The sequence below is a fragment of the Podarcis liolepis genome (genome assembly GCF_965112155.1).
Source record: "Podarcis liolepis genome assembly, chromosome: 12".
Classification (NCBI taxonomy): Eukaryota; Metazoa; Chordata; class Lepidosauria; order Squamata; family Lacertidae; genus Podarcis; species Podarcis liolepis.
In genome coordinates, this window is record NC_139563.1 from 39,118,874 (window position 1) to 39,190,962 (window position 72,089).

At 41.3% G+C, this 72,089-nt stretch overlaps 1 protein-coding gene and 1 long non-coding RNA gene across 31 annotated transcripts in view; one reads left to right on the forward strand and one right to left on the reverse strand.

Moving 5' to 3' along the window:
• Window positions 1–14,126, reverse strand: part of TBC1D5 (TBC1 domain family member 5) — a 251,016-nt gene extending 236,890 nt beyond the window's left edge. For 6 of the 29 annotated variants that reach the window (XM_083468043.1, XM_083468055.1, XM_083468041.1 and 3 more), the window contains exons 1-2: window positions 13,465–13,609; window positions 1,375–1,437 (exon numbers count right to left, since the gene is read on the reverse strand). The gene's annotated coding sequence lies outside the window, so the exon portion shown is untranslated. Of the gene's footprint in view, window positions 1–1,365; window positions 1,438–10,982; window positions 11,016–13,055; window positions 13,932–13,959 lie in introns of those variants that run through there. The other 23 variants (XM_083468057.1, XM_083468038.1, XM_083468052.1 and 20 more) reach the window with 19 other exon arrangements.
• A 3,740-nt stretch (window positions 14,127–17,866) lies between these two features.
• LOC310690048 lies at window positions 17,867–45,963 on the forward strand. 2 transcript variants are annotated; one of them, XR_014517839.1, is made up of 5 exons: window positions 17,867–19,746; window positions 19,780–20,185; window positions 21,651–21,803; window positions 32,060–32,202; window positions 45,831–45,963. It is a non-coding gene; the product is annotated as an uncharacterized lncRNA (long non-coding RNA). The 2 variants fall into 2 exon arrangements; XR_014517840.1 differs by lacking the exon at window positions 45,831–45,963 and having other exon boundaries at window positions 32,060–33,113.
• The last annotated feature ends 26,126 nt before the right edge of the window (window positions 45,964–72,089 follow it).

Here is a 72,089-nt window from a genome sequence, read left to right on the forward strand (position 1 = left end):
TGCTGTGGCGTACCAGGAGGGGGCTCCATATGCAAAATGCCCCAGGGAGGCAAAGCAGGGTGCTGAGACTGTGTAGACACCACCTGGACTCACAAAGGGCATCTGCATCCTACCCTCTCTGTATGCAGAGGCCAAATCGTGCATAGAAATTAGTGTAATGCAGGAAGCAGAGCATCTTAGAAATAGAAAGAAAAGTATTAAGGGATATTAGAGATGGAAGGAGAGACTGGTGGAGCTAGAACTGTCTACATTAGGTGTGATTCCACAGTAAACATTAGATGACATTAGGAATGACACTTTGTAGGGCAGGTTAGTGTTTGTAGTGAAACTTACTGAGCAAGACCTCCATTTAAAAAGAAGAGGCTACTCAAGTTTGACTGAGCTCAGAAAACCTTTCACCTATTCTCTTAGCAGCAAGTGCATGTTCTGAAAGCAATCATGAAGCTTCAACAAATTACTGAATGACAGTGCAACAATTGTCTGTAAAATGGGTTGAATCAAGAGAATCTTTCCTGCAACAGAGAATGTGTCTCTATATCCAACACATATAGAAAGTGTACAGGAAAGTACACTAGTTGTGTAAACTATGGAGAAGAAGAATGTGTTCACTTTTGCACCAAAGGTTAAATATTTATCTTTATATAGCTATGGAACAGCAAAAGCAATATTGTGAACAGGTAAGTAAGTACGCAGTCACAAGTTACAAAATGCCATGTAAAATGTGTACCTACAAGGAGAAGTACTTCATATGCAGAAAATATATCTATCTATTGGCCTTGCAATGAATATAAACTTGCCTCAAAGCTAATACTTTAATTTTCAAGAAGCAAGTAAGGGGATAAAAAAAAAAACCTAGTCAGTAACAATGCAGCGTCGAAAAGCAATAAAATCAAAATTAAGTTATAAATAATTTAAAGCTTGTCATGAAGATGTATTAATAATTCATCAGATAAATAATTTACTAAATAATCAAATAAATAAATAATGAAATACATAAATAAATCAGCAAATAAATAATTCTGCAAAATAACCTAAACAATAAGTCACTAAAACAAATGACAGCCCTACAAAACTATAATGATTTTCTAAATTCTGATAGTTTTAAGTAAACAAATGTATATAAAGTAGATCAATCTTTGTTAGATAAAAAGATATTTTTTCAGTGATACTGGTGAATTCCTGATTACACTGCAAAGGCTACACTTTAAATTTCATAAGAATGGAGCTATCTTCGTAAATTAACAAAACTGCTACTATATATCTTGTCCCTTACATTCCATGCGCTCCCTTTGTACAACTAATTTTTCATCAAATATATATGGACAGGCACTTTATAATATTTTTAATTCACATTCTTTTCAATGCAGTACTTACAATACTGCTACAGCCCTCCTTCGTAGATTTCTTACTATCTTCTTCAAACCTTCAGAAGTTTTGCTGCAGGGAAAAACAAGTGGAATAACCTTAATTATTACAGATGGTATCTCATTCATTAGTGGATGACAACATTTTATTTGAAAGCATACGAAAAGCTGTTTTATAATTCTACAAAGCAACTTAATGTGAAACAACCATTACTGTTTGCCGACTACCTAAAGTTTTTAGAAGTCTTTGGTGGAATGATTTCAAGCAGACTGATGTGTGTTTGTTGTATTTAAACTGACACACAATCTGTGCAAACTGGCAGTCATTCAGCTATGAAGACAAAATGTGAGAAGGACAAAATGCTTGGCTGACTTCTAAATCCTTTCTCAACGTTTAAAGCTCATAGTCCTTGGAAATATACAGAGGTTACCAAGTTTTTACTATCTGAATGCACTCGCCATTTAAAATTAAAACAATACCATCCACATCCTTGAATGGTAGTATCAATCAGGGGCAACCAGTAAGGTAAAGGTAAAGGGACCCCTGACCATTAGGTCCAGTCATGGACGACTCTGGGGTTGTGGCGGTCATCTCGCTTTATTGGCCGAGGAAGCCGGCATACAGCTTCCAAGTCATGTGGCCAGCATGACAAAGCCGCTTCTGGTGAACCAGAGCAGCACACGAAAATGCCATTTACCTTCCCGCCAGAGCAGTACCTATTTATCTACTTGCACTTTGACATGCTTTCGAACTGCTAGGTTGGCAGGAGCTGGGAGAGAGCAACGGGAGCTCACCCCATCGCGGTGGTTCGAACCGCCGACCTTCTGATCAGCAAGTCCTAGGCTCTGTGGTTTAACCCACAGCGCCACCCGCGTCCCGGGGCAACCAGTAGAATGTTACAAATAAAAATTCATTCAGGATTTGTTTTAGTATGCTAAATTGGAGCTCCAAAGCATTGTACTGCAAAACATAGTGGGACAAACATGTTCCCAACTATACTAATTACAGTGAGTAGAATTATTTCCCACTACTGATATTCTAAGAGTTCTCTGTATTCTAAGAGTTCTCTATTTTATGGAACTGCCTTGAAATGTAATCATTACCTGGTCTTGGTTTCTGGTAAATAGCAACCTAAAAGCAAGACTTGTAGAATTTCAAAGGTGCTTAGGTCTATTCTTACAGTTCCTGGACTTCTTTTGTGGATAAAGTCTGAACTATTTAGGGGACCATAATGAAGAGACAATCATACAAAAAACTATTTGTTATACATAATCCATTGAACACATTTCCATATCTCAACAAGGAAAATCAATATTGGAAGTGAGATGTGTTTTGCTGCATGGTCATGCCAAATTACCTGTAATTTTCCTGTCCATATTTATGGAAACAAACTGAACAGCTCCAGGTCTGCTATAATTTAGACTATCTCACTGGACACCTCTTGTAGACCAAACTATTAAACTATTTGTGTGGGGTTGACTAAGATTAGCTTGGTCTGTTAGACATACAAGATTTCTATTTATTTCTTTATTTCATAAAATTTATATACCGCTTTACTGCAAAAAAATCAAAGCAGTTAACAAAAATTATTGCTAAAAATTAGCAGCCATAATTTAAAGCATACAGAAAAAGTAAAACACAATAGATACCAAAAGCAAGGAGTTCCAAAGTGTTGGTGCTGTCATACTAAACAACAGAGTTCTTACAGATACAGGAGATCTATCTTATAGTTATTTACTGTTTTCTTAAGGCTGTCCATAATTAGAACCAATGCATTATACAGTCACATGTTGAGGGCTACATTAGTACACCTAAATGGCATTCTAAACTGCTGTTTTCTGCTCTAGTTTAAGCAGTAGGAACTGTTCATAAAGACATCCAAGATACATGCTGCATCTCCTAAGAATCCTCTTAAGTCTTTCATATAGTAAACATTAAATTTCAGTTTAAAGGATAGGTGCAACTAAGTGGCATCTTAGTATTAGCAGGAATTGCATTTAAGCTATTAGATAAAATGTGGGGAAGGGTAGTTCAGTGGTAGCAGCACATGCTTTGCATGCAAGTTCAATCCCTGGCATTTCTAGGAAGGGCTGGGAAATACTTCCTACCTAAAACCCCGAAGAACCTCTTCCAGTCAGTGTGAACGTTACTGAGCTAGATGGGCCATAGCAGCTTCTTAGGTTCTTGTGTTTTTTTCTAATTCTTTAAAATACTGTACAGCAGCATAGTTCCATAAATATAAGAAAGGTGTGTTTCTAATGATTACCAAGAGTAACAGTCTTTCAAAAGCAAACAATGAGCATATGATGGTGGGAAGCAATGCTTGATGCTGAGTATATAGACATGGTTAGAACTGTGTTATTACATCCTATGACACTTACTTTTGAGTAGACATATATAGGAGTGTACTGTGAGTTATGCAAATAATTTTGAACATGTTAACTTTCTCTTTAAAAAAATCAGGTCCAGTAAAAGGAAATAATAGGCTGAATGGTAATAACCGAGTGCTGAGGACAAAAATCTTTGAAGTAATCACAGAACTTACAGAGGGATGCACAACTTGTTACAAGAGCTATCTCATTGTATCTGCCACTTCAACACTGTTTCAATTATTAACTCAAGTGGTCAAATTCATTGAAATTTGATGACATTTGCACAATAAAGTTCTACTATTTTCCATCTAAGGTATTAAATATAAGGAGTTTTCAAGGACACAGAACTATGGTGCAAGAGTTACATTAAACTAATGCATGGCCACCTTTTTCCAAGAATACCATCCAGCTCTGGAAACTTTTGATTTATGGATATACTGTTTTAAAGCAGTTCATACATTAACAAAAATGCAAGAAAAGGTGGCAATACTGTTGCAGCTCTTATCCTATTGGCAGCATATCTACTTTAAATGGGGTGTTGTTTATTTGTTGCATATAGCAGAATTAATGACACTAGAATTAGCTTACCCTTCTTGAAGCATTATATGAGATTATTCCTTGGTCTCTTCCTCTTTGATTTAGTACACCTTTTAAGATTATTTATTAATGTTTGGATATCTCATCCATCATCCATTATTATTGGTGTCGTAAATTAGAGGAATGGAACAAAGCACTGGACTATTCACTTTTTCCATATTCATCAATAAAACAATCGCCTCCTCTGGCATGTAGTGAAAGAAATAAGTTGGTTTTAGCTGTCAGACCACAAGAACTCCCTCCTACGTAAACAACTTCTATGGATAATTTCTGAACTCTGGCACAATCGCATCAAATCAATTCTCTCCTATGGGGACAAGGAGAAATTGGGACTGAACAAGCAGAAGGGGTACAACAGTGGAAAGATATATATGATTTGAGGATGAAGAAGAGCTGTGATAATGAGTGGGAGAAGGAAACTGGGAAAGGAAAGATGTGTGTGAAGGCTGACTTGGGAAAATTTGACATGAACTGTGGTTCAGGGTGCAAGAGGCCTGGCTAGCTCTATGTAACACTGGGATTGTGTTGCCCATCAACCAGCGGCAGCAACTGGGATGAGCAAGACCACCAATTTCAGATTACAAAGCAGTTTAAGATACTAGGTGACAGCTAGTGCAAACCTGCTTTGAGAAACCCCACCCTCATATCCACATGGAATGAGAGGCAGGATCATATTACTAAATGTGCTCAAGACATTTGTCATCATAATCCAGGATCCAAACTAGGTTCAGAGTAAACTGGAGCTCTCCCTGCCAATTCATTTCCTCTTCAACACTGATTCCAGTGTTGAAGCTCATAGGAGCAATGGTGGGAACCTCGTTTAGGCCCTAAATTGTGCATGGTAGTGCCCTGTGACATCAGCAGCCACACAAGCTATATTTCCCATGCTTCCAGGTATCCTGGGCATAGATGTGTTTGCTCATAAAAGCATCTAAGGGCTACTAGAAACGCTACCCGTCGCCAAATAATGATAAATATGGGACAAGAGTGGTGAAGAGGGGGGCACAAGGAACCTAAATGGATCCATTCTGGTTTGGGTTGAGATGAGATGAGACTGAATGTAAACATAGTAAAAAAGGGGGGGATTCTGGAAATAAAAGTAGGAAATGGCTATTTGTCCAATAAAGTTTAGAGACTAAAGCTATAAACCACCCCACTTTGGAGATATAGCAGTAAAATTTCACTACCAGTAATGCCTTTCAGCAACATGCAATGATAATTAATTTTGCTCTACAATTTCCTCCATGGGTATTTTCTCATAGGAGAAAGTTATTATATAGCCTTTTATCTTTAAAACACCAATCCCCAAACTAGTTATATATTAGGAATGATAATACATTTTGACTAAAACAACATTTTGGGCCCTCCTATTCCAGTAACAACTATGTCAATGGAAGAGATGTTAAAAGCCTAGACACAAAACAGCTATGTTTTCTCACAAAAACTGACACAAAACTAAGTGTTCAGTGAAGAGGGCTATTACACAACTGGGGGAGAGGGGAGAGATGAGTCTGGCAGCATTTGATCTCTGGACTACAAGTTGCTGGAAAACCGTAAGAGTAAGGAAAGCTACTTTAACTGTGCAATATATTCACTTTACCTCCTTTCTTCCTTCTAGGATATAGGTATGACTCTTCTTGGTTTTTATATCACAATGATATTGAGTAAAATATAATTAAGATCTTATTTTGCTAGTATCTCTTACAAAGTCAGTTTTAGATATCTTTAGAGTACTAGATTGAACATGGTCAACAAGATGGGAAGACTTCTGGAGCCACAGCTGTTGCTTTCCTCTCATTTACTGAAGCTTCCTTGGACTCTAATGTATTTATAGACTTTTATCACTGTAGAGGCGGTGATTATATGCAAGGGAACTGAGAAGCAATGGTTATGGATACAAATGCATGAAGCCCCAAGGCTTCTGGAGCAGAGAAGACCTCAATGCATTAAGCTCTATCGAATTTTCTTTCTTGCAGCGAGGAAACTGTATGTTAGACTCTTTAATGATTGCATCATACGCACTGTTCACTCTAGTTAAAAAACTGATTAAACAAATAACTAGATAAGCTCTTTGGAAAAAAGTCTGGTCCCATACCCACTAGAAGTGTAGGAAAGATAATCTCTATACCAGCATGCATAAGCATGATATGAATGTTAACTGCATTGTATTCCTAAGCATTATTATAAAATTATACTGCCTTCCTTGAAGCAGTGAGATAACAAAAGCTACACTTTAAAAAAACACCTTTAGAAATATCCACCTTTCCCTGCTACTTTCAGGCAGCTTGGCATTATAAACTGCTGGACAGAGAGAGTTTTTAAGACTACTCTCGGGGGTCATATGCTCCAACTCACCAATGGAAGTAAAAATATGCCTACATCTGGTCAAAGTGCTTAGGTAATTAACACTGCTAAAAAGGCATGGAATTTCCATCAATCTGGAATTAGTCTCTGCAATCATTCTAATTACCTTATTGACTTCTTTCACCATTCCCCAGTTGCTCTTTTAAAGTTTAAGCTTACAGTAACCACACTTAAGAGCCCAAATAACTGTCCCATTTCTTATGCCCTTGATTTAATCTTTAATGGCCAATTCTAACATATATTATGTGCCCCGTGAAAACTGCTAGCAGTACTTTTGCATGGTGGTAGCTTCCCACAGTAGTTTTAACATGTCAAAAGCAGCTCACTGTGTGGATTGCCTGAGTCACATGGAGTCAGCCCTACGCCAGTCCCTTCTGCCATTATGAATGTGTAAAAAGGTAAAGGTAAAGGTACCCCTGACCGTAAGGTCCAGTCATGGACGACTCTGGGGTTGCAGCACTCATCTCGCTCTATAGGCCGAGGGAGCCAGTGTTTGTCCACAGACAGCTTCCGGGTCATGTGGCATCCTGACTAAGTCGCTTCTGGCAAACCAGAGCAGCGCACGGAAACGCCGTTTACCTTCCTGCCGGAGTGGTACCTATTTATCTACTTGCACTTCGACGTGTAGTGTGGGCTAAATAGCACTGGACAGCCTCTGTAATATTATGTTACAACTGCCATGTGGAGTCACTATGATTGTGGAAGAATGTTCAGAAGATTCTAAGGGACCACTGTAACATACAACTCAGCCCAAAGAGGAATATAAACACCATCTATTAAAAATTAAGTATAGTGTCTGAAATACAGTAACTTTAAAATCTGCCGTATTCCAGACAATAAACCTTCAATCAAGCAAGTAATGGGCAAACCCTAAAAACATGTTATCATATTAGAGGCTTGACACCAAGAAAGCGCCATGACATACTCATCATGTTACACAATATACTGTCTCTCCTACCCAGTAAATTTATATTGATTGTAATGACAGTGATTTGTTAATTCAGAGTCCTATTTAAATGGAAGTTTTCCATTGCTGAAGTCAGCAGCCATGCCATTCATGTATCCAAGACTATGAAAACACACCGATTTTCTTTCCTAGAACGAGTATTAAACAGCCTGAAACACACAACTGCAATGTTTGACTTCATGAAATAAGTGCTTACTCAGCAAGCATACAGCAGGTAATGCATTATTCCACTTAAATTTAGTAGCACTTTATTATCCATTTTACACAAGAATCCATAACAGCAGCAAGTGTATTGTTTGACACACAGTGAAAACTCACATATTGTGTCTGACCTCTGTCAGATGAATTAATAATTTCTTTAACAGTGACAAAGCATCATGAAGAAAACAAAACAATACAACATAGAAGGTAGCATTCTAATAATGAAGATCGCCTCTGACAAACAAATTGATAGGTACTTTGAAAAAATGGGCATAAGATTTAAAAAATGGGCAAATTCAGTTTTCCTCTGGACCAAGAATAAGAAAATTGAATTTATGAACATCATGGTGATACTAAAATATGGCATTCTTTCTTTGTTTTGTACCTATCTGAATCTCTGTTTCATTGAAAAGAACAGAATACCTCATACACACATTTTTTATAAATACCGGTATATGTATATGCGCAAAACAAGTGTACACACATGCATGCACATGCACACACAAAAAAAACTATGTAACACTGTGTGTGTACATGAACACTGCTCAAAATACATGATGTGTGCAGCTACTTTGCCCTCTGAGGCCTGGAGCAAGTGTACCCAGCTGCCTCCCTCCTCTGCACAGGCCTGTTGCTAATTTGAATCTCCAAGTTTAGAAATACTATGCCTATCCACTACTGGCGGAAGAGGTTGAATGGCAGGGGTTTATTATTTCCTTTATGTTTTACAAAAATATATGTTATAAGAAGCAAAATTCTAGGCGCCAACATCAGATTTTGCAGCTCTATTGAGTGGGAGGATTTACAAGGTTCCCCAATACTGTCACTGTGGCACAGTGTTATATCACAGAAACAAAACACAGAAGTTAGTAAAGCATTGATCTCTTACACAATGACATCAATATTTTCAGAACTTTCCCCGCCTGCAGGCAGAATAGCTCTCTCTACAAGCAATCTCTCTTCCACACACATACGCATACAAATATGCACACTTATGGTTTGAAACTTTTGTATTTAAAGTATTTTCTCCAGGCATATGCTTCGTATTGAAGAGCAGTCTATAACTTCATTTGGCACCAGCGCCAAAGGAAGGCTCTTGCATGGTTTCATCACAAATTCTGATCAAGAAACGACAGTGTACTGCTTTTTGAAAACTTGTGGGTAGGCAGTTTCAGTGACCTAATTTGATAAACTACATCTGAAAAGTAAGCTCTACCCCCGGGATAGAGAACTTGTGGACATTCAGAGTGGTTGGACTATGAGTCCCATCATCTCTGTATCGACCAGGCTGGCTGGAGCTGGGAGTCCAATAATATGTGGAGGTTCACTTGTCCCCCACTGCTTTAAATTCATGCAACAAACAAGTTAGTGATCTTTAAGGTGCCACAGCTTGCCTGCTTCTTGAAATACCGTATTTTTCGCTCTATAACACGCACCTGATCATAACACGCACGTAGTTTTTAGAGGAGGAAAATCCGTAGGCATGCCACCCGTAGGCATTCCCTCCATAACACGCACAGACATTTCCCCTTACTTTCTAGGAGGAAAAAAGTGAGTGTTATGGTGCAAAAAATACGGTACTTGTCATTTCCCCCCTTCATTTCTGTTACAGTTTCCTGGACAGAAAATTAAAATAGACATTTTACTTACCAAAGCTGATACTTTCCCCACATTGTGGGTTTTATACCAGAAAATGTTATGTGTTGCATAATATTTAAATGTGCATGTGCATGTACACAGCCACAGCCACATGAACACACACCCCTATACAGACAATTATGTGGAAGACTGGAAATTTGCTTACTAACCAAAAACAGGAAGCCTCAAAAATGAAAAATAAAAAGAGAAATTTGTCTCTAAAGTATTGTTCAATATGCCGAACACATTATTTCCTTACAAATTGATCAAAAAGCTTCTGTTTCAAAAGGACATACAAGGCCAAATCTCCTTAGTTTTTAGTTACTGCCTTATTCATTATCACTCTGCACCAAATGAGGGCCAATGCACAATATATATTAGGGTAAATATCCCAGAGAGGTTTTAAAAGACAAGTATGCAAATTATTCATGGGATGAGAATCAGCTCCAGCAACCCCAAAACTGCTAGGACTCTTATGCTCCCTGTTCTCTTCCCAATCAGGAAATGCAGCTCCTGATACTTAACACCCCTTTGCCTATGTTCAAAAAGGGCATCATTATCAAAGGTAAAAACCAGCTGTCTCCAATGCCCTATGGACAGTGATGAAGAGGAAAAGGTGGACCATAGACAACTCTATGACATTAAATCCATCACCTAGTTCTCCTAGAAGGTTTAGTAAGGTGCCTTAATCTTGACTGGACTGCCACACTTATCAGATATCCACATTGTGACAGATAAAATGCAGGAAAACAAATGGTTTGTGGGGAAGGGTTCCCCACTGAATGTGGCTATGCCAGTTCGTTCATTGTTTAACTCAAGTGTTGAAGAATTCATCTAACATAAATGGGTGGCGGTAGGGATTCATGCCTCTCAAAACAAGGGTTTTCTGTCATTCTGTGGCTTGGAAAACATCCTCAAGTACAATTACACTGACTGGATGCACTTTTTGAATTTATTCATGAAGTAATTTACTGCAAGGGGGCACGGGTGGCGCTGTGGTCTAAACCAGTGTTCCCCAACCTTGGGCCTCCAGCTGTTTTTGGACTACAATTCCCATCATCCTTGACCACTGGTCTTGCTAGAGAGGGATGATGGGAGTTGTAGTCCAAAAACAGCTGGAGGCCCAAGGTTGGGGAACACTGGTCTAAACCACTGAGCTTAGGGCTTGCCGATCAGAAGGTCGGTGGTTTGAATCCCCGCAACGGGGTGAGCTCCCGCTGTTCGGTCCCAGCTCCTGCCCACCTAGCAGTTCAAAAGTACGTCAAAGTGCAAGTAGATAAATAGGTACCACTCCGACGGGAAGGTAAACGGCGTTTCCGTGCACTGCTCTGGTTTGCCAGAAGCGGCTTAGTCAGGATGCCACATGACCCGGAAGCCGTCTGCGGACAAACGCCGGCTCCTTTGGCCTACAGATCAAGATGAGCGCCACAACCCCAGAGTCATCTGCGACTGGACCTAACGGTCAGGGGTATCTTTACCTTTAATTTCCTGCAAGCAAGACACGGCAGTCTCTATTAAAAGAAAATGAGTTCCATTGAAATCAGTGGGATAAGTTAGTCATTAGTAACTTGATGCCACATTAATTTCCACAGGACTTAAACATGACCAACTTATTCTGGACTGAGACACATAATTATTAGATCCAGGCTGCAATTCCATGCAGACTCGGGTGGGAGTAACCCAGTTTAAACACAGTGGGTGTAATTCCACACAAACAAGTTTAGGATTACACTAACAGTTAATGAAACATGTTTTCTGAATGCGGCAGATTATCATTAACATCTCAATAGTAACTAACCGTGTTTAATACTAAATGTGCACCAGCGTGTCGTGTCTTTGATTGTGAACCAGGCCACAATCAGGGCATGCCACTTTTTTACCTTGTGCATAAAATGCAGTATTCATGCTTAAAATCCTATGTTGTGTCCCTAGTATGCTTTTAAAGCAGGAAACTTCACTGAATTATTAGTTCAAAAGAGATGTGTTACTCTATAAAGATAACAGCCAGACACCAAAAAATTACCTCACGCATGTCCAAGTGCTTGGGCTGAACTGTAATATTTTTAATATTTTTAAACAGAACGCCTCTACAACCCGTGTAACAAACCACTTTTGAAAGTTCCTGAAATTTCATGATTTGCTATATAATAGGGAGCACTTCACCTATAATATAGGCCCAGAAGACACAAAACTAGTTGCATGGGTTTTTAAAAATAAAAATCCTAGCCCATACAAATTAACCCATCAACTCATAGGCACTAAACTAGGGACTTGTAAGCATGACAACTCCAAGTCTTTCAATGAAGTCTTCCACAATTCAAAACACCTTAAGCCACTTTACAAAGTGGATTGATTGTGCTATTATCCCATATGTAGACTCTTAATATACTAGAGAGCAAACCACACTTAAAAAAGAGAATCTGAAAATTGGGGAACTACAAAGTTCGTGTAATCTCAAACTGTTCTCTAAACGATGGGGTGTTCTCAGTACTTAGGAGGCAGCTTCTAGTTTCGTTTTAAAAAAGAAAAAAGCAGGAACAGAAACGATGAGTAAGCAGATGTCACAAAACTTCATTTCTGAATTTGGCAATGGGAAAACATTATTGCCTAAGGCCACAATCCTGTATCCAACTGCCTAGAAATAAGCGGTGCTGGACTCAATAAGACTGAGTAGACATGTATAGGATTGATCTGTAAGGCATGCGTGTGTGTGTGTGTGTGTGTATATATATATATATATGCAGGTTTTGGTGTCCTCGGGTGTCTTCCCGTGTAAAAGTTGGGGTGTCTAGGCGACGTTTCGACGAGGTCTCACTCGTCATCTTCAGGCTGGTGCTTTCGGCTTCTTGTTACTGGAACTCTGTTCCAGTAACAAGAAGCCGAAAGCACCAGCCTGAAGATGACGAGTGAGACCTCGTCGAAACGTCGCCTAGACACCCCAACTTTTACACGGGAAGACACCCGAGGACACCAAAACCTGCATTCCTGTACCCGTGAAAATCTACGAAAACATATATATATATATATATATATATATATATAGTGGTACCTCGGGTTAAGTACTTAATTCGTTCCGGAGGTCCGTTCTTAACCTGAAACTGTTCTTAACCTGAAGCACCACTTTAGCTAATGGGGCCTCCTGCTGCTGCTGTGCCGCCGGAGCAGGATTTCTGTTCTCATCCTGAAGCAAAATTCTTAACCCGAGGTACTATTTCTGGGTTAGCAGAGTCTGTAACCTGAAGCGTATGTAACCCGAGGTACGACTATATACACACACACACACACACACACACACACACACACTCAAACACACACAAAACTTATTTGGTCACAAGGCCCACGAATCTCAACAGAACTGACTCCTGAGAAGACATGCATAGGATTCCACTGTCCAGAAGAGGGATATGAAAGTGAAACTACCATAAAACGCCTTGAACTGAAGTTTTGTGGAGAAGCAACTAAGGAAAACCGAGCAGCTTGAGCCGGAGGAGCAAAGAAACAAGAGCGTCGGAGAAGAGGAGGGAAGGAAGGAAAAGTTCTACTAGCTTCACCTATGAGCAGATTAGGAGGGGGTGGTGAAAACAACGCCCACATGAGCAGCTCCCGTCCTCTCTCTCTCTCTCGCCTCTTGGAAACCAGCTGAGGGTGAGAAACTCGGCAACCACCAAACTAGCAGCAGCAGCGGCGCCAGGAAGCGCCTCCCCGCAACCTGCTTCTAGAAACGGGCGCGCAGGAGGGTGGAAGAGGAGCGGCCTTTGACGTTGCAGGCCTCAAAAAGAGCCACTTCCTCCGCTTCTGCGGCTGCCCTTCAGTGACAGCCGGGAAAGGAGGAAGCCGTGAGGGGACGGAAGCGGGGAGGAAGGACGGAAGGAAAGACCTGGGGTGGCTGCAGCCGAGGAGGCGGCCATTTGGGAACGGGAAGGGGGTGGGGATGTGAGGGCGGCTTTCGTCGGCTTTTACCTGCTGCCGTTGGTGCAGGGGCGCTGGAGAAAGCGGCTCTGCCTGCCTGCCTCCTCCCCTCCTTGCCCGCGTCCCTCCCTCTCTCCCTCAAAAGCCTTCCCCCCACGGCCCGCCAGGCTGAGGGAAAAGAGGAAGGAGGCCCAGCAACCACCTTCCTCGAAGCCTTACGCCGGTAGCCGAGTTCAACCGCCGCCCCCTCGCCTCTTGCACGCAGGCGCCCGCCTTCGCTGAGGGGAAGCGGAGGCCGCCCACACCGCGCGGCGACGGCGCGCTGGCCTAGATCCGGCGGCTGCTCGGAGCGGGGCACTTTCGGGACGCCCGTCGGTCTGAGGGGCCCGGGGACTCGGGCGAGGGACAGGCCGGGAGCGGAGGGAGACGCGGGGAAGGAGGGGGCTGTGGGCTTGTCGGCGCGTGTGAGGCGTTTGGGAGGAGAGCGGAGTCCGCGGCTTCCTAGCCGCGAGCCGGGAAACGGTCAGCCCAGCGCCTCAGACTAACCTTCCAGTTGGATAAAACGTAAAGGGAAAGCCAGGGGCAGCTCTCCGTTGACTTGGAGGCCCACTGAGTCGAAGGGGACTTGCTGGCTGGTTACTGTGGAAGACGGTGCTGAGGAGACGAGCGTGTTTCCTTTATTGCCTTTGCCCTCGCCTCGCTTTTCACCCCCACCCCCCGGAAATAAAAAAAGCAACTCCCCCACCCCAGAAAGCCCCCCACCTCAACTACATTCCTGCTCTTGCAAGCTACTTTTTCTGGAACTTGCTTTAAATTGTTGCTGCTTTTTTTTTTGTTCGTTTGCTTAAAGGTGAAGTGGCGGGAAGATTGTAAAGCAGGACTAAAATGCGGACTGAGCATCCGTCTCCCAGGGGTGCTGATTTTATTCAAGCACTTTATTCAATATTGTGGGGGCCCAGGTAAGCCCCACCCTTCATAATCTATCATATTTGAATGGGAGTGGACATCAACTTTGTGGAGGATTGGCCCCCTCAAATAATTTATTGTGGGGGCCAAAAAACCCAGCGCCCCTAGAAGTTCTATGCCATCTCCTATCATTTTGAAGCAATGATTTCAGTGGGTCTACTTGAGCATGACATAAGTTGGATGCAACCCTGTGGTCCTAATGTTGGTATATTCTGCTCCCTTTCCACCAACTTTTATTTATGACAGTTTAATGCAATGGTTCTCCCCCCCCCCCCGCCATACTTCCAGAATAAAAAATTGCTCGCACCACACCAAAAATTTTATTGATATGGAATGCATTGGGAAACACAACTAGGATTGTCCTCAGTATCACTTCAAGGTCTTTGCTCTCATTTTGGAAAGCTATCCATATTCTGCAAATGAAATATTTTGATACTATACTACACAACATTGAAATATTCAAATGTTTAATTGATTGTCCATTCTTTCCACTGCATCCTCTCCTGCCACACTAGTGTGGTACTTCACACCCTTCAAAAACCACTGGTTTAATGAGACCATAGGTAATAGGTAAAGGTACCCCTTACCATTAGGTCCAGTCGCGGACGACCCTGGGGTTGCACGCTCATCTCGCTCTGTAGGCCGAGGGAGCCAGTGTTTGTCTACAGACAGCTTCCGGGTCATGTGGCCAGTATGACTAAGCCGCTTCTGGCGAACCAGAGCAGCGCACGGAAATGCCATTTACCTTCCCGCCGGAGTGGTACCTATTTATCTACATACTTGCACTTTGACGTGCTTTCGAACTGCTAGGTGGGCAGGAGCTGGGACCGAACCACAGGAGCTCACCCCGTTGCAGGGCTTCAAACCGCCAACCTTCTGATCGGCAAGCTCTAGGCTCTGGTTTAGACCGCAGTGCCGTCCACACATACCATGTTTTTTTAGGCTGACTGCTTTTACCATGTTTAATTAGGCTGACTGCTCGTTGATATTAAACATCAGGCAAAGTAATAAGGTAGCCTTCTGCTTGTGATCAGCTTCATTTTTTGAGGGAAGACTCAATACACTTATTAGCGAGAAGCAGGGCTTTTTATTCAGCCAGAGCTCAGCTCTGGCACCTTTCAGGTGGGCGCCATTGCCATTCTAAGAGAACAAGGGAGAAGTTCCTGGTAAACTCCAGCATCTCTTTTCCTATAAAAGTAACACTGGCGAGAAGACACTGCTGATTTTTAAAAGCCTGCATCTCTTGAAGCGGATCAGGTGTAAAGTCCTATGTGTAATTTATAAACTTGTCTCTCTGCCTCCTGTATGGGCGATATTCTATCTTTTGAAAGGAGGCTGGACTTTGGTGGACAATATTGTTTATAGAACCATTTGCAAAACATGGCATTCACTTCAAAAAGCAATAGTTTCCTACAGTCCATTTTTACTTACACTGATCTTCAGCATAGTAAAGGATTTTGTTACAAAGAATTATTATCTCTTCTCTGATCAGCCTACCACTGTTTCTGATCAAGACTGCTGACTGGTGTTTTACAGCAGCAGGTTTAAACATCCTGTTCTAATATAAGCACAGTAAAGTTAGGCTTATTTCTGGTAACAACAATTTAAAGTTGTTACCAACTGCTGAATATGCACAAGATTTCCTCCGTATTGGGACATTTTAATTTTAGCCTGCTTCCTGAAAGAAATAAGCCAGCCTTTCATTTGCAGATTCCACTGTATATTATTTAGTACAATTTTGGACAGCTGGAATGTTCTTGGTGATAATTGTAGAAAATATTAATTCTGTGGAACCTAGTTCAACGTTTGGCCTTAAAATCATATTGATTAAATTAACTAGTGCATAGGTATCCTGCCGGCATGTGTACTAAAGGCAGAGGCGACCTTATCAGTAAGGCAAGGTGAGGTAACTGCAGATGCAGATGTTCTTCTTGACTCTCCCAACCATTTTCATTGGTAGTAGTATGCCCTGCATAACCAGCCTACTGCCTCATCTATAGTTGACTCGTATTTTGTTAAAGAATGAACTTATGAATGTGACCTTATCAATGGCGCCCAAACCTTAGGATCCAGCAGTATTCTCAGTGGGTGTGGTCCAAAATACTTACAGATAAAAGATCTTCAGAATAAGGGCTGAACTCGGAAAGACCCACAAGAGGGCTGTTTACTTTCTTTTTCCGACAGTAGCTTCCCCATGCTGTTTTGCCTATCACTACAACATACCCACATTTCAACACGTTGGCTAGGGCATCACTATCCTAATGCAAACATAAAGCAGTATCTTGTGCTGCTTTCAGTCGTGGAACCAGTCACAATGTAATAAATGAGCTGTGTGTTTTGCCAACTTCAGTTGGAACTTGGTTGGGCTGCCTGCCTTTTTCTTACCTGGGAACTATGAATGTGCCTGCCTATGTGAGGTAGTGCTCAAATGGCATTCCCTTTCCCAACAAGAAAAACTAACTATGGCTTTGGTTTTAGTGGGTATACTGGGGTAGTGTTGTTCACTTTTAGTATGACGTTAACCAGAAGCAAGCATTGGAAATTGAAGCTTTTAATTTCAACTTCCTTGATTGCAGCTGTAGTCCCTCTTCAAAATATTAGTGACAAAATAATGGAAAGTATACCCCTCTCTAGCAAAGCTTACTTTTCCCTCCTTCTAGCCTTAACTGCGTAGGAGCGACAGAGGTTTAATTTGCAGTTGGTAGCTGCATTCCCCCAAGGACACAATCAGTGAATGATGCTAATTGAAAATGATCCATAAAAATAGAACAACAAGGCTGACCTTATGTATCCTAAGTTCAGATTTTGCAGTCAGGCTAGTGATCCTGAAGACATACTGAATAGGAATTATTTTGTCAACAAGATAGGTAGTAAACACATTGCTGTGGGCAGAATTTATCTAGGATTCCAGAGGCAGCTTGGAATTGCCATACTGTTTGTCACCCATTGTCATTTTAAAAGAATCTGTGCCACAAATGGCTGACTTTGGCGCTACATGGTTTCGCTGGCTACCTCCTGTTTATAAATATTTACAGGGTCACTGCAATGTTAAGTGCAGATTTTGCTACTGGTGAACTTTACTGTGTGAAGTATTCACGGCCTATTCATATTTTAAATTAACTTTACAATAATTGTTACCTTGATGTATTGAGCATTTCCTGAAGAACATTTTAGGATTCCAGAAGAACACATACCAATGCCCTAATATAAACATATTAATTGGTGTGGGATTGCTCCACTTAAATAGGCTATAAGCAACAATATTTCATTATGTTTCTTACTCATGAAAATAAGGTCTCTGTTGTTACCGCAGTTACACTTCCACTGCCTGCCACCATAACCTGGTAACAGCAGCAGCAAAATATTTTTGTTCGGGGTTTTACATTATGTGGAATATTATACAACTATAATAAGTTTGTTTTCATTTTTAGACAACCATTTCACTTTAAAATATTGTAAAGATTTAACTGAATTGTTAATACAGTTTAGGTGTACAGCACGTGGGAAACACAGAACATAAACCGAAAGGCTGAGTCACATGTGAAATCTGCGTGAACAGTTAATCTTTGATTTCAGTAAGAACTATGTAACGCAAGGTTTCTTGCATTCTAGTGGACTGCATTAATGTGACTGTTACATGTGGATTAAAACTGTTACGTCAATGACAATAACTTCACCCAATAACCACAGAAGCCACAAGTAATCTGATACAGGTATATGTTTAAGATAACCATAGGAAGACATGCATTTTAAGCACTACATGTTAAATTTTAGTTACTGGCACCACTTGTACCCTAGCTTTCCTCCAAGGAGTTCAAGGCAGCATCTGTAGTTCTCTCTCACTTTTATCCTCGCAACCACTCAGGTAGGCTAGGCTGACGGGGTTGTTGTGATGATAAATGGGAGTAGTGGAGAGAAACTTGCTTAGCACCTTGATATATTGGGAGGAAATGCTGCAATCCTAAGAATACATCATAGGGCATAGCTTTCTTTGAAATCAATTCTGATTAAATTGGATTTTTAGTGAGTTCTGACTCAGTGAGGATTTGAACCTACGCCTCCCTGGCCAGGGGTCTAACGCTATAACCCAGGGAGGGGGAAAGTGTGGACTCCCAGATGTCACTGGACTTCTGTGGCCATTGCTAGTATTGCTGGCTGGGGGATGCTGTGAATTTTAGTCCAATGCTGCACCACACGTAACATGAAATTATCCTGCCTACCATATTTGAAACCAACTAATCCACTCCCTTGAGTCAAATTGGCTGCTGACACTTTGTTTTCTTTGTTTAACCTTCATTTCTAGTGTAGAGCCACACATGGTATTAGCACCTAGAATGTGTGTGTGGTCATAGCATCAGCCTACCTCCACTGTCAGGTGGACAGAGTGTTTGTGAGCTTCCCGTAGACATCTGAGAGAACAGAATGGATCATTGGCTCTCCTCATGTTCTGATATGCCAGCCTTCCCCAGCTTGGTGTCCTCCCAATGTTTTGGACCACAACTCTCAACACTCATGAACTCTAGCCATGATGGCTGGACTGATAGGAGTTGGAGTCCAAACATCTGGAGGAGACTAGATCAGGAAAAGCTGACATAGGCTTGTTTCTTCATTCTATCTGTCAGGTGTATTAGATCATGCTGGATAAGTTGTTGAAAGGAGTCAATGATGGAAGGAGCCAGGAATTAATGACATGCAAGCTCTACAATTTGTGTCAGCATTTATTGTAAATTACATGCTGATCAATAAACATTTTTTTTTATTTAACTACATAATTGCTACTTGGTTGGTTTTGCCAAATAAAAGAAAATTTCCATTAAAGTTTTACCATAAATTTTGTGGTATATAAAATATTTGCTGTATGTATTCAAGGCTGTTATCTAGTGACAGAAAGAGACAATGCCTCTGGAAACATCTAATCAGCACTCCTGTTCTTGGCTCTGCTGGTCATTTACATGTTCGGTTGTAAGAGTTCAGAAATAGGATTGTTAGACTCATATTTTAATGTCAATAATAATATGACCCTCTCAGATTTGCTTCTGTGACTGCAGAGTAAATTAAATATATTAACACCAGCTGGTTGGAAAACTACTCCTGAGAGTTAGCATCAGTGGGTCAGAGGGAAGTTTTGAGTGGCACACTGCAAAGTTTGGTACTCTTCAACATTTGTATCAATAACTTAAATCACAGGTGGGAAAGTTCTAGTCTGTAGGCCAATCTTAGCTCACAAGGCAATATCCCCCAAACCACAGCCACCTAGCCCATTACTGGGGGAGGGGGGACGGCAGGGAATGCAATGATGAAGCAGACTCCTGCAGCCATCAGGATCAAATCCTTCATTCATCAGCTTAAAGGGTTAAATCTTCCTTAGTTTGGCTGTATCCCTGCTGGGAATAATTTCAGTTTCGTGCAGCGAGAGCATGGTGTGTGGCTGTTTTAAAGAGCAGAGCAAAAGGGCTTTCAAACTCTGGTGGAGACAAATAGCATGAGCATCCATAGCATGCACAGACCCCCTGACCACCATCAGGACCCCAGGGAGGGTCACCCAGCACTCCATGATGCCTTCAGCCTTTAACTAACTTTATTTTTCTATCTGACTCAAACTACAGTCCCCAACCCCACTCAGATCTTAGATCAATTCTCATTTGTTAACTTGGGGTGGAGATTCAGTAAGGAAAGGCTGAATCACATTTTCCTAATGACTCTTGCATTCCGGGGATTCCAGCAAGAGTCAGACCTTTAAAATATCGCCTTCTAAGTTGTTTCCAAAGTTCCCCGCTTCCCTTAGCATAGAAAGAGACCACACTTGGTAATTTAAAAATGATTTACTTACAAACTATTCAAAGGTCATGTTCATGTGCTTTTCCATACAGCAGCAAGACTAGTCAGGCAGTTTAACTTAGGCTCCAAAAGCGGTAAATATTTCTAAATTATTTGTATAGAAACACAAAGATGGCCATGTGGTCTAAGCTTGGAACACCCAGTTTAGACCTCCTCACTGGTAGGGTTCACATGGTGGAAAAAGAACAAAAGAGTTTGTTAGCCATGCCAAAGTGAGGGGGTGTGACCTAGCTCAGCCTGGCAAGACAGCTTACTTTATGGTCTTAACCCATTCATGCCTTAATTGGAATTAAGCATGTTTCATGCTCCATCCATTTGACTGGGTTGCCCTAGCAACTCTAGGTGGTGTCTAACAATTAAAACATTAAGCACAGTAAAACATCAAACATTAAAAGCTTCCCTATACAGGGATGTCAGATATCTTCTAATAGTCAGATAGTTGCTTATTTCCTTTTCAACAATGAAATCATTGGGAAAAGTCACAATTGGGTTGGATTTCAGTGACTCACATTTGGAATCTCTCTTGACTGGAGTCAGTAATAGGCTGGATAAAAGCCAATAAACTGAAGCTTCATCCAGATAATACAGATATGTTAAGTCTTAACAGTGAAGGGATAATGTCACTCAACCAAGAAGTGAATATATAGCTTCCTTCAAATGAGATTGCACACCCCTTCAAAAAAGCCAGCCAGGCCTGTGACTTGAGAGTACTTGTGAGCATGGCTTTGCTACTTGACTTCTAAGTGGCAGCTGTGACCAGGAGTGCTTCGTGTTACAATTGCAGTTGTACTTGCTCTGAGCAACAGAGACCTCACTACTCTAATACATGCATTGAAAGGCTCTAGATCATGGGTGAGGTTTTTGGAATTCCTAACAGTTCCAGCCAACATGGTCAATGGTCAGGGAAGACAGGATTTATAATCCAGCAATATCTATAGGGTTATAAATGCCCTATCTCTGCTGTAGATTATATCATTGCTTTTATTTCTTTATTCATACAATTTTTAAACCGAGCCTTAGATTTTAGGGTGACGTACATAAGAATGCCAAATAACAGTGCAACGTATAAACAAACAAGAAAATAAAAACAATACAAGAAAATCTGAGAAGTTATGAACCAAAACTATTCAACCAGTATAAACAATACAACAAATCTGTAAAGCCTGAGCTAACAGAAATCTCTTAACCTGGCTGTAATGCATTCTTCAGTGGCGCTGCCTTTATATATACTTGGGAAACTATAGTTGGTCCAAAATACTGTAGTTAGGTCCCTTCAAATACTGACGAGAGAGAGAGAGAGAGAGAGAGAGATCCTACTCTGGAAGATCTGCATTGGCTACATTCTGCATTTTAGGGTTTTGGGCTTTGAAACTGTAAAGCCCTTTGCAGTTGGGGCTCAGGTTACCTGAAGAAGCACCTCTTCCCATACACAGGGCTTGCCAATGTGGTGACCACCAGATGTTCCTAACCAGAGCTGATGGGAGTTGTGGCCCAACAACATCTAGAAAGAACTACATTGGCTACCGCTGCTTCAAGAGCTTATGAAGAGACTCTGTTAGGTGTACCACCACAACACTCTAGCAAAGGTACAGAAATAGGTAGTGGACTTCTGAGCTGCTTCAATAGCATTGCCCAAATTTTGGAGCCATCGGTCCAAAATAATCTCCCCCTTTTTAGGGAAATTATAATCATGGCTCTTTTACAGAGGGCATTGACTAATTATAGCTGGACGCAGAATTGTTGTATTCTCTTGTTAAACCGATTGCTCTTGAGTGATTTAACACTTTTAGCATTGATGTTGCAACTGTTTGTATTTCCAGAATGGTTTATTGATTTTAATTATTTTGTTGTAAACTGCATCAAGAGCTCTGCTGGGATGAGGTGTAAAAATTGAAAAACAAATAAGCATAAAATAGACTGTGTTTGTAGCCGCTCCAATTCCCAAGAGGATCAGCAGCACTTACATGTGCACTTAGACATATACATATGTAAATGTCCCTATTAATTCCTAAATGTGTCATTTTCTTTGGAAATGGTACAAAGCGGTCCTCAGATCATCAGTAAAACTGCTGCTTACTAACCCCATCTAGTACTTCCTACTGGAACCTATGAAGTACCATTCATACCTTTGTGATTGTGAGACTCGTATATTATACTGTAGTTAGTCTATTAGCTACATTGGTCCATCTAGCTCAGTATTTTAGACACCAACCTTTTGTAACCTGGTGCCTTCACATTTTTGTATTTTCTACAACTCCCATCAGCATGGCCAATGTTCAAGGATTACAGGAATGGGGTCCAATACATCTGCAGGGCACAACACGCAGGGAGGCTAGGCTACACTGACTGGCGACAGTCTCTCCCAGTTCTTTCTGGAGATGCAAAGAAGGGGCATTTTGCATGCATTGATCTCTGGTCTTTCCTCAAAGATATTTAAAGGCATATTTTTAAATATATATATATATATATATATATATATATATATATATATATATATGCTTTCGTAGATTTTCACGGGTACAGGAATGCAGGTTTTGGTGTCTTCGGGTGTCTTCCCGTGTAAGAGTTGGGGTGTCTAGGCGACGTTTCGACGAGGTCTCACTCGTCATCTTCAGGCTGGTGCTTTCGGCTTCTTGTTACTGAGATCCTGCTCTGTTCCAGTAACAAGAAGCCGAAAGCACCAGCCTGAAGATGACGAGTGAGACCTCGTCGAAATGTCGCCTAGACACCCCAACTCTTACACGGGAAGACACCCGAAGACACCAAAACCTGCATATATATATATATATATATACACACACACACACACACACACACACATACAATATGTATCCACTCTGAGACTCAGGTAAAAGTAATTAATTGCATTTTAAGAATGCATGAAAGCCCTGGTTATAGTTGCTCTGTTATGCCGTGCACAACTAAATCAAAGTTGTTGTTTTTAAAATCCAGTTCCAAAATTATAACAAGATATGCATTGATGGGCTCAAACCCACACAAAGTTTCAGTGATGTCAGTGAGTTTAACAAGTTGCAGGAGGTCCTCGATCAGGAAGAGACATAATAGGTAAATTTAGGGTATGAGGGTGAAGGAAGATAAGAGTGACAGTATTAGGAACACAAGTTTGCATATATTAAATAAGCATACCATCTGGAGGCTTTATATAGTATTTTTGGCTTTAATGTGATTGATCTGGCCTTTACATTTTTAATATATCTTTCAGATAAACAGGAATAAATTTAGGCTCCTTTTACTAAGTGACTACTGAGGTTTCTCTACCCCTAGTGAGGAACCAGACGCCAGAACTGTGGCTTCTAGTTCAGTTATGAAATCCTATCACAATCCTGAACCCTTGGATCTACCTGCCTGAAATTTGTTGGGGTTAATCCCCTCTCGGGGGGCTGCTATGTCTGCAATTTTCATGCACCCATGTAAAACAACAACAACAAAGAGTTGTGGAAATTTTGGTTTTCCAATACAAGTCAATGGGATAGCTGAAACTTCAGTTTTCCAGATATTGCTTGGGATTTGGGGTCTGAGGCAGCCCCCAACCCAGCTATCTGAATCAAATAGGGGCCCAATCTGAAGTTCTGAACTGGGCTCTGAAGCAAAGCTGAGGGGTGAGCACACAGCCCTAAAATGTCGTCTTTTGCTTGCTTTGTGTTGAAATCCCCTCCTCAGTGAAGCCTGCAAATCTTGGATAGGGCTCTAAAATCATCTAAAACTACTGGGCATATTTTTTAAAAGACTTTTCAGCAAACTGGCCCTACCATCAGGCAAAATGATGCAAGTGCTGCAGGGCAACCTATCAACAGAGTCCTCTCAGCTAAGCTGCTGCCCTCAGGTAAAGTGGATGATATTGTCTCACCACTACAGTAGTTGACATAAGATTCAATTGCTATTCAAGTCAGATTTTATATGTGCAATGATGTTGGAGAGAGATTGAGTGAGTGACCTCGTCCTTTGTCTCAGACAACATAATGTCATGGTCAGGCCCTGCTTTAAAGGTAAGGTCCAGTCACAGACGACTCTGGGGTTGCGGCGCTCATCTCGCTTTATTGGCCAAGGGAGCCAGCATACAGCTTCATGTGGCCAGCATGACTAAGCCGCTTCTGGCAAAACCAGAGCAGCACACGGAAATGCTGTTTACCTTCCCGATGGAGTGGTATCTATTTATCTACTTGCACTTTGACGTGCTTTCAAACTGCTAGGTTGGCAGGAGCTGGGACTGAGCAACGGGAGCTCACCCCGTCGCAGGGATTCGAACTGCTAATCTTTTGATCAGCAAGCCTGAGGCTCTGTGGTTTAACCCAGTGTTCCTCAACCTTGGGCCTCCAGCTGTTTTTGGACTACAATTCCCATCATCCTTGACCACGGGTCTTGCTAGCGAGGGATGATGGGAGTTGTAGTCCAAAAACAGCTGGAGGCCCAAGGTTGGGGAACACTGGTTTTACCCACAGCTCCACCCATGTCCCAGGCCCTGCTTTACTGGGCATTAAAAAGGATTGAAATGAGAAAAACATCCAAGAGAGGGCATTCCAGAGCCCAAGGTGCCATCACTGAGAAGGCCCTATCTCTGGGTGTCACCCACCTCACTTCCAAAGATAATGGGACTTAAAGAAGGGCCTTAAGAGAAGAAACAATGGCCTCAAAAGAATGTAATACTTGGGTCAGGGCATTTGGGAGAAGGTGGTGATTTCAGTGGGGCCTATGCCTAAGAAGCTGCTTGAGGTCACAAATATTAGAGATGAGAGGAATCTCTTCCCTCACTTCCATTTCAAATTTTTTATCTAATCCACTCTGCTCTGCATTCCATTCCTCCTGAATTCTCACCTTAAGTAGGGGAATTTCTAAATTAATTAAAAAACTGGAGCTTTCAGTTCCATCAGATTACTTCCGAAGAGAAGAAGAAGAGAAGAGTTTGGATTTGATATCCCACCTTTCACTCCCTTTAAGGAGTCTCAAAGCGGCTAACATTCTCCTTTCCCTTCCTCCCCCACAACAAACACTCTGTGAGGTGAGTGGGGCTGAGAGACTTCAAAGAAGTGTGACTGGCCCAAGGTCACCCAGCAGTTGCATGTGGAGGAGCAGGGAATCAAACCCGGTTCCCCAGATTATGTGACTACCGCTCTTAACCACTACACCACACTGGCTCACTGGCTTCTATCTTTCCTTCATTCTGCATTACCAATGCACACATGTGCATGATAAAATGCTGGAATTTTTGTGTGGCTATGAGTCTAGATTCTCTTTGTGCAGAATCCTGCACATTTGATTAAAATCCCAGCATATGTACAATGACATAAAACCTGCTTTTCATGTGGGTCATCCTTTATCAGCACACAAAACTTGAGGTGTGCATCATTTAAAGAAACCTGGTGATATGCATACATACAATCACATGGTTTTTGCAAGTGTTTGCTTCACTTGACATGTGTGGGAAGGAGACATGAAACAATGGAAAGTTATGCAAACTGCTCATACATAGTGTTCTGTACCAAATTTGTTAAAAATGGAGAATTCCTTAATGTATAGATTCCACTTCAGAAGCAAGATTTGGTATTTTAGAATGCCAAAGTCCAGGGAGAGGAAGGATAAGAGGAGAAAGAATTTGGAATCATTCCTGTTCTTAATGTTTGGCTGCTGGGCCCCCAAAACTTCCGTAACCCCCGTGTTGGATTTATATAGGCTAACCGTACCCTTTGGAGCCATTGCTTATCTCGTCCTCATTGTTCATTATCACCATTCATTTTGTATAAATTGTTGTTATGTTGACATTCTTCTTCCCCTTTTATTAAGGCTGTTAACCATTTACCAGTTTTATTTGAATTATCATAGAAAAATTTATTTGTTCCATAAAAATAATTGGCTCCTTTAACAGCAATATTATTCAATAGCACCTTAATGTATAATGCTTCTGCATAAGCTTTTTACTGTGGAATTTTGATGTTCTAATTTTTTTATTGTTAGCTTTCTTAATAGCTCCGGTTTTTCTTGCCCTAGGCATTTCCTAAAAACCCAGCTTCTGAAAGTCACTATAAAAGCTCCCAATACATTATGGTATGATACAAAGCCGAAATTAAAATTTATATGCTTCTTGGGTTTTATTTTAATGGCTATTAGAAATTCTTTATCCTTAAGTAATAGAGCATTGAATCTCCACTACAAGCCCCTCTTATTTCCTCCTCATCGTATTATCTCTATTATTCCTTTAGTATATGAGCAAATAAAAATCTCCCAGCATTTTAACTTGTGTGTGGAAGGAGCATTTTTATCAGTTTTGCTGCAACGTATATCACACAAACACATGTAGAATTGGGGCGGGGGACCTGTTGTGGTTGCAATCTAAATGTGTCTGTGACAATTGCCTTACAAATTCTTGGCTGTACATCAGTGTGCATGTATGTGGTGAGTTTTCACTCTTCAGAGAATTGGCCACGGGTGAATACCGTTGATATAGATAGCCAGATGGCCCCAACTCTACAGTGAGTTGTTCTAAGCGATACAACTGAAGGATATGAAATTCACTACAAAAATAACCAATTCCTGTGACTATCCACATTGGCTCACAGCTATTGAGGATGTATGATTAGTGCCTACATATATCATGCAACAAAATAAGACGTTTTCTGCTACATCTCCTTAATACAGCTGTTCCTGTTATAACCAAACTCATGCCTCCAATGCATTAATTATATTTCTGCAATTTAGGCCTATTAATCATTATCCACCCCCAAAAAATTCAACCCATCATTTTGGCTGCTAATATATTTCCATTGTGTTAGCCTGTCTTGTGTCATAAAAGGTAAAGTTAAAGGTACCCCTGCCCGTTCGGGCCAGTCTTGACAGGCTCTAGGGTTGTGCGCTCATCTCACTCTAGAGGCCGGGAGCCAGCGCTGTCCGCAGACACTTCCGGGTCACGTGGCCAGCGTGACGAAGCTGCTCTGGCGAGCCAGAGCCGCACACAAAAATGCCGTTTACCTTCCCGCTAGTAAGCGGTCCCTATTTATCTACTTGCACCCGGGGGTGCTTTCGAACTGCTAGGTTGGCAGGCGCTGTGACCGAGTAACGGGCGCACACCCCGCCGCGGGGATTTGAACCGCCGACCATGCGATCGGCAAGTCCTAGGCGCTGAGGTTTTACCCACAGCGCCACCCGCGTCCCATCTTGTGTCATAGGGGCCAATAATAAATTCTGTTTGAAATAATATTGAAGTGAGAATATCTTAAGTGATATTTTTCCTAGTCAGTATCATTCTTGCTTTCTTCTAGTTTTATTTAAACTGATGCTGCTGCTGTTGAGTGAAGGGTATAGTGCTTTAATATGCTTTCAAGATCTATTTCCAAGGATGATGAGTGCTCCTATGATATTATGCTTATAATATATCTCTGTCTGGGCAGAAGGATTCTTGCAACAACAATACCCTTAGGTTTTCAATATGTTCTCTGTTTTGCAACAGTCATTAAGAAATCACTAGACATAACCAGGCACTGGATGCAATAGTTTTAGACTTGAAAAATGGCTAACATTCCTCTATGTCTTATTCTGGCTATGACAGCTGGAGAATCCTGTGACCTTTATATAACGTTATGAGTTTGGGCAGTAGGCTGTATACTAAGACCCTTCTAATCCCTGGATACAGCAAGTGTTAAAATATAAACTAGGCTAGCTTTCTGATGAGGTGATCGCCTGGGAGATGGTCCATTAAGGGGAGCAAAGGAAAGGGCCTCTGTGTAAGATGTCAAATGGGTGAGACCCCTCCCCCAGCTCATGGTTAGTTAGAAGGGAAAAGCCAAAATTTAGCATTAAAAGTTGTACTGATGTGAGCTAGAGGGAAAAGCAGCAAGCTGGAAAGTAAGAGCAACATTTGATTTCTGTTTAAATCCAAACAGCTTGGGAGAAACAAGATCCTTCTGGGGTGTTAATGGTGTGAACACTCCATCATAGGCTCAGGTTGTATATATATACGTGTGTAAATAAACCATATATAATAAAAAAAAACCCACAGTCTCTGCTGTGCCTCCTTCCAAAATGAAACACAAACCATGTGTAAGCGCCTGGAACCCCCGCAAATTCACACTGTTTGGACACTGGGCTGGTGTGCAACACTACAAAACCTGAAAGTCTTTCTCAAGAGGCAAGAGAAGCAACAGAGAGCTCTGTGCAGCACTTCAAAGGCTTCAGCTGATAGTTCACAATGCTGTGCACTACACAAGGTGAAAATGTGTCACCTGGTGTCATTGTAATATCAGGTGATTGGCAGGCAGGCACCCCACTCCACCTGTCAAACGTGACCTGTGGGGGTAGGGAGAGATCAGTTCCCCACCCCTGATGTAAAAGAGTAGATTTCTGGAGCATAAGGTAAAGGAAGAGGGACCCCTGACCATTAGGTCCAGTCGTGGATGACTCTGCGGTTGTGGCGCTCATCTCGCTTTATTGACTGAGGGAGCCGGCGTACAGCTTCCGGGTCATGTGGCCAGCATGACTAAACCGCTTCTGGCGAACCAGAGCAGCGCACAGAAACACTGTTTACCTTCCCGCCGGAGCGGTACCTATTTATCTACTTGCACTTTGACATGCTTTCGAACTGCTAGGTGGGCAGGAGCAGGGACCGAACAACGGGAGCTCACCCCGTCACGGGGATTCAAACGCCGACCTTCTGATCGGCAAGTCCTAGGCCCTGTGGTTTAACCCACAGCGCCACCCACGTCCCCCTTCTGGAGCATACCTTATGTCAAATTGCAATGAACCCTCTGTTAAAGGAGCCACAACACTGAAAGTCCAACACAAGTAGCACACTAGGAGCTCTCGGTATTCTGGTGTGCTGTGGTGTATACGCCAGATACAACATGCCTTCTGGATGAATGCATTGCAATTTTCCAGTATACAGCTCCGTTTCTTTTCCAGAGCTTTACACATTGCTGCTGACACAGTCACAAAGTGGGGAGGGGGGGGAGTATGAATTTAACACAGAGAAATTCAAATAGAAGATAAAGCCAAGCTGGTTTCCTTAGCACTAAGAAAACATATAATTTAAACATTTGGCAAACAGAGGATCAAATTCAGAAGGAAACAGCTCTATTCCCAGTCTTTCCAATGTATGTCTTAATAAATATTCAAATGTTTTCAAAAACTGCTGCATGTTTTCATGATTATTTTTTCATTTTATTTTTCTGTGTTAAACAGAGATGGTATGTTTATGTGCATATGCATTAGACTGTGATCCTAGCATAGTAGCAATGCCGCGTTTTGTGATGTGGCGCTGAAAGAGCGGCTGATGCACCTGAAGCTAAGCTCTGTTGAGCTAGTGCCATGCAAATCAGGGCCTAATTAAAATCAACAGGATAAGAACAAATAATCTGCCAGTAATTAATTTGGAATACCAGGGAAGATTGTTTTATGGTATGTCTGTAAATCGCCTTCAACATATGTAAAAGGTGAGTGATAGAGAGAGAGAGAGAGAGAGAGAAATCATACTGGGCTGCAGACCTTATAGTCAAACATTTATCCTTTTTTTAAAAAAAAGCATCCACCTCCCAACCATTCCTCTCCCCACCCACCCATTTCAGGGCCTCCAATGCCCTTGTTTCACAGCCCCCTAACACCCCACCTCAAAATTAGCTAAAAGGTCTGTTTAGTGTCATTAATTCCCCTACTACTGCTTCTTTGCATTTTCCACCCCCATTATTATTTCTCTTCCTATCTTGGATTACTTAGTCAATAAGGTATCTTACAAAAGATGTGTGTTGAGCGGGGAGTATGATTGTGGTTGTACAGACTCACAGTACACGAGGAGAGAGTCTGAAAGGGGTTAGAGAGAGAGCAGGATAGCATCATTGGCTATGGAACAAATGAAGCCAATTGCGAGTAATGGCATTTCTTCATGGATTAATGGGTAAAAGTGATGCCATAGCTATGCTATGTAGACAATATGATATGAATGTGGTGGCATTGTTGGAGAATAAAGAGAAGAGAGCATAAATACTTGACTTAAACTGGAAACCTGAACAGTAAGCTTGTTATGACTCAAAATCCAGAATCCTACCTTTATCATTCCAACCAGTGGCGAAACTGCATGCTCCGGCACAGGGGGCAGACAGCAGTATGAGGCGTGGCTGGCATGTCCCAGGAGGTGTGGCATGCCACCCTGGGGGCGTGGCACATCACCTGCAGGGCGTGCATCCCAGGGGCGTGGCATGCCGCCCATGGGGGGCGTGGCATGCATCCTGGGGACATGCTGCGCTGTCTGTGGGAGTGTGGTGTGCGTCCTGGGGACGTTGTGTACTGCCTGCAGGGGCGTGAGTGGTGCGTGTCCAGGGGGGCCGCCGCGAGGGTCCCCCCTCCCCGAAGGTGCCGGGGGCGGTGCGCTCCCCCTGCCCCGTTCCTCCGCCAGTGATTCCAACGATGGAAAGCCCTCTCAGATTTGGAGGCTGCAGGAGTAGCTTGCCTGGTGGTGCAGAGCTGTAGCAATAGCCTCCCAGCAGGGGCATTACTCATGTTTACTGGGTGTGGTAATGTGGCAGTGAGGTCTGGGCTGTGCAGAATTGCCTCCGCCAGTGTGCCCATGCAACATCTCCTTTCGTACTGCGTGTACCTCCAAGTAAGTGGCAGTGATGCTGTTGCCAGCAGGCTATTGCTGTGGCTCTACCCTACCAGATGAGTCCCTTCTCGGAGGCTGAAAAAGGAACAGAGAATTCCAATATAATTCGCAAACCTCCCACCTAAACAAATAACTGGAATTAACTAGGTTTATTTTTGTATTAAAGTAATACAAAAAGGTGTAGCTATTTTCAAGCATACAAATAGATCCCGGTGAACTAAACTTATTCCCCTTAGTTCTGTTATCTAGTTGTCTGGCTGTGGAATACTGTTTGGCCCAGGTTTCTAGGAAAAAACAGTCTTTAAAATTCTGTCGGTTCCATCCCTTCCTTTTTCAGAGCCATTGCCTTAGGGCCCAGTCTTGTCATCATTCAACACACAGCTCTTTCACTGAAGTCTGGATCAAGAAAATTGTAAATCACACTGCATAAGAAGATTCAGACAGTTTCATTTGAAAGTGTTAAGATGTAAGGCTATAAAAGACCATATATAGAGTATGCTTATACTATTCCAGCTGAGGCAAAAGTACCTTGAAAGCTAATGAAAACTTACTAATATACACAATCTGGAAAGATGATCAAAAAAACAATGACTAAAGTAATGTGGTATCCCTAAGGAATTAGATAAAGTAAATTTAAGCTGGAACGTGTGCAGAGAATGAACACCAGGGTGATAAAAGGTCTGGAAAAATGAGGTGCATCCATATATATATACAGTATGTATATATATATATATATATATATATATATATATATATATATATACACAGTAGTGTCAAAAGCGAGTGTAAGGTGATGTACCTTTAGCACTGGGACTTCTACAACTTATGGGCTACCATCTCCCATAAGTCCCATTTACCCATTTGATCATTTCACTGTTGCTAATATTAATCAGCTTTAAGACTCCCTGGAAAAGACCCTGGTGTTGTGAAAGATTGAGGGCACAAGGAGAAGGGGACGACAGAGGACAAGATGGTTGGACAGTGTCCTCGAAGCTACAAACATGAGTTTGACAAAACTGCAGGAGGCAGTGGAAGACAGGAGTGCCTGGCATGCTCTGGTCCATGGGGTCACAAAGAGTTGGACACGGCTAAACAACTAAACAACAACAACAAACCCATCATCATCATATACCTAACTTCATATTCATCACCCAAAGCAGTTCTTCAGGAATCCACAAGATGAGAGTTTCCTTATATCCCTACTTATGTTATAATGATAGTACTCTATTCTGCCTTGGTCAGACCACAGGTGGAATACTGTGTTCAATTCTGGGCACCACCGTTTATGAAGGATGTTGACAAGCTGGAACGTGTGCAGAGGAGGGCAGCCAAGATGATCAAAGGTCTGGAAGCCAAGCCTTATGAAGAACTGTTGAGGGAGCTGGGTATGTTTAATCTGGATAAGAGGAGACTGAGATGAGATATGATAGCTACCTTCAACTATCTAAAGGGCTGTCACATGGAAGAGGGAGCAAACTTGTTTTCTCTTGCTCCAGAGGGTAGGACCTGGACCAATGGATTCATGTTACAATAAAGGAGATTATGAGTAAACATCAGGAAGAACTTTCTGACGGTAAGAGCTGTTCAGTAGTAGGACAAAAGGTTGTGAACTCTCCTTCCTTGGAGGTTTTTTAAGCAGAGGTTGGATGGCCATCTGTCATGGATGCTTTAGCTGAGATTCCTGCATTGCAGGAACTAGATGACCCTCTCGATGACAGGGACTAGATGACCCTCAGGGTCTCTTCCAACTTTACAATTCTATGATTCTATGGCACAAACAAATGCATTAATTAGTCTTTTAAGGCACCAAAGGGACGTTCTGCCATTTTTACTGATGGATGCTGGCTTTTACCTTCACAATCAAGGTTTCTTGTGGGATCTCCATTACAGTGTCTTGTGGCTTCAACTTGAGCAATATGTGTTTGTTTTCTGTTTGCTCATTTACCTACACAGCCATGCATACTTCTGTTCCTTTACTTTCCACCTAATCTCAAACATGGAGATTAATCTCTGCCAGCCCAATCCCAGCCATGTTTCATATTAAGAAGTACAGCTCATTGATTTCAATGGGTTGCCCATGCGAACACGAATGCCCAAGATTTTAACCTGAGTCATAAAAATGGGTACCTGAAATGTGTGACCTTGGGAACTAGCAGCACCTGGAAGCCGATAAGAGAAAGTATTTTTGCATGAATTAAGTGCAAACTAAGAGACAACTGATTGCATTACAATTGAATGTCTAGAAACTGCTGCACTACAAAACCCTAATCCATTTACCAACATGAAACATGACTCATTCAAGGCTTGCGGTATATTATCTGAGCAACTGCTGTACTGTATAGCTTCTTGATGCATGTACAGTGGTACCTCAGGTTACATACGCTTCAGGTTACAGACTCCGCTAAAACCAGAAATAGTGCTTCAGGTTAAGAACTTTGCTTCAGGATGAGAACAGAAATTGGGCTCTGGCGGCACGGCGGCAGCAGGAGGCCCTGCTAAAGTGGTGTTTCAGGTTAAGAACAGTTTCAGGTTAAGTACGGACCTCCGGAACGAATTAAGTACTTAACCTGAGGTACCACTGTACCTGTGAGGCCAGAGGTGGTTTGCTAGATGAAACCATTGTCGACCACTTTAGGTGAAAGAGAGCAAAGGGGAATCTCCACCCTTACTTTAGGCAGCAGTGGAGGTGCCCCATATATTGTAGCAATATTTTGTGCCCCATATATTGTAGCGATACAGTGGCCAGCAACTGTTTTGTCTAGGGAACTGGCCCAAGTTGGAGAAGCGTGCATAGCTTTGGGGTGTTATTTGCTCGTACCATTAGTACTAATGAAAGCATTGTGGTGGGACACCCCACTCCAAGCAACCCACATTCCTTGTAAGATTTGAAATTAGAAATGACCCATGCATGTGTGGTTGGGTTGTGGTGGCGGCACCCCTCATTGCTACGCCCCCATCTCATGTGAAAATGGCTCGCCCTTAAGTAACATGATGCATGTCGCAATCAAGAAGTCAGAGGTTGGATGAGAAACTCAACAGGACAAACTGAGAACAGGGATGTATTTTGCACAGATATGAGGATAAGTTATATAGGCTTTAAGTGCTATTTTATTACACAGTCAAAATATAGATGGCACTGGAAGATGCAGGCTGAAGAGGAGGACTGAGTCTATTAATTTAGGTCTGTTCATTGAGGCAGAGCTAGAGGCTCTTGTCCTGACAAATTTGTTAGGCTTCCCCCCCCCAAGTTTTTCTAAATAAGCACAACCATAATAAAGTGCAATTGGTAAGGAGTGATAGGGTGCAGCTAAGCATTAAGCTAGCAAGCTACAGTGAAGCTAACCAAAGGCCAAAGAGGGAAAACTTAAAAGGGTTAAGGGAAATAAGCTCACCAATAACGCCCTCTAAAGTATATTGCAATTATTACAACTAACATTGGTGTAAGTTAATGCAAAATTAATAGGTTTCTAAAAACCCTCGCCTTAACAATTCGTAGCCAACTCTTCTGATCCTCCTCCAAATAGTCTAGAGGAAATAAAATATCAGAGAGTTCATCACTTCAATTTCCCCAAGACCCTTGCAGTTATTCTTCTTTGTGATTGAGTCTTTTAACTTTTTCATGACTTCAATCTTAAAAAAATAGACTTTAATTAAATTCAAGACTATTATTCCCCTTTAGGGGAGGTGGGAAAAACAAATGCAACTCAGATGCGGGACCTCTGAGCATAACACTATCCCTCTCTTTACAGTTCATTTTGGCATTTTTATATATTGCCTGCTAATAAAATGTAATGATTTTCATCTTTTACTTTGACATCTGAGACTCTATCTTTTATCTGTTGTTTACAGTGTTTCAGCCCATAAATAAATCATATGACAAAATAAATTACTTAATCTTGTGTTTTATTTGGAAACACGTTAAAGCTTAGCTCTGTAGGAAAAAATCACTTTACACCTTAGAATTGCTTATATACTTTATGATTTTTGTGTCACGTTCAAAGAGCATCAAGGTGTCATATCAATAACAAGTGTTCACAAGAGCCACATTTTAAACCTTGAGATTTTTCCGGTGCTGTTTGATAGGAATGCACTAATATGAAAGTATATCTGTCTTTGGCAAAGAGCATTTTCAGTTATTTGACTTTAAAACAAAAAACCAGCACCTTATGGTCCTATGGAAACTATCCCAATTCTTAGAATGATCTTTTTAAAAGATATGCAGTTTTATTTGTCCACACTATTGTAATATTTATTGTCCTGTTGTGGGATCTTTCTTACATTTATTTATCCCACACATTCCTAGCTTATTTAAAATAAAATATGAAAGCACTGGATAGCCAGCAGCCCTTAGGCAAAGTTTCAATCTGCTTGGCCATTTTTGTGACTCCTTCTGGATATTTTCTAGTAAATAAATAAATACATTTCATGCTAAGGATTGAATAATTCTTTTTCTCTGTAGGTAAGTCAACAAAAGTTCCCATGCTTTGTGGGTTTCTTAAGTATTTGCTTCATTGATGAAACCTAGGGGGAAACTAGAAATAGATTTGGTAGGTAAACTGTCTTTCCCCTGCAGCTTTTGCTTCTGAGATGCGTCTAGTCCTAGAGAATGTACCTCTTTTCTTAGGTTAATTGCTGAAATATGATGTGCTGTGGCTGCATTCTTAGTCATTTCCAGATTCTATTCCAGGACATTTGGGATAGAGCCCAAGAGCTTAGCATGTTTTCCTTTTTTCATGGTAAAATTGTGCAAATATGCATTAGAGTGTGAAAACAAACAGTCTAATACATTTTTGCAAAGCTCTTTATGTTTACTGTTTATTGCAGATACCAGATCCTAATTAAAAATGCGCTAACAAAAGCCAAGATACAAAGAACAAAGATATAATGAAGCTTCATTTTTTAAAAATGTGATTAATCCCAGGGGACTTTCCACCCTGCGTCAACTCCTGTAAAATTAAAGTTCATATGACGATGGAGAGGATGTAACATTAAATATTATGATGGGCCTCACCTAACTATGTTAAAAATGGATTGTGCCATGGTTATATTTTTGTTTTGTGGATTAAGCTCCTTTCCAAATAGCATAGCTGCATCCAGCCCTGCTCTTCAGCATTAGTTTATGGTGGCTTGAAACCTTTCCTGGTTTTTGTTTTTTGCTTTAAAAATGAAATGAAATAAAGCACCTTCTGTACTTTTACTAATTTTAAAAGGGAAATGATCAAATTTGTAACCTATTGCATTGGTTGGAATTTAAAAAATAATAATAACTGAAGCCAAATTAATATCAAAAAGCAATATTGTATAAACCAGGCTTTTTGCAGGTTAGGTAGCAAATACTTTTTGTACAAATAAAGATTGATATTTCTGTTATCTATGGGAAGGCTGAGACATGGGGTGGTATTCACCTAAGTTTTAGTCAGAGCAGACCCACTGGAATCAATGGACCTAACTTAGTCACGAGCCTATAGATCTGTAAATATACAATGTGTGTAAATGAAAACATACAACTTCAATCACACCACAAAATCCAAATCTTCAGGATCTTTTCTGAGTTGTCTAGCTGTCACCTATTTCCCTGCCCCTCCAAAGTTCTTAATCTTTGAGTTACTCAGAAACATAACACAGGAAAAATATAATACCTCGGGACAAATACCTTGCTGTGTTCCCTGTGTCCCACTGTACTCTTGGTACACATAATTTTATTTGCCATATGCCCCAAAACTATATGACAGTGTGCACTGTTCCTGTCCCTAAAGTCAGCGCCCCAGCTGCTCATCTGATATGCCATACAATTAATAACTTTCTTTTAGCAAATTGTATGGATATGACATCAAACATCTGTCTAAACTAGTGTAACACTTGAATTGCAGCAGCAATCTATTCCTTCTCTGGCAGCCTTTTAGGAGCGAGCAGAATAGGGAGAAAAAGAGAAAGAGAAAATGGGGAGGCCCCACCCACAGTCAGCATGTCCCCCGTAACAGATGACCACAATGGAAATGTGGACCACTAAAGAAAAAAAAGGTTGCCCACTTCTGATTTAATGGATTATTCTCTGTATCCCTGCTTTAAGTACAGGAATGGTAGCAGATAACTGCTTAGTGTGTCTGAAACCAGGAAGAAAAACATGTCAGAATAATTCAGTGCACTGTATTAGTGACTTTTATAGAGCTGCACATGGAAATATGCTAACAATTTTGTTTGGACAGGATGGAACGTTAACAGGTATGTGTTTTTGCTTTCCTCTGTCTTTGACTGGGATGGACAGGGAAAAAGAAAACTGAAAACGTAGAAGGAATAAATACAGGCAGTTTGAACAAAGCGATTAGCTGCAAACTTTGTGCTGAATATTTATTTCTATTTTTTTCTAATTACACTACATTACTACTGCTAAACCAGGCTAGTTCTTCAGCTGGCGGTATAACAGCTCTGGCCAGTTCATCCTCCTCTGACTCTGACTTTTTACCTGTGTTCTCTTCCAGAGTTGTCCCCTACGATATGAGACATGATGTATCACTCAAGCTGTGCTTACTTAGTACTAGACTCGCTGATATTTGTGGACTGACATCTTTGTAAATATGCATTGAACTGGGCTGCTTGCTGCCAAGTATTAGGACAAAATAGGCATAACATAAAATATTATCAGTTTGCCCGCACAACATGCAGTCACACCGAAGAAGAATAAAGAAGAGAAGGGGTGTTTAAAACCTCCCCGAAGTTAATTTTCTATCTCCATTCGCTCAACACAGACATCCGTGCCCTTGCGCTTGATATTTGTCCCTCTGATCCTATGACATCCCTATCCTCCTGTTTATTCTAAATGGCCTGTACCACACTGCAGAAGGCTGCAATCACCTTGTCAGAGCACATTTTATACCCCAAAGTCGCTGCCAGTTTTTGCCCTATACATCAACTCCTTCCTGATTCTGGCTGGCAGTTGCTCCTGCTGCACAGCAATTTCCAGTTATTTATTCAGCTTTAACCCTATTGTAAACAGCCTTGCCATGAATGCACAGTAATTCCATTGGGGCGAGCCATTTTGCTGAAATAACCTGCAAGTGGAAGGATGTTGGCAGTAGTTAATAGGGAAAAGACTCCATGTTGCATTCAGCCCCCATCTCTTTATTGTGGAAGCTTCACCTTTCATATTCTCCCATCTTTTGTTGTGCATATTTTTAGTATTTTCTTTCAGGGTTTTAACATCACAGCCGTTGGCTTTATTATTTTCCCTTCACTGGATCCTGGACTACCTCTCAGACATTGTGCATATATCACCGTCTACCTGGGATTTTGGGTATAGTAAATTAAACAGGATACCAGCAAACCACACTTGATTTGTGTGAATATTATTTTAATCTCCCTTTAGGAAATCAATGTCCAAGAAGAATTTGTTCATGCCTTTCATAGGCTGCACCCTGTAGTAGGTTGTGTTGGCTAAATTTAGCTCCTTCATGGGATATATACCGTATTTTTTGCACCATAACACTCACTTTTTTCCTCCTAGAAAGTAAGGGGAAATGTCTGTGCGTGTTATGCAGGAAATGCCTACGGGTGGCATGCCTGCGGATTTTCCTCCTCTAAAAACAACGTGTGTGTTATGGTCGGGTGCGTGTTATAGAGCGAAAAATACGGTATATACAGTGGTACCTCTGCTTACGTACTTAATTCGTTCCGGAGGTCCATTCTTAACCTGAAACTGTTCTTAACCTGAAGCACCACTTTAACTAATGGGGCCTCCCGCTGCCGCCGCACAATTTCTGTTCTCATCCTGAAGCAAAGTTCTTAACATAAGGTACTATTTCTGGGTTAGCGGAGTCTGTAACCTGAAGCGTATGTAACCTGAGGTACCACTGTATACGGTATTCATCACTGAAAATGTTTCTATATACAAATGAGCCACCTTGTTTCAGCCACTTTTAGAGTACAAAGCAATTGCAGAAGCTTGCTAGTAGTGGTTAGAGAGTTCGGCTAGGACTGGACAGACTGGTTCAAATGCTCACTCATCTTAGGAAGAAGAATAGTAGGGGGAAGTAGCAGAAAGAACCATGAAAAAAGATGACGTGGTCCATTCTTGTACAAAGAAAAGAAAGGTGCTGAAGGAAGGGTAGATGGGTAATGATGCCAGAATCCGCTCCAAGCCAGAAGTGTGGGGCAAGGCTTGGCTTTAACTGTTTTACTCTCACCATGTTTCTTAGTATTGATTTTGGGGGCAATGCTTTGATCATGGTTTTGAATTTTATTTCTATATAAGCCACTCCAGGGGCCTTGGTCAAAAAGCGGCATAGAAAAATTTACAGAAACTCACCGACAAATGAAAAAGGCTTGAAAAGCACTCTGCTGCAATGGCTGTTGAGAACATTAGGGGGCTTCAGGTCATGTGGCCAGTAATTATGGTTGCAATCCTGTACTCTGTTACTTGGCACTGAGCCCCATGAAACCCAATGGGGCGTGTGCTGAGAACTACTTTACAGTTTCATTGTGTCCTGATTTAAGAATGTACAGTGTAAAGTAGGTGGCAAAGCAAGGTTTAATAGTGGTCAGAATATAGCACCGAATATAGGAAGTTGTCAAGAAGAAACTTCATGTGGGAAATGTCTCCCCATAGCAGAATTAGGAGCCCCTTTCCTATATCTGGGATTTGTGATAAGGATTTCCAGGTGAGAGGCCACAAGTTCAAGAAGACTTCATCCCTGGCAACTCTTATTTTCTAAATTAATCACTTTGAAAAAGCAAAGTTTTCAACAAGTTAGTTTGTTGAGCCATGCTGCTAGCTGTCATGGCCAATGATGTATTCTTGTTATAAGTAATCCTTCAGTGAAAGTCAAGCTAAACCCAACTGTACACTCTGTTTTAGATTGCTTAAGACGCCATAGTGCCAGTTTTCATTATTATTGATGCTAAACACTTCAAGAATATTTCTTGCTTATACAAAGGTCTTGAAGAGCTTCAATGATTTATGAAGCAAATAGGTTTCCTGGATGTCTGTGAAATACCACTGATGGATTTGGCAAACACAGTAGTAAGCACCCATTACGCCACCTAGAACACAGCATCTAACCTGTTTTTTTGTTCCATTAACAAGTTGTGAAAAAGTCATGATGGTGCTTTTAGCTGTAAAACACTTTAGAGTGTAATCTGTTTTTAGAAGATTAATTCAATCCCAAATACCGTGGAAAATGATAAACAACTTAAAGGAGACAGAGCATCTATCAGTATTCCCCTTTAAAGGAGACTGGAAGCAGATACTATGTTACAGCTCATAATAAGATTTCTTTCTTTTCCTTTCTCTCTCTCTCTCTCTCTCTTTTTTTTTTTGCTTTGCAAAAAATGAAGAGGAAGCCTCCCACCCACCCCCTCCCTGTTAAACATTGGCCATACCAGAGTTTCTTCAGTTGTATTGTGTGTATTGTAGCCAATTTGGCCTAGCTTAGTATTTCTAGAACTGCAATCAATCTTCGTGTTTATTTTGCATTACAACTGAGCATTACTAAGAACCACAAGCACAGCAAAGCTGTGTGCCTGGTTTGAATGGTGATGAAATGCAAAAAGCCAGACATTTTCACAATCCAAATCCAACCCCTAGTCTCAGCCTGGAGATCTACCCCTCACTACTGTAAAGTTCTAGTAATGAATCTAAGATGTTTTTACAACACGTGCCTGCTTTTGGGTCTCCCCATCCCTCACGGGGTTCAGCCAGGTGGGGTTGCAAACTTCCTCTTTTTTTGCCAGGCCCTTCTCATCTGATTTTAGCAGCAGCTAGATTTGCACACCTAGGGCACTGAACGTGCTGATATTCCTGCCTCAAAAAAGCTTCAACAGCTCACTGAAGTGAGCAAGGAATCAGAATGAAGGTATGCACTGAAACACACCACAGTTAGGAAACCTTTGTTGCTCAGGCAGGGCCTCAGCTGAGACACTTTCCTGTCCAGGAATGCCCATGGGTGAGCAAGTCCAGTCTCAGTACTATATTCCTTTTGTCAGGAAATGAGTTAAGCTGAAGTTCTGATAACTCACCACAAGGGGCAGCCATGACCAGAACTGAAGGTTCCTTCCTGGTTCTCCCTCCCGGCACCAGCTGATTTCTGCAGGTCACATCAATGCTGAAGGCCTAAGAGTACCACTACCACCCCATTCAGCTGGCAATTCTAGAACCAAATGTGCCATCAATTTGCTGGGTGAAAGGCTTTGTCCTTGTGCAGCAGCCTATGGAGCTGATCCACATACAGAGACTGTTTTTTGAAGGTGAAAGACTGTATTAGGTACAAGCTGAACAGCTAGAATGCCTTGGAAATATACTGTTGTACACCGAAATGCCGGCTCATTTTTCTTCTTCTCAATGCACAAACAGTACTTGTCCCAATGTCTTCCTGAATTTTTGATTCCCTATATACTCATAACTCGTCTCCTAAATTAAAGGATGCAAATGCACACAAGGCAAAGTTGGAAGTGCAGGGAAGAAACAGCAGAGGCCATACATTCTCTTAATTGTGTAAGGAAATAAGATGACAACAACAAGGCTTGAAGCGCCTTTGTTCTCTGGAAAATATTTCCAGTGATCTATGCAGGACTTAATACTTTCATGTATATTTAATATTCCATCATGAAGCACAGTACTTCATGGATACGGAAGCTTACATGATTTTCAGACTACAGCATGCGTGCATAACTCGAGTCACTCTCCTTGAATTTACATGTGAGATTAAAGTCACTGTACAAAACAGCCTCCCCCCGCCCTCATGTGCCATTCTTTGATCTCTTTTATAAGTGGAGACCTTACCACAAATACCCAGAGTAATTGTCCAGATAAAACTTGGAAGTTGGGATTTTTCAGCCTTTGGGACTTCATTGATGCAAAGCTGAAGAAATGTTCCTGCCTCTCTAGAGGTCAGATTAATGACACATTGATTAGAAATCCACTGCCCAGTAATTCTTATGAGATAATTCCAGGGAATATGTTCAGCAATAGACCACTGGGAAGCACTTCAGCCAGTGAGTTCATAGACAACGCTTTGTTGTTTTGTTGTTTAGTCGTTTAGTCGTGTCCGACTCTTTGTGACCCCATGGACCAGAGCACGCCAGGCACTCCTGTTTTCCACTGCCTCCCGCAGTTTGGTCAGACTCATGTTTGTAGCTTCGAGAACACTGTCCAACCATCTCGTCCTCTGTCGTCCCCTTCTTCTTGTGCCCTCAATCTTTCCCAACATCAGGGTCTTTTCCAGGGAGTCTTCTCTTCTTATGAGGTGGCCAAAGTATTGGAGCCTCAGCTTCACGATCTGTCCTTCCAGTGAGCACTCAGGGCTGATTTCCTTAAGAATGGATAGGTTTGATCTTCTTGCAGTCCATCGGACTCTAAAGAGTCTCCTCCAGCACCAAAATTCAAAAGCATCAATTCTTCGGCAATCAGCCTTCTTTATGGTCCAACTCTCACTTCCATACATCACTACTGGGAAAACAATGGCTTTTACTATACGGACCTTTGTTGGCAAGGTGATGTCTCTGCTTTAGACAACGCTAGTAATGACCATTTAGATGGAACCTATTTAGATGGAGGACCACAGTTAGGTTCTAGATACAGAATTTAAAGGATGCAATTATGAGCACACAATTAGCATTTTCTCACCGCACTTTCCTTTCCTTGCTGTTACGGGTTTGCATCTCAAAATAATTTTTCAATGTACAGTGATTAATGTGAGGTCGGGTTTGTTCTGTTTTGGCTTGTTTCTCAGTGTTCACTTTATTACCCTGTTTTTGCATAAAATAAAGATAAAAAATAATGTAATCTATACAGCAACTGAAAATCTAACAAAAAGTAAGTGTATAAATTAACACCCTTTTTATAAAATATAATTTATTCTACTGTAAAAACAGCCAGCCCTTTTAAAAATAAGGGTGGAACTAATGGAGTAACCACTAAGGTTACTTGTGCCATATGCCTTGAGACAGTGGTTCAATCTGCCTTCTGAATATTTATCTTGGATAAGTATTCATTTGTTTTGCTAAATATATGTTTATTCCAAATATAGTAGGTGTCTGTCCAAGCCCTTCAATGCCCCCTTTTTGAGCACATATATGCACACTTGTGCACGAACATATGCATGGTTAACAGCAAAAGAGAAAGAAAAGAAAAGCCATGTTCAACACTCATATGCTATCCCCTCCTATCACAGTTTACTTTTCCTTTCCTTTCTTTTTTACCTTTTAGAACTAATGGTTTAGAACTAATGCTTTTCGGAAAATTACAGGGAGATTTGCGAAATGAGACTTCTTCAAAAACACAATGTTATGCTTCAAATGAACCGTAGATCACAAAAATAAGTAACACGTTTACAAAAATAAGTGCCAAAGACACACTGAGATCACTTTACTAAAAGACAGCCAAAAATACATTTAAATTAGTATTATTTTTACCTTCTAGTAAATCATCAATGCCTCCTTTGGTGGGGGGAAGGGCATGAAGTTCAGTTTTGTGGCTCCGAGTAAAAATAAAAGTTCTTTTGTCTTAAGTCCCCCCAAATATAAGCATGGGAATTTGTTTAGAAGCATTGTAAAATCTTTTTTTTTTTAATCTGAGTGCAGATAAGATGTATAGGAGATATTTGCAATTGCACATTTGGCTGAAACATGTAGACTGCAATCCAGGAAGGCCACAGGTATTGCAGGACAACAGTCTATGGACAAGGAAGGAGCTCTGTATGTTAACAGAACTTCCATCTGTCATAGATAGCAGCAGGAGCCTCTGCATGCCAGGGCTCTGAGTCATGGCTACTAAATAATTGTCCTTGTTTTGGTATAGTTCAGTCTGGTACATAATGGTGAAAAAAGCTTGCTGAATCTTTTGATTGGAGCGTGTTACCCACTCCTCTCTTCTGCTGTGGTCTAGGAGCAGGCTTACAATAGTATTCCAATCTTGTTTTGGGTGAAGGGGCTTGTGGACTGACTATTTTGCAGAATTATGTGATATTACTATACTACTTTGCCACACAATCATCAAATCGCCACCTCCTATGGAATAGCGAACCTCGAAAATGTCACGGCAGAGATAGCTGTTTTGGAATGAAAGCAGACTTACGCCTAATCTAGCACAGAGAAGACTAGTACGGTCTTCTTTTGGCCGAACATTTCTTTACAGCCGAACAGGGCTGCCTTCAGATAGCACTGCGAGTGGGGGAATAGATAAACCCAGGCATTATGGTCTGCACCTCGGTAGCTGCTTAGGTGCAGGTTCTAGCTGGGCAGCATAATAGTGTGGGGCAGCACTGCAGCCCACATGCTTGTTCTATGAAAAAAATATAGTTGGAATGACAAGTAAAAGAAGGTCATTGAAGGTTCTGTAAACACATGCTATTAAGGAATTTATACACCGGATTTATATGCCATGAGAGATAGTTGCCTGGAGAATTCTGAACAGCCCTTCTGATATAGCAGCCTTTCTGAAATACGTTTTTCAGCATGTCCTATCCTCCTAAGGGGGCTTTTAGGTCATTGACCCCTGTTTGCCCTTATGGTGGACCAGACAGTCCAGTAGGCCAGATATTCACCTTTCCAACCCTGGTGGGCCAACTTTGACAGGAGAGAAGAACCACCCACCTGTCAATCATCTTACATTATGTTGTTGCCAGCTGATTCATTGGTGGGTTGTCCTGCTCACCTGTCAAAATAGCCCATCAGCCCAATAGCTGGCCATTAGGGTGTGGGCAGAGAGATGCTGTGAAAGCAGGATCGAACTCTCTGTGCATCAGCTGTTTGTACCAAAGAGCGTGCTAGGACCATCAAGTTTTTACACCTGCCTTGCTTAAGATGCTACTTAAGTATTCTTGTCTTCTTTTAACATTTTTGTAAAGAATATTCTTTGCCTTTTTTGGTAGGAACACAGATGTGTTTGGCTATTGATACCATTGAAAGGTTTGGAATTTTATCCCTGTATTGTCTATATTTGTGTTACTTTGTAATTGTATTATTGCATTTGTGTGTATCTGTTGATTCTTGGGAGCTGCCTTGGGAGCCTTTCTGGCTGAAAGACGGCGTATAAGTAAACAGTAGCATAACAACCTAACCTAACCTAACCTAACCTAACCTAACCCAATGTGTGTGGAAAGGCCCCCAATGTACTCAGATGACACCACAACTCATGGACCTCATAGAGATTAGACTGTGGAAAATCACTGAATGAATTAGAGGAATAAGTGGAAATAAACCAAGGTATTATTTCCATTGCATGTTCTGCAAAAATAAGTAGTATACCTGAATAAAGGTATAAGATATGACCTGGGTATTGCAATAAAATACCTAGAAGATGTGGGTTTTTTTTGTTTGTTTTTTAGGATCACTTGTAAAATTAACGATAGTAAGGTGGTAAAATATTGATTATTTACCACAACAGGTGTTTTCACTTGTTTTCCATAATGCAATAACGAATCTATCACTTGGTTTTATTTGGGTGCTTTCACGCATTACAAAGTCCAACCAATAGGATTGTTTTGTGAGTGTACAAGCAGTTAAGATGAGACAATCATGATGCTCAGTAGATGTGCAATATGCATTCAGTGTTTATTCAGGAAATTTTCAGACAGGGAACTGCCATCAGCATATTACCAGAATGTACCACTGGGACCTGATGATTGATTTTGCACATCATAAAAATAGCTAAGGAGATTTGCATTTGTGGCTGAATTATATTGTATAAAGGTAAGTTTTGTTTACATCGACCCTTCAGATGGTTGAGTTTGGAATTGAAATAGGCTGCCCAAAAATTAAAGTATTGGTTTTTGAATAGTCAGGTGACACCTTGGATCAGGAACCTATGGTCATAAAAACATTGTTGGACTATATAGCTTCCTTTGTTCCTGACCATTGCACATGCTGGCTGGGGCTGATGGCAGCTAAAGTCAAACGACACCAAGCTTCCTATCTCTCCTCTAGGCACACAGAACAATGTACAAAAACTAGCCCCAAACTTCCCAAGAAAAATCTCTGAGCTTATAGAATGCTGATGGCTGGTGTCTCTCTCTTTCCATAGGCAAGAAAGGATCTAAAGAAAACAGATGTCAGATGAACTGTAGTGGGTTTCACAGAATCCGTCCCATCTAGTTAAACCACTCATGAAGGAGTTGCAGGGTCATGTCAACTCCCCTCTACCCTGATGAGCATGCAATTTTAGTGGGCAACTCTGTGCATGAAGATAACATTGCCTTTGGAGCAGCTCAGGGTACCTTCAGAAGGCCATGGAATATCATCACTGGGTGTGGAGCTAGTCCCCAAATGTGTGATTTCAATGTCTGAAGACTTGAGGTTTTCACGAAGTCATGAACATTTAAATGATTGGCATTACCAATAAAGTCTATGGGTGCTTGAAATACAAAATATTGTCTCAACTGTTTGGGGGTGTGGCAGAGAAGGAGAATGAAGGGCAGGGGCAGTTTATAGTAAGTATCTTGGACGGGGGATGAGAGATTGGGAGATGCCTTCCCCATTCCTAGAACTACATCCACCCTCACAATATAGCTATTTAAATTATTTTCAGGTTTGGCACTGACAGCCCTGTAGCACTGTCTAGCACAGCAGGGGAAGGACTCAAAACAAAAGTCCTTTAGTCTTTCATAATTCCTCTGACTTAGACTGTGTACACACAACAGAGTGGATTCAGTGCATCCCATGTGTGCAATTTTTTTTGGTGTCGCCCACATGTTGTTGTCCTCATCCAAATGGCAGCCCATACTTCCTCCCATTTAATTCAGATTTTCCTGATCAACAGAGAATGGAGTAAGGAAAACAACAACAAAAACAGAAAAATCACATTTTACTGTACAATGGATGTACTGAAGTTTACTGTGTGAAGAGGGTTTTTTAAAAATGCACGTGGTGATGCTTTGCTGAGTGACATCTATCCCACTTCCTACTTCCACTGGCCAGGTGCTCCTTGGTGGGTTGCTTGTGAGGCCCAGTGTAGTGCACTGTCAGGCTTGAGGAATCCTCTCCCTCTCCCTGATGGCACCAAGAGGCAGGGAGGAAACAAGGAAGTTCTTACTTACAAGGAAGGAAGATTCATTCAGTCATCATAGTAAAAGACAAATAATTCTGGTCATTCCTCCATAATGGAGTTGCTCACACTGAGCTCCTCCCCCTTCCCCCTCTAGCAACAACACCTGTTTCTATGATGTCTGTCCTTGAACAATTGTCTCTGTGCTCTTTGTTCTTGCACCCTTAACGAACGTTGTGTTTTGGGAGAAGGGGGTGGGGTCAATGATGCTGTCCAAAAACATGTCAGCTAGCTGCTCTGCCTCTCCTCCCCTTCTCCTAACGCTGTATAACTCTGATGTTTGTCTGTCTCTGAGCTGTTATCTTCCTCAAAGTCCTGCTGTAAATTGAGACTACCTCCCTCCTCTCTGGAAGCTACAGGAGAAGAGGGAGGAGACTTCCACCATTCCTCCTCCTCTTCAGTCCAGTCCCTGACATGCACTCATTTTGTGCAAATACAACCCATCAAGCAACTCCCATTTGTTTAGACAGGAAACTCTGAGACAGTTTAACGGAAAGTGCTCACATGTGGGTAAACATGCACAAAAGCACATACGAGGGGGGAAATTGTGCAATCCACATAAACACAGCCTTACCCTCTCCCCAAGTAGCTGAGCTGCACTATGACTAAGGAAAATGTTGGGCATACACTTCAAGATTTAGTTGCAGGTCCCATTTGTTTAGTCACATCTGTAATTTGAATTCTGATTTATCATTTTGTATAGATCACGTTATTAATTTTTGTGTAGGTGCCATCCATCACTCCAATCAAAACATGCAATTTTGTGCAATTTGTGTATCTCACCCCAATCTTTGCACAGTAAAATGTAAAAACGGATAGTAAAACAGCAGTCATATTTCTCTGACAGCCAGTGACTAATAGTCTGACCTCCTAAACTGCATTTACTGTTCACCAATGATTATGTCATTAGGAATGAATTAGATACTCAATGAGGGGAATCTCCAAATCTAGTCTGCCACAATGAAAATCTCAATTATCTGACTTGTAGGGGAAGCATCAGTATTTTTTTAAATAATAAAAAAAGCATTGCTTTATCACTGGAGACTTTTATTTGCTATCATGGAAAAGAAATACTACCATGGAAATATTCTGAACAGCTCCAGAGTCTAGGACCAAAACCAATGTTTAATCAGAATCTCATTTCTTTCATCTGGAATCCATTAATAGTAAGAGCTGTTTGACATTGGAACGGACACCTTCAGAAGGTGGTGGACATTACAGGTTTTTAAGCAAAGGTTGGATGGCCATCTGTCAGTGATGCTTCAGTTGAGATACCTGCATTGCAGCAGGTTGGACTAAACGACCCTTGGGTTCCCTTCCAACTCTATGATTCTATGTTTTTTGGTTTGTTTACTTTTTTCTTTCATAATTAAAATAATTTGAGTGTCATATTTTTATACACAAGCCACTGAAGGCTAACTCTCCAGATTTCTATGTATAAGGTCCTTGCATTTATGCCCTAGGGACGCGGGTGGCACTGTGGGTTAAACCACAGAGCCTAGGACTTGCCGATCAGAAGGTCGGCGGTTCGAATCCCCACAACGGGGTGAGCTCCTGTTGCTCGGTCCCTGCTCCTGCCAACCTAGCAGTTAGAAAGCACGTCAAAGTGCAAGTAGATAAATAGGTACCACTCCAGCGGGAAGGTAAACAGCGTTTCTGTGTGCTCCTCTGGTTCGCCAGAAGCAGCTTAGTCATGCTGGCCACATGACCCGGAAGCTGTACGCTGGCTCCCTCGGCCAATAAAGCGAGATGAGTGCCGCAACCCCAGGGGTCCCTTTACCTTTATTTTGTGAACCACATATGAATATATTAACATATTGATGAGCATGCAACAGGCTTCTCAAACAGATTTCTACTAGCCATGATGGCTATGCTCTGCTTCCATGGTTGCAAGCAGTAATACTTCTGATAGCAATCGCTGGAAACCGCTGGAGGGAAGAGTCCTCCTGTGCTCAGGTCCTGCTTGTGAGTTTTCCACAGGCATCTGGCTGGTCACTGTGAGAACAGGATGCTGGTCTAGATGAGCCATAGGCTGATCCAGCAGGCTCTTCTCATGTTCTCAAAAAGAACCGAGAGTCTTTGGACATCTTAAAGACCATCAAATACTTTGCGACATAATCTTTAAGCCCTGTTCCCTGCCCTATAAGCACAGGACGTCTTTGCCTAGACTAGAGGCACTTTGGCCCACAGATGGCAGCGAAATAAGAGGGCAGTATCCAGTATTCTCTCTGTGTGACGGGTTCATGGGGAAAAACTGCCCCATGAGCCCTTGCTATAGGGAAGGAGGGGCAAGCCTATGTAAGGCTGCTTCCCCTGGAGCTCAGAGCCATTTTGTTTTGAGAGCTTTAATCAAAAGCAGGCTGTGGCTCTGCTCCAGTACACCTGATAGCCTCTGAAGTGTTGCAAGACTCTCTGGTATTGCTGCGGCAACAGGGTACTTATTTTGCATTTACTGCATGTCAAATCACTCAAGGTGGTTATCAGTTTTAAAGAACTAAAACAAAATAAAAATAAAAAAACTGCAAAATAAAATACAAAAACTTGGAAGGGTTGTAGCTCAGTGGCAGAGCATCTGTCTTGCATATAAAAGGGCCCAGGTTGAATTCCTGATGTCTCCAGGTACGTCTGAAGAGTTGCTGCAGTGTATCCAACACTGAGTTATATGGACCAATGGTACAAGGCAGCTTCCTGTACTCCTAAAATAAATAGAACAACAGAACTCTCAGGTAGACTGGTGGTCCTTTCAGGATTGACCAGCATGGCTAGGAATACTTCATTTTTGCCTTTCTCCAGGTAAAAAGGTAGGTAAAGGACCCCTGGACGCTTAAGTTCAGTCAAAGGTGACTAGGGTTGCGGTGCTCATCTCGCTTTCAGGCTGAGGGAGCTGGCGTTTGTGAACAGGCAGCTTTCCGGGTCCTGTGGCCAGCATGACTAAACCACTTCTGCTGCAATGGAACACTGTGACAGAAATCAGAGCGCACAGAAACGCCATTTACCTTCCTGCCGCAGTGGTACCTATTTATCTACTTGCACTGGTGTGCTTTCAAACTGCTAAGTTGGCAGGAGCTGGGACAGAGCAACAGGAGCTCACTCCGTCTTGGGGATTTGAACTGCCAAGCCAACCTTCCAATTGGCAAGCCCAAGAGGCTCAGTGGTTTACATACATCTATGGGTGCCACCCATTTCTCTTCCTTCAGGACAACACACGTCTTCACTAGCACCAGGAAAGCTAGAGGAAGGGCTGCCCATCTGCAATTGGTCACTAGATAGCTTCTCGCTATAGCCCCCTGGATGCACTTGTTGTACAAAGGGCCTGAAGTTTCATGGCTCTTTCCAGCCCCTCACATGCTTAGGAAGACAGGGAGCTGCCTTATACTGCATCAGACCTTTGCATAAAATTGGAGTTCAGTTTTAATCTGACAACAGTTTTCTCACGACTCTTACATGATTCAAATGTCCAGGCTCTCACAATTTACCTTCCTTAACATACTTCCTGACGTGGAAGCTTTCCCCCATGTGGCACATTCCAACTTGCAAAATTTCCCACCAATATTCTGAGATGGTGCTATTTTGTGTGTGTGGACTGTATTGCGTGAATACCTGAATGTATAAATCTCTTTTCCTGTGGGTTTGTTTGAAGCGATTAGGAAAAAATAGTAGGACGATTTCCAGATCTTTTGGTGGCTGCATCTCTAAGTGCCATGTTTCATGGAAGTGTTAACAGAATAATGCTTTGTGTCATGCGCTAGTTATTAGGTTCATAATGACTATAATACTGTCTTTGTAATATTTGCTAATACAGTAGAAAAATACAGTATGCTAATTGAGTGTTCTTTGAAGATTAGCTACTGCAAGGGGAAGTATGATCCAGTGCTAATATGGTAAAAATCTATTAAAAGCCACAACCTTGGTGCTTTAAAAGGAATTATTTTAACAGATTAAGAGTTGCTTGAAAGGGCTCCTCAAAGATCACATATATCATGGAAACGTTAGTTCTTCGAGTACATCTGTATCTGTGACATATTACAGTGCTTGCTGCCGGAAAGGACAATTCTCCTGATGCAGTAAAGTGCCCTGCTTTGAATATGTTTTAACCACGAGATGTATTTTATTATGTAAATGTACTACAACATGTGTCACCTGTCCAAGAGCTGCTCTTCAAGCATCTCTCTGAGCAGTTCGTGGCTATCATGAACAAGGTCTATAGTCACCATGATTTCTAAGCTGCAGTCAGCTTAAAATTACTCTTTTTTATTTCCTAGTTAGCTAATGGTTGACCTATTCCTTTAAGTGTTCGTAACTGCTGGATAAATGGGTCTTTGCCATGCACGTCTATTTTGTCTTGTTTTAGTTCTGATTCAAATTTATAGGCTGCTTTTTTGGTTTTAACTTTATTTTAAACAATGACTTGAGATGCTTCTGTAGAAGCTGATTACTAATGAATGGTGATGATCATTGTTGTGACGTGGGGTTTGTGATTTCAGCTCTCTTGACATAACATGCTGGAGACAGTTCTCTAGTAACACTTCTTTATTAAAGCAACAAGACTAAGGTCTGGGGAGAGGAAAGCTACATTTATAGGGACAGGGGACTAGCTAGATAGGATACATTTTGGAGGGAACAATATCAGGCAATCACAGTCCTGCCTTTTGGAGGGAACCAATAAGACAGAGGATCCAAATACAGCAGCTTAAATGAACCAATAGTAGCTGTATGTACCCTCTGAAACCAAAAGGCAGTTACTTTACCCTAATGCAAATACAGACAATAATAATACAGACATAAAATCCTTTGACTCAATACACAACAATCATGATGATAATAATTGCTCAAAAGCACGGGTGGGTAGACCTCATACTTGGATCTACACAGCTTTTCCTATCTTTTAAGACCAGGAGGCTGAGGCCCCTCCAATCTGCAATGATTATTTTAAAGAAACCCAGCACACTGCCCACCTCTGAACTTTTTTTAACTGAAAGAACTTGAAAGCGGGGGGGGGGGGGGGGATAAGGAAAGAAGTGAAAGAAACAGGATGAAACCCCCCCCCCCCAGTTATTTGGAGGAAGATATTACCTGCCAATCAACTTGCCTCCCCTCACAAAGCCCCTATGAAGCTCATTGTCGGCCCAAAATTTTCATTTTTGTGACTAGGATTTCCCTTCTGCAACAAAATGGCTATTACCCCTGTAAAATGATGCTGGGAGGTTCTATCTATATTTGCCGTTTTGTTGTATATTAAGGACCTTCACAAAATGGCTGTTGCTTCTGATCCATGTATTGTTAATCCATGTGTTATTTATTAATACAGTATTGATATATCTGCTTATCCTGCAGTTTGTCTGGGGGCCCTGGTGTTGCTTGGCCTACCTGCAAAGCTCTGCAGTCTCTTGGGGCCTAGTGGAGCGAGTGAGGCCTTGTCTCTGAGGTGCTGCCTTCTTAACCTTTCCAAAAGTCTTGTCATTTGATGTGAATTTTCTTCAAGAACAAGGTCTCCAGGGGGAGGGCAAAATTAATCCTGACAGGACCAAAGCTCCAAGGATATTGGGAACGGTAGTACGATGCAGCAGAGATGTGTCCTGTGTTAAAATTGAGAAGAGAAGACAGAAGACTCAGAGAATGAAGGACAAGGCAACCGGCAGAAAAAGCTGAAAGGGTAGTCAGGGGCTTTGCCAAGCAGCCATTTGAAGGAGGGAGATCTCCATGGGCTACCAGGCCTAAGTTCTGCTGAAGGAGTCGCTTCAAGGTCTGAGGGCGGCTGGAGCTGCTGAACGCTGAATTGCCTTTGGAAAGAGCTCCTTGCTGCGGCCCGGGAGAAGTGGGAAGTATGTGTCATTTTCTGCTTCTTTTTATCTTTACTATTTATCTATTTCTTTTTTAGAAAACTACCTAGCTCCTTGTTAAATCCCATATGCCCAACTGCACAAAAACTTGTTTCACAGTGCATAATTTTTATTTTTGACAGAGCACAAAATGTGTCAAGCTGCATGTTAGAATAAACCCTGGAAGGATGGTATTAAGAAATGTAATAGTTTAAAGACACACACACACACACACACACAGACACAAAGGGAGTGTGTGTGTGAGAGAGAAATAAAGAAATAAATTGTGCCATTACTTGCACCAATATTTAGTTTTGTGAGGATGACCACAGGACAGAACAAGTCAGCCAGATATGCTTAATTGGCTTGAGTTGTTCTTCCACCTTCATGAACTGAAATAAGTATTATTATTATTATTATTTATTTTATTCCACCTTCATGAACTGACATAAGTATTACTACTACTACTACTACCCCAAGGTCCAAGGGCAGGTTACAACAATTAAAATACAATATTAAAAAATGGTTTAAAACAAGTTACAATTAATGAAATAAGGTGGTTCCTAAGAATATACTGTACATCTCAACTGTCAAAAGTCAGTGCATCTTTAGCATTTGCTAGTACCTGTATAATGAAGGTGCCTCACATACCTCTGTGAGAAATAAATTCCACAACTTAGGGGCTGCCACAGGGAATGCTCTATCCTAAGTCGCCACCACACTGAGTCTCTGAGGGTGGTGGGACACCAAGATGGCCCCCTTTCCTGATCTTAGCACCCAAGAGGGTCTGTAGAGAAGGAGACAGCCTTTCATATTTTGGGGGGATCTGAGTGTTAAACACGAACATGAGTACCTGGAATTGGACCCAGAAACAAACCAGTGCAACTTTTAAAACGAGATGTGAACCCCTGCCAGATAGCTGGCTGCTGTATTTTGGACCAATTGAAGTTTCTGAGTCCTCTTCAAGAACAACCCCACATAGAGCATATTACAATATTGCAATCTGTAAGTTACCAGAGCATAGAATCATTAACTGTCAAGTTGGAAGGGACCCTGAGGATCATCTTGTCTAACCCCCTGCAGTGCAGGAATCTCAACTAAAGCATCCATGGCAGAAGACCATCCAACCTCTGCTTAAAAACCTCCAATGAAGGACACCATCTTCAGAGGGAGTTTGTTCAACTGCATGGAGTACAGTGGTCAAGTAATCTCTGTCCAAAAGCATGATAGGTGGTGAACCAGCCAGAGCTGAAAAAAGGTACCACCAAGGGCACCTGACAGTCTAGTGACAGTGTTGAATCTAGGAGTACCCCAAAGCTGAATACCTGCTTCTTCCAGGTGAATGCAGTCTTATCCAGGCTGTCTCCTCACCTTCTGGACGTGAGACTTGGAACACATAGCAACTCCATCTTAGGATTCAGCTTCAGTTTCTTGGCCGACATCCAACTCATCACTGCCTCCAAGCCCTGGTCTAACACCTCAACTGCCTCTCCTGATTCTGCTGGAACAAATAGATGCGCATCATCTGCACAGTAAGTACCATAAAAGCAATATATCAGAACTTTTAAAGAGTGGTCATTTTCACCTGCTCACATAGTTTATATTCTTTAGTGCTAAAACATGTTTTACATATGCTCATTGAATCCAAGGGTTGGGGAGGGGGAACGGTTGGCTGTAAAGGTGGGAAACCAACCATCTCTTGGTCGTTTCTTTAAAATATCTCAAATATCTTATCTGGTGGTTTGGATAATTGTATGCCCTTGCCCTGTGGTGATCCAGCTACTGCAGCCGTGAGTCATGGTGACCCATAGATGTATGTAAATCCTGTGAAAAACCTGCTGTTCATGTGACATGAGATGTTTGAAAGTGGCAAAGTCACAGCAATTCAAGGTCAGCCAACACATTGCCCTCCAGATGATGTTGAACTGTAACTCTTATCATCCCTGATTATTGGCAACACTGGCTGGGGCTGATGGGAGTTTCTAGTCCAACAATATCTTTGAGACTAGAGACACCGTGCTGGTTATTCCTGCAATAAGTGGTCATCTGTTTCCATACCCAGCGAAGCAACAATGTGTCTTTCGAACATATGGAAAAGTGATGATTTCCTCTGTAAAATGTCATAGGTCTATATTCTCTAATTTAAATGCATCCCATACATGGAATTATAAAATCACCTGAGGACTCTTGTGGTATGAAAAAAGGCTATGGAGGCAGTCAAACTAATGTCTGCAATAAGCTATAAAAACTGAGACGCATTTTTTAAAAAAGGGAATCTGGATGAATCGTTCTTCAATCCCAAATATGGTTTCTGCTGATGAGAGCATTAGGAATTTCTGTCTGGTATGTGCGTGTGATGGCTTAGCTGTTTGGCCATTATACAATGTTCATCGGAGAAATCCACACATTTTCCTGGGCTAAATATTCAAACACATTCTTTTGAAAAGATTGATTCTTGCTCGGTTGCAGCATAGTTCATCATCTTCTTAGCGCGGGAATGAATAGATGGTCGTCTCTTTCTCATCTCAACAATTGTAAGCCTGTATTTGGCTAGCAACGGGGCTTGCTGGATGAAGCCTGACTGCTTCGCATTCAGTTCCTTTGTTAGTGCCAGCAAACGATATAGTAGTGTTAAGTAGGGTTCTTTTCTCCCCCCTTCAAGATACAAGAATAAACATCAGTAGCATCTGTCCAAAATATATGCATTGTGGACATTCTCACACAAAGAGATGTATAATAGCTTTACACTTTCAGCAAAGCATAGGGAGAATTGGCTCGTGTCAATGCTTTTATATTCAATACTTCTAAAAAAGAAGGGGGAAAAACAAGACCTTGCCTAGCAAACCCTGATACAACTTTATACAATTCTAATATTAATCCTGGGATTCTATGTGGTGTTGCAAGGAATTGCATGCCAAACATCTTGATACACCACATTCTTCCTTCTCCAAAGTTGCTGCATGGTGTCATTTATTTATTATAAGAAATCCCAGATTCTTTCATTATGCTAGAGAAAACTTGAACCTGTGCAGAGTACAGCCCCATCTGAACTAGGGTCTAAATTCAACAGTCCAATTGTACCAACTTTTAATGGAGGCTAAGAACTGCTTCTGTTCTGCAAGGCCAGTGTCAGTACCTGCCAGGCATACTTTGGCAAAGGGCCCATTACTGATGCCTACCCGGTCTCATCGTACATTTTGTTATCCATATTTGGTTACCACCAAACAGTTGGCTCTCTCTAGCTATCATTTTAGTTTCCCACATACAGAGCCAGGCTATTGGTCCATCTAGCTAATATTGGCTATGCTGGGGTTTTTCATTTTTTCTACTCCCAGGGCCCTCTGCAGACAACGGAAATTACTGAAGCATGCCAGTCACAAAGTAGAAGTTGCAGGCAGAGTTTAGCATAATCAGCTTCTAGTTATTGAAATAATTTTCTGCTGCTCGCTTAGCCATCTTTGGAAATTGCAAAATTCTTTGCCACAGCATTTTCCTTGTGGCAAGGAGTTTCACAGCTCAGCTTTCCTCAAGCTAGGCACAGACATTTGTTTTAGAGGTATTGTGACTCCCCATTTTAGGCAGAATTTGCAGGTCCAGAGGCTCTAAGTGGAGACAGTTTATTCTTTCATATTTTTCGTTTCGCACCCCCACATGCTTTTCAGTGAATTTTTACCCATATCCTGTAATTTCATCTCCCATTCTCCTTTCACACTCCATTTCTGTCTTTTACACACACAGGAGGACTCAGGGGGTTCTGGGGACTGGTAGTGAGCATATTTGCAAGCTATGGTCCTGGGAATGCCGGCCCTTGCCCCAAATCCACCTGGAGGAATAACTGAATCTGCCTTTACTTCAAGAGACACATGACTATTTTGGTTGCATGTTAACATTGCTTTCTGATATATGCATCAAATATATATGCTAATTCATTTTGTGTGTGTGTGTGTGTGTGTGTGTGTGTGTGTGTGTATGTATGCAGCTCGGTATCTAATATTTATTATGGCAGGCGAGAATAATGTGTCAATTGGCAAATTCTGGTTGTGGTGTGTGCAGAATGGAAGCCCTCTCAAAGTCTAGCTTTAAAATCCGCTTGATAGCAATTTCCCTTTCTCTGCAACAATAACTCTATGATATGCATGAAGGAGTTAATATTTACCAAGGTGTAGCAGACAGAGGGAAAATAAAATGTTATAGCTGAAAGTATCTAATGCGCCTGTTTCATAGACGAGTAATTTAAATATGTTTGGAACTGCTAGCATTTCCAAGAAGTCTGGAAAATTCCTTCCTTCTGTCAAGCTCATGAAACCTATAAGTTACTGCTGCCTTCACCTCTCCCTCTCTCTCTCTCTCTCTCCACATTTCCTAGCATTCTGGTGCTTTTATGCAGTTGCTAAACTAGTTCTAAATATATATACTTTATTCTGAAGAATGGGAAATGCATATGCATTAGGAAAGTGGAATTAAGCTCTGAAACGTTTAAACACTAGCATGCTACGAAAAGCATGCCACTACACAAACAAGAGAAATGCCATTTATGACTAGTCTAAGGGTGGGGGAACCTGTGTCTCTTCTGATGTCCTGACCACATAACACCAGTCTTGAAAGACCTACATTGGCTCCCAGTACGTTTCGGAGCACAATTCAAAGTGTTGGTGCCGACCTTTAAAGCCCTAAACGGCCTCAGTCCAGTATATCTGAAGGAGCTTCTCCACCCCCATCGTTCTGCCCAGACACTGAGGTCTAGTGCCGAGGGCCTTCTGGCGGTTCCCTCACTGCGAGAAGCCAAGTTACAGGGAACCAGGCAGAGGGCTTTCTCAGTAGTGGCACCCGCCCTGTGGAACGCCCGCCCACCAAACGTCAAAGAGAAAAACAACTACCAGACTTTTAGAAGACATCTGAAGGCAGCCCTGTTTAGGGAAGCTTTTAATGTTTAATAGAATATTGTATTTTAATTTATTGTTGGAAGCCGCCCAGAGTGGCTGGGGAAACCTAGCCAGATGGGCAGGGTATAAATAAATTATTATTATTATTAATTATTATTATTATTATTATCGTTGTTGTTGTTGTTGGACTCCAGCTCCCATAATGCCTAGCTAGTGTGGCCAATGGTCAGGGATGGTGGGAATTGTAGTTCTACAACATCTGGTGGTTTCCCAACCATGAACTACTTAGTACCTCCAATTTTCATGCCCCCCCCCATTTCCTTTTGAAAGGGATGGAAGTATATGATTTCTGGCACATTCAGTTTGTAAATATCTTTGAACATGTTAGGAACAGTTAATTTATGTAGCAGAACTCCCACTGTGAAATATTTCAGCTAATGCGTTTGTCTGACCCCTAGATTCCCATATAAACCGCAGTTTGTATCCATCTAGTTACTCAGCTACCTCAGAGAATTTAAATATATGTGCCATTGGCTCCATAGTTTTTAAAAAATGTGCTTGATAGCCTGCTCATATACATATCCCAATAATAAACTCATAGAGACATTATGAAAATCAAATCTTGTTTATTTGCAATTCCCCAATCTTCCCCATCAACAAAACAAAACAATAGATGCAAATAATTTTTTCTCCAAACAAACCATCTTCAGCTAGTTTTATTCTGTGGGCTTTTTTTTTCTTCCAAGGAGCAGGAAAATTACATAAGTGACAATGCCAGAAAGTCTAGATTTATTACTTTTTTTAATTTTCTGTTTATGCTGGCAATGAGTGAAAAAATAAAATTTTGTAATTTTGAGGAGAGAATAATGTACTTTTTTATTAAAACAGAAATGACACACTGCTGCATATCTAACGTGATTTAGTGTTTTTATTAGTTATAACTGTTTTAATACCTCACTAACTATTGTATCCTCCCTTAAGGCTTTCATTGTTCTCATATGCTAGAAACAAATTGATAATTCAGAAAAAAATAAAGTATTTCTTAGTTGTTTGCTAACAGCAGAATAGCAATCAGTCACCACAGGGTTACCACAGTGGGCATCATTATATCTGGAACCTTATCAATTTCACTATATGGGTAAGTATTATTGCTGCATACCGGAACTCCTTTGGTGTTATTGCTTAATTTTAATTGTGATTGTAAAATGTGAAAAATGTGGATATTTAAACAACAATTAAACACCTGCTATACTTGTTGTGCGTTGGCATTTAAAGATATATTGAGTGTTTAAAAATCTGCTGATTCAGATATGAGGCTGAACAAAATAAAGGGGAGGGGGAGTCATTTCAGAACCAATGTTTGCATAAGGCGATGGTACATAGCAGGGACGTTTTAATTGAGTCAGATCTCTGCCACAAGTTCCACAACAGACATTTCAAAAGGCACATTTTAACATCATGCTGCTTCTCTGTACAGCTTCCGTTATGGTGCCAGTTCCCCATAGCTCCCAATAATCCTTCTCTCATCTGTGCTTGTCCCACTGACATTGTGTTAATGGAAAGCCTTGCACTGGGAAACACCTGCCCAGCATTAACAAGATGTTAATGGGGGAAACATTGGAAAGTCAAGTTACTGAGAAGCAAAAATGTGCAAAACCGTGGAGGGGTAGTAAATTTCAATTGATTTCTTGTCAAGGCTTCTTCCATTTCAGAGTCCAAATCAAATTTTAAAGGCACAGGAACAACCGTAATATTTCAAGGCTATATTAGACCTCTGGAAACAACAGTAATGCTGTTGATAAGAAGAATAGACTAGACTTTGGCAGAAAAGGAGAAAAGTGTGATGCTGCCATATACCTTCAGTTCAGTATCAAAAGCTTCCTCCTCTGTCAGTGGCGTTATTCTCCTGAATACCAGTTGCTAGGAATCATAGGTTAGAAAAGTGCTATTGTACTCAGGGATTCCCATAAGGAACTGTTTGATTGCAGTGAGAACAGGATGAGGGACTAGGTGGGCCATTGACCTAATCTAGCCAGAAACCCTCTTAAGTTCTTTAATTTGTAATAGCAATTTAAGGGTTTCCCGGGAAATGAGCCTACACTACGCAGTGACAAAAGCCCTAACGTGCTATTGACCAGCACGATCACAAATGGGAGCATGAGAAGCTGTGCCACGCCATGCCAGGCTATCTGTTCATCTAGACCAGGGCTGTCAACTCTGACTGGCAGTGGCTTTCCAGGGTCTTGGGCAGAAATAAGAATGTAAGGAAACCCCTGCTCTTGGATCCAACAAAGGCCTATTTAGTCCAGCATTCTGTTCCCGGACTGGCCAACCAGATGGCTGCGCAGGATGTGAACCAACACTCTCTTGGCTCATTTCGCTCAGCGAGTGGTATTCAGAATCATGCTGCAGAAGTTTAACTCCCACATCTCTTGATAAAAAAGAATCACGCGGCGGAGATGACTGCCAGCTTGGACAGCTTTGAAAGGTGTTAGACAAATTCATGCAGGATAATGGTTACTAGTCACAATGGCAGTCTTATGTCCAGTATCAAATCCTCTTTTATCTAGTGATGGGTGTTCAGCCAGAGACTGTGCACTGCAAAAAATGTGTTCTACTCAGCATATACTCCTAGCTAATGCTGGTACTAGTGCACTTGAGTCTCTCCCAAAAAATACTTACAGTTTGGAAGTTACTAGAGTTGTATCTGTATAGATGGATTTTGGGGTGGGGCAGGACCTTCTTTTAAGTCCATTGTGGACAGCGGTAGACTAGAGAGAGCTGGAAATACTTGATAGGATTGTATTTCTCTGGGTAGTATCCTATTTTGAAGGCTCCACAGTTAGTTACTGTGGAGGCAGATTGCTCTTCAAATATCTCACCATGAAGAGAATCATTAAAATATAATATTCCTGTCTTATATAATATCTTGGCTAGCAGAAAGTATTCTGTCAATCTTCAGTAATGGCTTGTGTCATGTTGGAACCACTAGGGAGAGAAAAGGGGTTTATCTGTAAAGATTTGAGAGTATCTCCTATACTTCCAATGTGTGTCATAGAAAGAGATAATTAAATATAGAACAAATAGCAGGAAAGTGAATTACCGGTAGGTCCTATCATCCCTCTGAGGGATTACCTTTACCTTTACACACACACACACACACACACACACACACACACACACACCACATGTGCTCATGAAAGCTTCCAGACTGACAGCTCTGGAAACAGAGCTGCTCATTTAATCCACACAAAGGGCTTAATGCTGTCCTAAATGGTGCAGGTTCTCTTATTTTCTTTTTTCTCCCTTTTCTTTTCTCTAGTACAGCAGAGGGACAGTAGTCAGGAGAGAGACAGTTGTAGAGCATACATGACAATTAGCATGATAAAAGATGCCTTAATTACCCAATTGATGGATTTTATATTGCTAATATTCGTTACAGTATTGCCATTATACAGCATTTCACTGTGATGTTCCCTACACTCTGGTGTAGGGAATTCTGCAGTGCTGGAAAATCTCAATGTGTGTGTAAATACTATAAAGCTATGAAGACCACAGGTCTGGGCTAAAACAATGCTGTCTAGCTCCTAATAAGGGCAAGGAAACCTGGTACCTTTCAGATATCCAGGTGCTTGGCAGGTGAGTGCCCCTGCTCTCTCTTGTCAAATTGGCCTGCCAACCAGAAAATGTACCCCACTCTTCTAGGACCATGGCTTTAAAAAGTATTGTTGCACCATTCACTGACTAATCCCTATCTTCATCCATCTTATGGTGCTGCTACTTCACATAGGTTCCTTCCCCTGCGGCATGGCAAAGTGCGATTTGCTTACCTTACTTATTGCTATATATCTTATATTTAAAGTTGATACTTTCTTCCGTCCCTTCATTTAAATATATATCAAAGGCAGCATTATATTTCCTTTTGAGGCTTAAGCCTTTATAGAAGCCTAAGCCCCAAAACTGTTACAGTAATATGTGACCTATTCCATTTATTTATCTGCTCCTGGGTCAATGCTTGGCCGTGTTAAAAAGGATAAAGATCAAAAGCATCATTGTTTGCTCAATAATACATCAAGGCCTAAAAGTCATCACAGGGGAAAAATCCATTTCTGAGGTCTGCGATCAGTTTATAATAATTAATTATGAATATTCTCATAAAATTTGTTCTTTCCAAGAGGTACTTGTGTATTTGATATTTATGTAGTACAGTTTGCAAAGTGTATGAGCTCTATACTGTAACTTAAGTTCTATAGCCAAGTACTGTATTTGTACCTTGTACAGAATCACAGAGCTGGAAAACATCATGCTGTGTTAGACAGGATGCAGGATATGCATTTAAATTTTTCAGTATTGAAATGGAAGTCAACTTTAAAATAAATATTGCTCCTTTATGAAACTTTTTGTGTGATTTGCAAGGAATGCTCCTGTCCAGCTAAGAGACATTTTTGGAAAATTCTTGCCTGGGATCGTGCTGTGTGTGTGTGTACATATGCGAAACAGCAACAATCAAATACAGTGACAATTTTCAAGGAACATTTGAATCCCATGTTTCCTGAAAAAGTGGTGATGTTGATAGTGATGGGTGAATTCTCCCAGACCTGATTTTTATTTGGGCCAGCAATTATGAGCAATAGTGGATAGAGTTCTACATCCTCTCTTAATTGCTGCCCTCCATAAGTTGCTCAGTTGCTGAAACAGTTTCTGCAGCATAACAGTGATTGAGAAGGGATATTTCTCTTCCAACTGGTAAGAGCTGAAGTGGCAGCAGGGTGAGGAGAAGAGGTTACTCTCTTTCCCCTTCTTCTTTTCCAGGGCAGCAGCAGAATGGAGTGTAGGTAGCTTGACTTCTCTTTGTCCCCTTCCTGCTGGTGCCTAGAATGCTGCTACGGCAATATTCCAGAAGCAATGGGAAGTGTAATTTTCCCAGGATACCCAATGCTTATGTTAATGTCAAACATTCTCAGAGCTAAATGCTGCTGTGGGTCATAGAGACTAATCTCCCTCATGCCCTACTTGTTGCCACTATGAAGCAGAATCAGAGGGAGAGGGAGAGGGAGAGAGAGAGAGAGACTACCCCTGTTTTCTTCTTGCTGCTACAACCCCCCTAGCCACCATGTTAACAGCTAGGTGAGTGATGGGTGGTTGGTTTCTTTGGTTTGGATGATAATGATTGCATCATATTGAAATCAAGAATTACATGTTACTGTCATTTGTATCCTGTACCAAGGAATTATGAACTTGAAGGTTATCAGTCGATGCAACGTGAAAAGCCAACGCCATAAAATGGCCTATTATTGTTGTTGTTGTTGTTGTTGATTGTGCTTCACCACAATCAAACCAGGGTCTGAAAGATAACAAACCCCTTTCATTTAGTTTGGATTTATGCTGTGACCCAATTGCCCTAGACATTTAACATGCACAGTGAATTACTTGCCTTTTATGCACCAAAGTAAAGATGATAATCCTTTCTGTTAAGTGTGCTGCTTGGTACATAATAATACCATAACATTTAAAAGTGCTGTAATTTTGTCAAAGGTAACAGAGTGGTCTCAGATTATTTTATCTTTTGGCAATGAAGATCCACTGGTGACTTGTTCTCAGCATTTGAGCAAATAAAGATAATTCCTCCACAGGGCAAAGCTGAGGAGACAGTAAACACAGATATAGGACAACAACTTCTAAGAGATACTTCAAAAGTTAGAGGTACTTTGTATTTTATGGTGGCTATGTCAGAATTGGAGCCACGAACCAATTCCACATGGACATGAGGGCAAATCTTTATTACGGTCATAGACCAGCATAAAAGGGTGGGATACAGTCATTTAAAATCTGAAAAGTGTTTTGGAAAGCTAAAAGGTATTAAAACAGAAGGTAAATATGAAAGTCTATAAGAATTTAAAAGAAGCTAAAAGAGTCTAAAAGAAGGGATAGGAGTGTTCGGTGGGTGTGGAGGAGCATAAAAGGTTAATATAGAAAAGACTTTAACTATCAATTTACAGAGCACTCTGATATGTTCATTAAATCTGGTTTGTGGCACAGGTCCTGATATGTGTGCTACTGGTGTCTTCTGGTTGCTGATATTTTAGTTTTCAATATCAGGACTTGGTCCGACCCTCTGTAGGTCCTGGACCTGATGGAGGTCAAGCAGAGGTGCAAACTGGTGTAACATCATAAAGCACTGACTAAAAGACAGGGAAACCAGCCATATTGCTAAGTATCTGGGGTTTTCCACAGCATATCCTGCCCAGCTGACTGGGTTTCCCCAGCCACTCTGGACGGCTTACAACATATATAAAAACACAATAAAACATCAACCATTAAAAAACAAAATACCCTATACAAGCAACAATCAAACCAATAAATCAATAGAAACCAAATAACAACAATAATAACAAACAGTTTACACTTATACCTGAATTGAAATAACCACCAACCACAACTAAACATTAAACCAACACCAACCCGACAAAAACAAAGCAGAAGAACCAAAATTAGAATCATTTAAAACATTTTAGAGCATTTCAGTCAGTTGCCCCAACCCAAGAGTTGTTCCAGCAATATCCCTCCCGCTTCACAGGAGCCTCTTTTAGCTGTTCAAGGTGAGTCTGGGTCCCGCCCCCTAGGCCAGGCGGAAATGGGCCTTGCAGCAGGGAGCTGTATTCCTTCCAGCACTCATGGTAGTAGCCTATAGTCTGATATTCCCCAAGCCCTATAAAATACTTACAGTTCAGGCTTGATCACCTGCATGTTCAACTAACTGCTCCCTGTGATATACCACGTTCTCCTTAGCTGCCTTGCTTCTATGCCCCTTGGGAAAAACTTTGTGCATTTTAAGAAAGCAATTGCACTGACTGTTTTTACCGTGCTTTGCAAATAAACTGGAGTGCCCAGAGAAAGCAGGACAAAACTATTTTCAAGAATAATTGCATGGAGAGTCTCGACATTACTGTTAGGGAACTGGGGTCTGTCCAGATATCGTTGGGCTACAGTTCTCATCCTCCATGACCATTGGCCATGCTGATTGGGGCTGATGAGATCCAACGGTATCTGGAGGTTCTCCTTTTCTGCTCTACCTGATAAGGCTGGATACAGATGATGAACGGCTTTGTTGTTAACAGCTGGAGATGGACTAGGAAGCACATGTTCCTTTCTTGGGAGCACTGACATGGAAGCCACATTGCCTGTCACCCTCACCCCAGTTATAAAAGCATTTTTTTTCATGCATGCTCCAAAGCCCATTTTACTGGTGGGTGGGTGTGCCTTCTCCTCTCTTCCAACTGTTATTCCGGCACACATGGCACTGTAGCTTTTACCACTCAACTGTGGTTCAGAAATTACTTATCCCATACACATCCCACACACATTAATTGGCCCCAAACTTCTCTCTAGACCATGGGTAGGCAAACGAAGGCCTGGGGGCTGGATCCAGCCCAATCACCTTCTAAATCCGGCCCACAGACGGTCTGGGGATCAGTGTGTTTTTACATGACTAGAATGTGTGCTTTTATTGAAAATGCATCTCTGGGTTATTTGTGGGCCATAGGAATTCATTATTATTATTTTTCAAAATATAGTCCGCCCCCCCCCACAAGGTCTGAGGGACAGTGGACCGGCCCCCTGCTGTAAAAGTTTGCTGACCCCTGCTCTAGACAATCCTCAAACAGAGGACTCTCCTCCGACAGTCCTTCAAACTAGAGGGCTGTTCACTGTAGGATACATGGTCGCCCTAGAAGCTGAGAATTATAGATCATAGAATGTTAAAGTTGGAAGTGACCCTGAGGGTCATCTAGTCCAACCCTCTGCAATGCAGGAATAGGCAGCTGCCCCATGGAGGGATCGAACCTGCAACCTTGGTGTTATCAACACCATGCTCTAACCAACTGAGCTATCCAGTTAGATTCTAACAGAGTGGGCAGCAGGGAAATGGTAACATGCTGCTAGTGATGGGTTAATCTATCTATTTCGGTTTTGATTTCTTATTTTCCAGTCATACGTTCAGCCCTCTGTATTTCCATATTACATTTCTTTTCTTTTTTCATTTTAAATTCCTCATGAAAGATCACCAACATTTTAGTGTGAATTTCTTCTAACACACGCCTTTTCTGTAGGCAGTTTTGCTAAATACACACATTTTTGCAAAGCAATTTCCCCCTCTACAATGCATTTTTATATGTGTTTTTTTAAAACTAATATATGTCAGTCGCTGTCCAGTCTATACCATGTGAGTAAATCATCATCATCATCATCATCATACAAAGTTTGGGGGTACGGTGCAGTTTAAAGTACAGGATAGGTAAGCCGGTAGATTTCCCACCTTTCCACCTTTTTCTGTTTCCTCTATCCCAAACCACTTTTAAAAGCAGGTTTTTTCGTCTCTTGGCAGGATGGATTGTTAATAGTGGTGCTCATGTGGAAGACCCCTTCTCCTGTTTCGAGGGCGGGGGGACTACAGGCAGCCAGGGAAGCCTTTCCCATCCCTGCCTTCCCACCCACTGAGGCTGCATTTTAAATCTCCTTTCCACCCTGCTGGTTTAATACAGGTTCCATGGCAAGATAGACTCAGGTAGTCTGATCTGGTCCTGAAGTGTTCAAATAATTTCCTTTCTCTTCACAGGAGAATCTATTATTTGCATTGCAGGAAAGACAGACTTGAAAGTACCTGTATATTTCTGCCCTCACTACAGATACACAATTTAAGGTTCCGCTTGTGGGTGGTCCTTTCTTTCCTTTGTGGCTATGAGATTTTTCATAAGTTATACTGGCACATTCTCCCCTATTTCCCCCTTACCCTTCAATTTATTTATTTTTTTGTTCATATCCCATTCAATTCGAAATATTATTACCGTTGCAAACAAGGAAAATGTGTTTATCAGAAACTGCAAACTCCTTTAGGGCCTCATAGGATTAATCACGGTTATAAAGTTTTATTAAACACAATTTTTGTTTAATGACAAGCTCCACCAGTCCTTCCCATTCCAAACCAATCCTGTCCTAAGGGTGTATCTAGCATAGCAGATTGTTTTCAACAGACTCTCAAGTCAATCCCTATTACTTTGTCATGCACAGAGATATTTTTCTTCCTGGATAATTTGAACTTCCTTAAAAATCACATCTGTTTCATACTTTATTTATTTGTAATTTAAATCCTTAAATTGAATCTTTCATTACTAACATCTGGGCTTGAAATGCAGCCCACTTGAAAAAAAATACAAATTTTATTTTATTTGTAGTCAGACCCCTCCCTTTCACTTGGTTGCATTGGTACAAACATTCCCTGGCCAGAGGCAAAACAGCCGGGTATCTTAAAGCTGTGATGTCGTATCACGTGTATTATGGCTCACTTGAACGTCCCTGAAGTGACTGGCAATTTGCCCAGAATTAGACTGAATGCAAGTAATAAGCTGTAGAAATTCCACAATATTGACAATTAGATATCTCTATACAGCAGCAGCTGTGTATTGTTCTCATGGTATATTCCTCTCAAAGCACCTCCTAAAAAGGAGGAGGGGGAAAAAATCCTGGCAGAAGGTTTGTAGGCAGTAGAAAGGTAATATACATTGTAGGAAATATCTCAAATTCAGATTAATAGGGATGTTTCGATTAGTACCATTTTCTACAATGGAAATCATGGCTGAAAGAAAATGCCAGAGAGAGTCTTGTGTTTATAGCAGCACATCTGTACAGGATAATTACTATATTTTTAGCATTTTTAGAGGAAGATACCTACTCTGATTTCCATTAATTGGGAAGTCAAGAAATTTTAATCAGGAGTGCCTTCAGATGCTCATCTGGGAAAGATGACTCCCCAGGCCTTTTCAGATTTGCTTGGGGAGAGGAAAAAAATCTTTAGCACCCTTACACAGATACGTCTCAGAAATACGTATTCTGGAGAGAGTTTATTCAATGGGAATATGTTTAATTTTTCACCTGTTACTAGATTATCCCAGATTGTGTGGAAGGAGTCATTAAATTTTTTTAAGAACTACCATTTATGCAGTCCCTTTGCCTCAAAGTCTGTTTGCCAGTTTCTTCCGCAGAAAATGAATTAATTGAGCATATATTTTACTCACAAGACACAGCAGCCCACAATGAAAACATCCTAATATTTTTTTAAACAACGCTATTGAAGTTTGCATTATGAACTACTAATCTTTGATATTTTGCCCAGTGAATATAAATGGAGCATGTTTTTCCTCTAGTATTCAGCATGTCAAACTTTGTTTTTTTATATCTATTTATATTATATGAGAAATGATAATTTTATTATCAAGTAGGCTGCAATTTTTTTTGCAGAGTTACCATAAAGCGGAGACAACAATGAGATGTCAAGTTTTATATTGCAGATGCTAATTTATCAAGCTAATTACTAACAAAATGCAGCTAAATTGCTGATAATCGTGAGACTGATTAATTCAGCAACACAGATATTGGTGAGTATTTAAAGGTTATGAATAGCCATATGGATTTCTTGTCTCTTTCTGTTCTTGCAATGCCATTAATACACTCTGTATTGTGCAGTCTGTGCAATTTTTTTACAATGGTGAGCCATGTGTTTTAGAAATAATTGGAGTCAGAGGGGTTGCTGCTACATATCAGTGAAAAGAATGCTACTTTTGGACGCAGCCATTATAGCAAATATTTAACAAAATATTTGGAAATGCTCTGTATGTCCTCCAGCTAATGTTTCCCTTCTTCATTAGGCAGTTTATTCTTTCCCATTCCCCCTTTCCAACTATTGTGGTACTCCAAACAGTTATGACCAGACATAGCGTTCTGGCATTGTCACTGTTTGGGCATGGTATTGCACCTCCTTGTCTATCTCTTCTTTGTCAAAGCCCACGAGTCCAACTTTTTCTTTTTCTTTATTAGTCATTTCTGATTCATTTTTCTTGGATGAAAAATAAAAAAAAAATCATTCAGTGGTTCATAATTGCAACAAACAATCCATTGTTCCGATTTTTTAAAAAAAGAAGTCAAAGATACAATTCCTACATTGCTGAGATAAATACAGATCACTCTAAGCGAAATGCACAGGACTGGAGTCAATCCTCTCTTCTTCCTTAGCTATGTACAACTAGAATACAATCCAGACTGCATTGTTGGAAATCAGCCTAGTGAGTGGACTACTTCAAACATGGGAATGTCCATGAAAACAGACCCTCGCGGTCCCTTTACAATTCTATGATTCTATGTCCCTTTGGGTGGGCTGGATGCATGAGAAATGAACATTCACTTTTTTGCCGTTTTAACTTTCCCGCAGTGTAGCCCCGTGGAAGTTAGGCTGCTGAGTCAGTGCCTAATGAGGCCAGATCATGATGTGTTATTTCTGTGAACTACAGACAAGGCTGAGGCTGCATGAAATTGCATCACTTGGGTCCTTGTACTGCCAGCAACATAACAGCTAGGTCCCCATGGTGCCGAATGTACTCCAATAAAAGAGGTTAAAGAGCCAGTACATTAATTGACTCTGGTGCCAAGTCCCTTTTGTAACCTGTGTTATCAGCAGAAGTACAAGTGTGGCATGGTAAAGAATATCATTATGAAACAGATTTCCTGGGAGAGGAATTAGCCAGCTCAGGTAGCGATCCTGGTTGTAATGAACACGCTGCCCTGTTTATGAACCCAGCGATAGATGTTCTTTCTTTCTTATTTCTCTGGGCTGAGAGGGAGAGGGAGAGAGACTGATCCCTTTGTGGGGAACTTGAATACTTTCGTGCTGGCTCTCAAAGGGTTAATGTGCAGTTTACTATTGAATAACACAAAATGAGCTGTAAATAATGTAATGATATGTATTGTTAAGCTACATATACTGTACCAGGTGCAAGTACTCCCACTCCTCACTTAGATATAATCTGGGGCAGTCAACAAACACAGATGTATTTTAACAAAGAAAAAAGAGAGAGGGAGAGAGAGAAAGAAAGAGAGAGAGAGGGAGAGGGAGAGAAAGAGAGAGATTATGATAAAGAAAGAACAAGAGAGGGGGAAATATGTAATGTAATTTAATCAAGATAAGAACCCAGGTAAAACTTGGCCTTTTTTCCAGAGTACCTTTAACTACGCTTGGGAAAATATAACAACACTTTGACTTGTTTTTGGAACACGCATGAGCCAAACACGTGTGAAACACCTTGACAGGCCTTTTGTATAACTACAAGAAAACTGATAATCCTAAATCAATTACATGGGGAAAAATATGAATCTTTGAATACTGGTAATTATAATGGTTATCTTTCACCATTGTAGCACCTGCAAATGATGCGTCGTATATATAACAATGATTCAAAAAGCCCCTAATTAACTGTTTAATTTTTTTCTTGTTTGCTGGCTGTAAGCGGTGTGCATTAATTGACAATTTATACATATATTTTTTTCCACCAAATATTTTCCGTTACCTTAGAGCGCCAGAAAATCACATCTGATTGAATTTCTTTCTTCCTTGCTGCTAGGCTTGCTTTCTAAAAACCCGGTTGGGATTTTTTTTTTTTAATGGAATTCAATAGATGGCAAAGGATGGGTAGGATATTCTGAGGCTGATCCGACCCAGTGGAGACAACTGCAGCCCTTTCTGCAGATACTGACATGATTCCTTCCTAATAGTGCCAGTCAGAATTCCTAACTATCCCTACCAAATGTGAAAGAGCAATTCTGGAAGATCTCCAGCCATGGCTTCGTACTGCTGACAGATTACTCTAGGCTATTCATGGAGCAAGATTAGTCTGACCACCATGAAGAAAATTCTTTTGTTCTGGGTTGTTAGCTAGGGTGGGCTTGAACCAAATCGAGGGAAAGCTGTGCTGGTGAGCTCAATTCACACAGAAATAGGATTGGTGAATATTTATAAAAGTGTGCTGTTGTGGTTCACTGTGAAGGAGGGAAGGCAGATTTGTCAGGGTTCTAGATGGAGAGCATGTTAATAATAATAATAATAATAATAATAATAATAATAATATAAAGGCTTAGGTTTGCTGTAGAGAGGCTGAGCTCGTGACAAGCACCGTTTTAAACGTGGCTGCAAACCAGAAACTGCTCCAAAGCACAAGTGGGAGATTGCATATATATATATTTCAAGCAGCGTGTGAACTATAGTGCCTTTGGTGTGCTTTCCGATACAGTTGTGCTGCGGCAGTTCCAAAGGCACTGAGACAGAACCGGCAGAATTCCTGCGTTCTGAGTGGAAGCACAACAGCGCCACACACAACAACACAAAATGCAAGATGGCCGAGGCAACCATCTGCAGGACATCAAAGTCTGCTGCCTGATGGCAAGTGGGCTGCCAAAGCTTCTAAAGGCTTTGGCGCCGGACTGTCAATCGGATGCAAACTGCCCATCTGCTGCATGGCACAAGTGACAGCTGATTCTTTTGCAGTCCGTAAGATGAACTAGACCCTAAGCCAATCCGTCCCTATTCCTAATCACACAAGGTTTGTTCTACCAGTATCATTAGCCAGACACGCAAGATACAGTATGTGGTTTTTCATTTTGCTCCGTACGTGACATGATAAAAACCGGCGCTGGGGATGGGCTGCAAAACCAAAGGGGACACACTGCTGCTACTGCTGAGAAAGCATATTGGCAATGTTCAAAGCATATTGGGGGCATAACAGTAGTCTAAAAACCCCAATATGGATTAGGACAGCTGACCAGATGTCTTGAGTGACATTTTTTAATGAGATTCGAGCGTATCCCTACAGTACATAAATGCAAAGTATACATCTGTATACTTTTTTGCCCACTGGAAATAGAATACATGGATGCCTGGGCTATAGCTGATCATTCCAACGCAGAAACAGAGAACTGTAGTACAGTGTTAGCTGCGTGGCCCTCTCCCAAAATAATACTTATCTCTCTGTTCAAGGTCGGCATGTCTGTGTAAAAGCAGACAAGTCAGCTCCTGCAGCAACACCCCCCCCCAACTGCCCCCACCTCCTTCCTATTTCAGAAAGAAATTACGACAGATACTTTCAGGGGTGTCCTTGTGAAAATCCAAAATAAGTCCTCAAACATTCTAATTTAAGGGACTCGTATCCTAAATGAAACAGAAATATAGAAATGAATCTGTTAACTAATATGGTTGGGACAAGTATATCATGAAGTATAAAAGTGCTGGAAGGGTGTATGAAAGGTGATTGAAGAAACAGTTCTCTTTCTAGCACTCTAAAATTAATTCAGATAAGAAGAAAAGCTACTGGAAAAAGAAATCTAAACATGCATGTTTCAGGCTGTAACTGCTGCACTACAAACCAGCCTCTCTCACACACACACACAATTCATTTTTCTGTTGTGAAAAATCCATTATTTTACCTACCCAACAAGCAGCAGATAAGCAGTACTGAAGTCTGAAAATCTGATAAATTTCAGAGCTAACTTGGCAAATATTTTGACTACTGGCCTCACCCTTGCATCCACAGGGTTGATCAGTGACTTTCCGAATTCCCTGAGCTTGAGCATCCAGGTGCTGGACTTTTCCCTAGCCTAGCTTAAGGGTCATTTTGAAATTCCAGGTACTGAAAATGAGATCTGCATGCAAAAACCCTTCC